The sequence below is a fragment of the Ostrinia furnacalis genome, unplaced genomic scaffold (assembly GCF_004193835.3).
Source record: "Ostrinia furnacalis isolate ACB-3 unplaced genomic scaffold, ASM419383v2 OfSCF1159, whole genome shotgun sequence".
Classification (NCBI taxonomy): domain Eukaryota; kingdom Metazoa; phylum Arthropoda; class Insecta; order Lepidoptera; family Crambidae; genus Ostrinia; species Ostrinia furnacalis.
In genome coordinates this window covers 67,344-139,432 of record NW_021131398.1, presented here as the reverse complement: position 1 = coordinate 139,432, position 72,089 = coordinate 67,344, and the positions used below count along the sequence as shown (strand labels likewise).

At 35.0% G+C, this 72,089-nt stretch overlaps 1 protein-coding gene and 1 long non-coding RNA gene across 2 annotated transcripts; one reads left to right on the top strand and one right to left on the bottom strand.

The window, feature by feature from the left end:
• Nucleotides 1-34,419: 34,419 nt before the first annotated feature.
• LOC114351511 (uncharacterized) lies at nt 34,420-42,755 on the bottom strand. Its single transcript, XR_003655789.1, has 3 exons — nt 42,641-42,755; nt 40,502-40,612; nt 34,420-34,919 (listed from the first exon to the last, which is right to left on the bottom strand). It is a non-coding gene; the product is annotated as an uncharacterized LOC114351511 (long non-coding RNA).
• A 3,629-nt stretch (nt 42,756-46,384) lies between these two features.
• LOC114351497 (uncharacterized) lies at nt 46,385-65,173 on the top strand. The gene is made up of 6 exons (XM_028302741.1): nt 46,385-46,410; nt 58,273-58,860; nt 61,223-61,288; nt 62,684-62,746; nt 64,399-64,467; nt 65,090-65,173. Exons 2-6 carry the CDS (start codon nt 58,336-58,338, stop codon nt 65,171-65,173), a joined length of 807 nt encoding a protein of 268 aa, XP_028158542.1. The 5' UTR covers nt 46,385-46,410; nt 58,273-58,335.
• Nucleotides 65,174-72,089: the final 6,916 nt, after the last annotated feature.

The following is a 72,089-nucleotide window of genomic DNA, read 5'->3' as shown; positions in this document are numbered from 1 at the left end:
AAGATAATTAAAATGAAAGTTTAGTGTGGAAAGAGTGTTATAAAAATATGATCAAATGTCCAGTTACAGTTACAGCTTTGTAGTAATTTCCATTACATTTGTCCGTATTGTGCCTAAATCTCATTCTACAAAATTAAATGTCCTTACCTAGTCCTTTTGACAACTGCTTTGCAATGAAAGGGAAGTTGATATCATAGTAATTTGACTAATGTATCCCCTGGAAGTCTTCGTTCGTTGTTCGTTTCAGCCGAATGACGTCCACTGCTGGACAAAGGCCTCCCCCAAGGATTTCCACAATGAACGGTCCTGGGACGCCCGGATCCAGGCACTTCCCGCGACCTTCGCCAGATCGTCGGTCCACCTAGTGGGTTGACTCTTCACTAGTCATGTTTTAAAGGCAGTTAAGCTGTAGATCCTGGATACAGGGGTTGCCGTACTTGCAATAGTCCGTCGTAGTGGAATAGTCGACGGCAAACTAGAAAAGTAAACAATCAGTGTTACCATAATAAAAAACCCATCACCCATGCGAAAAAATGCCTTAACCAACATTAGGGAAACTATTAACTTTTTCAAGTCAAGTTTCAAAGTCATCAACCACTAATGTGTGCTCGTAAAAACGCATAGTCGCCATTTTTTCTGTCGAGCAATTCTATTAACGTTACTATTAAGCTATCCGCGCGTGCGCATATCCAATTATGGCGGCCATTTTTATATTAACTTGAAATTCCATTTTATTATGCACGTGCTGGAATACCGGTCCAATCGAGTCGTGATTCCAGAATTGATTCCTTGCTAGTAATTATTTGTTGCCAAGATCTTTTTACTAGCGGAATTTTTAAGACCTTTTGATTCCACTTTAAAGAAGAAATGTTCAAAAATGCTATCCAAAAAGTTTTTCAAGCTGTAATTCAATAAAGAATTTAAATAAAGTAATTTTGGCTGTTTGTTGTTGACAGGCTGGACTAAAGATTTTAAAATTAGACTAGGTTTGTTTGCAATTTTGCCCTCGTGAAATTCTGTAGGTATATTACAGAAATATCACTATAAATTATAGCCTACAAATATAATGATGTATAAAACTTTTCATCAAAATTCGTTCAGTAGTTTTTGCGTAAGAGTGACAAACATCCATTCATTCATATCCATCCTTATTATTAGGAAGTAGAACAGGAATAATTCTGTGAAAATAAACTTATGAGCTTCCATACTAATTTAGAGTCAACAATAAAAGTTAAACAGGTCATTCATACAAGATTAAAATATAAGAGTGAGCGTAAATGCTGCTGCGATGTATCAACGCGTTTTATAGGAACACGGGTCATTATATCAATTAATTAGGTATTTTAATTACTTTTTCTTATGGTAATAATAATAAAATTTAATTATTGTGGGAACTCTGAACTCTGAACTCTCTCCACTTCTTCTTCTTTTCGTGTCGACAATAAACCTACACAGTGTCAGCCCAAAACTCCGCCACAAGAGTGACGTTGTCAGTAGCACTCATCAAATCCTCCGGAGTGCAGTTGCTTGGGCACTCAGGGCACGACATCAGGTGCCTCATCGACTGGGGAACAAAACTGCACCTGCACTCCATGTTTAAGCCATCCAAGAATCCCCACCTGACCAGATTGTTCCACAAATTTTACATAATCAGTGTTTTTGTTCATTTAAAATGTTAAGTTTGTATTAATTTTATGTCTGTGTCATCTATCAAGAAAGTGGTAGTAAATAGGAAAAAATATGAAATATCACTAAATATTTTAGTTAAAGATAATTATTTTCTTATATTATTTCCTATCTGTCCAGTTAATGTGAGTAAATTGTTAATTAATATTTTGTTTTCAATTTAAGGCCCTCGTCCTGTCCATCATCGTAGTACATTGTAAGAACCAAAGGCACTATTTGTATATGGCCACGAGTAACGGTGAGTGGCTATCAACCCAATTAATAGCCACTCAGTGGCTATACCTTCAGTGTACAATGTAAGCCCTTGAAACTAGTTTTATTGGAGTTTTTTCTGTGTGAAAGGTGAGGCTTTGAGGTAACCAAAATCACTGTAAAAGATTCATCTTGCATTTTTAGAACCTTTCTGCTGTTGAAAAATTACTTTATTAAGGAGGTAAAGTTAGTAAGTTGATAGGAAGAAAATTATGAGACTGGATGACACAGTGTTTAATATCCAGGAATTTGTATTTATATTTCTGTGACAGACTAAAATTCATGCGGCCAAAGCCGCAGGTAAAAGCTAATATCAAGGAAATTCTAACATTAGCTGAGGGTCTGACGGACAAAAAATAGTGAAAGGGAGTTTCACTAGTGATATACCTGTAAGTAGTTTGTGACGCCATACTTTAGGACTAGATTCTTTTTAGACTATTTTTTTATGTGACAGGAGGCAAACGAGCAGACGGTTATGGGTCATTATGGTTATGGGTCGCAAATGCGATTATCAGGCATCCTTAACCCATCTGGCCAGCATAGTGTGAACCAAAACCTCTATTTGCCTCTGGTAAATTAGAGGCATGCTCTTGTAGTAGAGACTAAATGAACTGATGATTTTGTTGACAAAATCACATTGATACAAAAATGTAGAGTCAGTCGTGCTGTCAGTTGTTTTGGCTTAAAAAAACTAATTGCGAATTTCTTAAAGCAATATATGTATATTTTGCAGAATCTTAATTTTAGAAATTATAAGAAGTATATTAATTAGTCTCTAAAGTTGTATGTCATTGTCTTACTTACAGTAATTTTAGAGGCTTTAGTGAATTTTTCATTTATTTTTTACTTGGTATCATTAAATAGTTTCCAGCTATATTATAGTATGATTGCTCTCATAAGTAAACATTTTTTTAATGACATTTATGGTATTTCTGGCGTTAAAAGGGATGCACAATGCTTAAATTGTCAAATAAATCTCTACAACTTAATGTTAACCAGCCACAACCAAAATTACCATCCAATTAACCGTTCAAAAGGTCATACAAAGCTTACACATCACAAAGCGACCAATTATACCACTATACGTCTAACAGCATTCTAGCATCCGCGGTGTCCCAGAAACGATCCTACGCCCACAGACCCGACCATTTCTTTCTATACCTAAACCACTATACCTAGCTAAAATTCATACTGGAAGTATAAGAACTAGCTTCAAAAAACTTAGCACGTTCGCAACCCTAACTTCAGCTACACACATAACCAAAACTCAACTATAATCCATAATCTTAAGGTTCGTTTTTAAGTACAGGATTTGACGTATAAGACGATTTTTGCTAAGACGCCCGCGACCAGTGCAGGCCAATGCACGATGCATACAACTAAGTAGGGAAGAGAATTCGCTGTTAGCGGATAGTGGTGGGCGAGTGTTTAGTTTTAACGTTATTTAATACCGTTATTTGAGTACGGAAGTCTTTTAAATCAGTATTTTTAGAGGTAAAATTTATATACAGGTTAATAAATTAGAATAGGTTTGTATTTCGTTTGAAACAGTTACTTTTTGTTCTTGACAAAATGTCTAAGGATTTGTGTTCGAGATTGCATTTTTGCTGTTAGCAATAACTAGTTAAGTATTATCAATTTATTTTTATTAATGTAGAGATTATAATATCCTTGAAGTTAAAAAAAAAGAAATGGGCTGATCAATGATCATATCAAAAAGAATGTACGTACCTACTAAAGCCTCATCTACTTAAAGTTTTAATCATAGCTTTTAATTCACAAAGTTATTATGCAAAAGTAAGCTATTAAGCCTAATTTTTGTGACTTAAATCCAGTTTTAAATCGTACTGTTCCGCAACGTTATTAAAAATACCGGTAAATTTAGAATAACGTTGCCAGCCCCACTCGCGCGCAGACTTCGAGCGCCTGTAAGCGCTCAATATAGGCTAAAACATATTATTATATGCACGACGTTTCTTGTACCTACTACGCGAAAACTAGGGTTGCGCTGGCGCACAGAAACGAAAGGAGGATTTATTATTATTGCCGTTTTATTGACGATATACTGTATGCGCAGTTTTTAAAGCTCCTTTTGTAATGTCTTTTGAATCGCTTGAAGTTATCGGTTACTTATATGATTTTTATGTGCGTATTTTCTTTTGATATTGAACAATTGCAATAGATTTAGTTTTTCTTAGAAAATGAGACCATTTGCAGCTAGATCTGCGTTCTAGAGAATATAATTTAATAACATAAAACACCATAATAATGCAATGAAAATTACGTCAAAACCATAAACCGTCTATATTATTTTATGTAGTGCCATGAAAGCAGTTATAATTAAACTATCCTTGCCACGCCGTTTTATTGAAATGTAAATTTTAATTAATGTTTTAATTGCTGCTTATAAAGTTGCTTTTGGCTTGACATGGAAAGTAGAACGGCTAGTACGGAAGAGTCTAGATCGTTTTAGGCTCAGCCCTACGCCCCACAGGCAAATATGAACGAATGTAAGTTGAGTTAGAATAAGTATGTTCTGCAATAGACTCTCGGGCAGTGTTAGATCATAATGTGGAGAAACAGCATGTGCGCGCACAAACGCTATGAAAATTAACCTCAAATTTTCGAAAAAGACAATAATATTAAATTGACTTTGACGTGTCTAAACCGCGCGCCACCATTTTTATGCCGCGAGTTCTCCCGCCCAAAAATGTGACAGTTTACTTTTTAAATTGAGTTGCGAAAAAGGTTATAGTGTTATCGGATTTTTTTATTAAAATAATGTAATATTCTTAGCCGGCGGTGTTGCGTGAAATTGAAAAAATGTAATAAATTGCTTTATAACGATATAAAAAAAGTGTTAGTATAGCGATAAGGTTTCGGTGCGCATTCTCGGACGTGTTTTTGAATTAAAAACTAAAGTAACTGTTACCTAGTTATTTATTTGTGCCAGTATTTGGAAGTGGATACTCAAAAAAAGGTTGGTTGTTTTTTTAAAGCTTTTTGAAATTTGAAGCTGTGCTGGTTTAGATTGAGTTTAGTGAAAGTGCCGAACTTATTTCGGCCCGAGTTACTTGATTTCATGTGTTTTTTTCTCACCCATTTGAAAATTAATAATTTTGAGGATTTATAATTTTCTGTTGAGGTATTTGAGACATTTTATTACAAAGTTAAATGCATAATTTTTAAAATACGCTTTTTAAAATATTCATGTTTTTACTAACTCAATATTTTACCGTTGTTTAATACATACTTATGGCATTTGTCTTGCTCGAATTTATAAATGATCCTAAAAATAAAATAAATAGATACAATAAATAACGAGAATATTCTGAAATTCATCCAAAAGTAGTAAGATAAAATATTATAATAAAGTGATTATTGATTATGTCAATGAATTTAACAATTTTTTAAACATTTATCATTATACTAGCGGCCCGTTGCAATCGAATTTCCCGGCTTTTCTCTTCTTTAATATGCATGTTTTATACATATAAACCTTCCTCTTGAATCACTGTATATATTAAAATAAACCGCATCAAAATCCGTTGCGTAGTTTTAAAGTTCTAAGCATACATACAGACAGGAATGCGACTTTGTTTTGTAATATGTAGTGACTCTACCTTAAGTCATCTATACTAAGTAATATACTCAACATCAAATAAACCGCACCTTCCGCGACGCGAACTTTAACGATTTTCTTCTGACACAATCATGGTGCCCCAACAATATTAGTGTTATTTGAAAGCCCAATAAATATCCTTAAAGAAAAACACATTTAATTTCTTAATAAATGCTTGACATATACCATAAATGTGACTTGAAAAAATACCTCACTTTGGGCCCACCTATGGGATCAATTAGACCAATTTTTATGGTTATAAAACCCAATAATGATCTCACGTGTCCTCTTTAACAGATGGATAGCGATTAATCCCAACTTAACAGTTTTATAGCCATAAAAGTTGGCTCTAGCGTAACTACCTATTTTTTGAAGAAGTGACTCTGGATCCTTCTAAAGACACATTTTTGGGGTAAAAACCTTTCCTCAAATAAAATGAAGGTTAGAAATAGGCTTTCAAATGGTGCCAATATTGGTGGGAAGTGGGGAAGCATACGTTTGAAAATGCTTGTCGCGGGAGGTGCGATTTATTTGATGTCGAGTGTATTATAAATGCGAAAGTAACTCTGTCTGTCTGTCTTGCTTTCACGCCTAAACCACTGAACCGATTTTGATGAAATTTGGCATAGAGTTTGAGTCCCGGAAAAGGACATAGGATAGTTTTTATCCCGGTTTTTGAAACAGGGACGCGCGCGATAAAGTTTTTCTGTAATAGACAAAATTCCACGCGGGCGAAGCCGCGGGCGGAAAGCTAGTTTTATTATATTCGTAAAAAGTAATTGAACCGTCATTGGGGTCATTCTTATCTTAATATTACTTATATTGTGCAATCACAACTGTGAACTGAATGAAATGTCAATTTAAAATGTATTAGATAATTTGCGATGGTGTTTTTACATTTAAACTCGCACTCTGGTTTGTTTGTTCTATGCATGCAAAAGTAATAAGAAATGATATAGGTACTTTCGAAATAAAAAAGGACTTGAAAAAGGGTTTAAAATACACTATAGTGTCAAAGAATAAAATGTTTTTTTAATTTTTAGATAGGTAACCACTATTACCAAAAATATAATACAATATATATACTATTACCAAAAGTATACTTAATTAATGTAATCTATATATATAAAAGAAAGTCGTGTTAGTTACTCCACTTATAACTCAAGAACGGCTGAACCGATTTAGCTGAAAATTGTCAGGGAGGTAGTTTAGAGCCAGGAGAAGGACATAGGATACTTTTTATCCCGTTCGAAATTAAAAAAAAAGTCTGCTTATTTATTAAGGCGGAACAAAGTTCGCCGGGTCAGCTAGTTTTTAATAAAAAATGTATCACTTTAATTAAAAGCAGAACAACAAAAATACCTACCTACCTAAACTAAGTCTTGACCTTAACTATGGGTAATTTAAATCTTATCAAAGCTTTTTATGATTATCTAGTTGATCTGGTGAACTTTGTACGGCAATAATAATCCCTTTTTGAAAATATTTGTGAAAACTCTTTTGGCAAATGTGAAGTTTAATCGGTAACTCTATGTGTGTTATAGAATGCTGTTTATTCTGCTAAAAATAAAATTAATTAATAAATATTCTACTGCCTACTTATGTTCTTGAGAGATGATGTAGGATTAGAGTGCATTAGAATGCATGAAAGAATTTTTCAAATCGATCCAGTAGTCGGAGCCTTTTCAATACAAAGAAAAAACCAATTAAAGCTCTAACTTATAACTAAGATACTTTAAAGAATAAAAGTTTCTAAGCTTTGTTTGTAGGTTTTAAGTATTTTGGTAGATTTTGATTAACGGTTAAAAGTTGTACTTATCCAAACTATCCATTATACATAGTCTACTCAAATATCTTAGAGAATGTCATGCGAAAAAGTTATAAAAGTAATTTATTTTCTGTTATTATAGGCACTTTTACACATCCCAGTACTACGTCTTAATCCTATCTCAGTTTTGGGACAATTAATAAGCCAGTGCTGAAACAGTTATTTGGATGCTTTTAATGTTATATTACATATTGTCCTTACTAATATTATAAATGCGAAAGTAACTGTCTGTCTGTGTAGCTTTCACGCCTAAACTACTGAAGAGATTTTGATGTGGCATAGAGATAGTTTGAGTCCCGGGAAAGGACATAGGATAGTTTTTATCCTGGTTTTTGAAATAGAGACGCGTGTGATAACCTTTTTCTGTGACAGATAAAATTTTACACAGGCGAAGCCGCGGTCGGAAAGCTAGTATTTTATAACTCTAGAAGAGCAATTCATGGATGGTATTTAGGTACTCGTAGTAGAGTAAATAATTTTGATCGCAGATCAGTCAAATAATAAATTAACCAGTTCTTGAATGTTCTAAGGATAACTGCGATTTGTCAAACAAAGGGAAGAAAGAAAAATGATTATTTAGTTCATCATATTGCACAGCTTAGCAATACAATTATTTGAACCAAAATGCCCACCACTATGCATGACGTATCAAACTCATGTCCAATAACCTAAACTTTTCAGTTTTACATGAATTTGAATGTTAATTCATAGTTCTTTTAAACTCTGGCGCCGGTAGTAGGTTCGATTCCCGTGTGTGCACTGCTAATCAGCAATAGGATTCGCATATTAATTGGGCATAACACGAGACTGGGATCCGAGTGACGTTGATGAGTCATCAAGCCATTATGATTAGCAATTGATTTTGCTAGATTACATACATTTAGTTTTATTGCTATTTAATTTTATTATCTTGTACTTCTATAAGTCTTTGTTGTTATTTATTTAGTTTTTAATAAGTACAGCTAAGTTTCAAGTAAGCCCGAAATTTTCATCTGAAAAGTTTTTTACTTTTTAAGATCATGCCACAAAAATAATTTTGATTATTGTTTACTTGACGATTTGTAAGCACTATCTAAATACGAGTCGTTGTTCGTTAGTCTGATTAAAACTCGAGAAAGGCTGGGCCGATTGAGCTGATTTTGGTTTTAAAATGTTTGTCGTAGTCCAGGGTAGGTTTAAACGGTGAGCAAAGAAGGAAAAATTGCGATGGCTTATTTATTGCCTTTAAGGCGGAACAGAGTTCGCCGGGTCAGCTAGTTGTGAATAAAGATAGCGTAGCCAAACTCAAGCTAGGCTTTTAATAGATGGGTACTTCTCATTTACACTCAAATTTGATGGTCACACAATAATAGTNTAAGTTTCATAAGTAAAATATACTCCAACGATTTGAAAATGCCAAAACACTCTCCTGTGAAAACAGATGATTCAGGTGGCAGTTTAATCATCTGGTATATTTTATATTGGGTGTGGTACACTCCAACACCAACATGTCCATTGTTCGAATGTTTTGAGGCATCACAGTATAAATGATGCCAACCGTCCCACTCATTGTCTAAAATCATATTAAATTTTACATTTGCATGAATATCAGACTTACAAANTGTCAAGTTGACAGATCACCAATTTCCATAGAAAGTGGTGCCAGCTGGTGTATGAAGAAGGTAAACTAGATGATAAAGCAGAGACAATTGGTATAGTTCCAAAATACTGAACTGTCCTATCGATGACATTGACAGCGGGGCGCCACCGTCAATACCGAATCGCTGGTTCCGATTTTTGCCATGTTGGAAACCATAAAGTTGAACGATGGTAGCGCCCCCCTGTCATTGAGTTTGGCGGGACAGTTCAGCGTGGGTCATCTATAAGTTTTCTTATACCATAGACTAAAATAAGGCAAAGATCATAGACAGCTCTCTCAACAGAACGCTGTGTTTTATTAAGGCACATAATATTTTATCACAGTTCTTATCATTGTTTTATCATTTCATCCTAGCTATCCTTAGTAGCTAGCCCGGGTTCAAAGGTTCATGTCCGTAATCGTTGCTGACATACGATTCATAGTTATTAAACAAACAATGACTACTACGTAGTGCTACTGAAACAAAAAGTTACAATACATACGAGTGACGATCACTGAAGTTGCTGCAGCAGCATCAGTAAGTTTTTATTATTTTTAATTAAAACCAAATTTTTGTTATTGAGAAATTAAAAAGTGACGAGGTACTTACTCTAGTCTAGTAGGTACTAGATTAAGTAACATCAAGAAAATACTGCCAAAATTACTTTTTTTTTTTTTTTTTTTTTTTTTTTTTTTTTTTTTTTTTTTTTTTTTTTTTTTTTCTTGGCTTTCGCGGTTTGCGTTTAGCCACAACGGTGTGGGAGAAAAGGTTAGGAAACGTTTAGGAAAAGAAAAAACCGGGGTGGAGTACAGAAAAGGATGAGGATCAGGTTGGGAGGTGAGAAATTAAATAATAATAATAAAATTAAAATATATANCAAATAATCGACTTATTTTAGAACGATCGCGGCTATTTAAGAAATCGGAGGTTATATTTTCCCTTGATGCGAAGTACATAGCCGCACGCTTTTGTACCTCTAAGTCGACCGGCAGTACAGTACAGTCATTTACAGTAGTAAAGTTTGAAAAAAATATTGCTGTGAAGTACAGAATCACTTTCGTGGCATCAAAAAATTCAAAACGTTAAATCTTCCAAACGAGACTAACTATTTTACTGATTTACTGAGAATACATTCTTCACATCAAGCGCTACAATTTTTGTTTACAAAAAGTTGAAATAAGTTAGAAATAAAATTCGCCACGAAGGTGACGATGAGAACCGTGACGATGAGAAATAGCCAGATATAGAAGATTATCATCTACATCTAAAAATGTAATTTTCTTTTTCTGTTTCTGTTTACTCAATTACCAAAAACGATACCTATGTAAGAACTATTTGTGAAACTCTTTTGGCAAATATGAAATTTAAATTGGTAGCTCTTGTGTTTTTTTTGTTATAAAATGCTGTTTGTTTTCCTAACAATAAAATAAAAATAAAAAATAAAATTATCAAACCGACCCTTTTTCTTTGCGGTCAAATGTATTAGTATACTATAGATTATGGCATTTGGTTAAGAAATACAGTTATTTTGAATTAAAGTCTAAAAGCTAAAAGTTTGAAGCAGTCTAAAAGCTTAAAAGCTTGAAGCTGCAGTTTGAGATTAGCAATTTGAAAAATTAGGGTTTATAGGGTTTTACCAGGAAACCATAACGGAAGCCATAACTCTATTGGCTGCGCCTGCGCACGGATATGAACTTGGCTCAAGCCAACTTGGCTAACTTTTTATTATACTAAATTTTTACTGCTGATTGGCGATTTTCAATTTTATGTGCTGCCAATTAAGTCACTTAAACTTTCTAATATTTTAGCATATTGTGTGTAGTATATTTATGTTAACACCTCAAAAACTTTAGATACCTACTTTTAGATAAACTCTATCGTACTCCATACAAAATTACAAGAAACACATTTGAAGAAAGAGTCACAATTTAGTCGGCAAGTTAATTTAAAAAGTAATATTTTTGTCAAATGGATCCCTAGTTTTTGTGAAAATTGGTTATGACAAACAGAAACTCAGATGATAGACACCAGAGGGATCTTAAAGGGTTTCAATGCTAAAAACTTATACGAACTCTAAGGCTGGGTTGCACCATCTTACTTTAACTTAACAAAAGTCAGCAATCTGTTAAACTCCATACAAAAAGCACCGGTTAATGTTAATGTTACGGTTAAAATAACTTGGTGCAACTCAACCTAAAATCAAAAAGAAAACTGTGTAATGTCTTAATTAAAAAAAAAATGTAAGTAACTCAGAATGAGAGCATTGCAGAACGGCTTTAATTTCTTTATTATTATACATACTTATTCCTAACTACACATAACACAAAAATAATTGTCGGTCTAAATGGGTTAATAGTTAAGCAGTGTTTTTTTGGCACAGACAATAATAATTTACGCCTTTGAAGGATTCGTTCACTAGTATTTTATTGAACAAGCTTCGCACGGGTTCTAAGTATCCTACTAATATTATGTGAAAGTTTGTGTGGATGTTTGTTACTCTTTCACGCAAAAACTACTGAACGTATTTTGATGAAACTTTACAGTATTATTATATAACCTAGAATAACATATAGGCTACAATTTATGACGATCTGTGACAAACGAAATTTCACGCGGATGAAGCTGCGGGCAAAAGCTAGTACATTATAAACCTTGCTCTTGAATCACTCTTTCTATTAAAAAAAACCGTATCAAAATCCGTTGCGTAATTTTAAAGATCTAAGCATACATAGGGAAAGCGACTTTGTATTAGGTAGCTATACTATGTAGTGATAAAGATTTTTTTAACTGACACGAGATCTATTCTATTCATAGATTAAATTACTAATTGTTCTCTACTCTATCATTAATTACGTCTTTAAAAAACAACAAATTACACTATGTATAAAAATACTAGAGTTTTCCTTGTTTCAATAGGATAAGTGGAAAAATTTAAGACCAAATCAAAACTAGCTTCTTAGCCAATCGATTTTGGAGCTTAAGTCAAAAGGCTTTAAGGTACTACTATGTTGTATGTAAGCCAGGTTATTTAGTATTCAAACATATATAAATGAGCGTGTGTGCGGTTACGTAACTAAATATGCAATAAACCGATATGTATGTACGTCACATCTTGGACGTGTTTCCATTTTACTACGGAGTTACTACGATTTAAAGTAATTGAGGAGATTTTAAGTTGTATGAGAAAATAAATAAAATACAATAACCAAAAGCGATATGGAAATTATTGAGGGAGGCCTATGTTCAGCAGTGGACGTCCTGTGGCTGAAATGATAATGATGATGAGAAACCAAAAGCTCTTATCCTAAGGTTAAATCGACTCTCAATTACATGCTGTTATTTTTTGTGTAAACTCGTATTGTATGACCAATTTCGCGATGTATTTTTAAAATAACTATTTCCAGTTTACGTACGTTACGTGTAAGTATATTAGATACTAGCTGTGCCCGCGACTTCGTACGCGTGAAAACCCGTTTTTGCAACATTTTTCATTGTTGCTCTGCGTCTATTACTTGTAGCGTGATGGTATATAGCCTATAGCCTTCCTCGATAAATGGGCTTTCTAACACCGAAAGAATTTTTCAAATCGGTACAGTAATTCCTGAGATTAGCGCGTTCAAGTAAACAAACAAACAAACTCTTCACCTTTATAATATTAGTATAGATTATCAGACTACATTTCGGTTGCAAAATAGCATTTGAAACAAATAAATAAGATGCTACCTACAGTGTTTTGCTCGATGTTCTGTCGTCTATTTATAAGTAGGTACTTAACTTATTGAAGAGCAAACATTTATATGGCGCACATGTAAGCTTTTTAGCCAAATATCAAAATTTTGAATAAAACTCATAAAACTCATTTTATTTTTGCAAATAAACCTTTTAAAAAGCACACGTCCCAGTATTAACCCTACCACTACTTCGGGACAAAAAATTGGCCATTGCTGAGAAGAAGCAGCGCAAGAAACTCAGTCACTTTTACTATTATTAGAATTTAGAGCTTTCCCCTATTCTCTACTCGTTAAGATTTTTAAGATAAAACATATTGATAACCACACGACCAATGAAATATTTTATACAACATCAAAAAGTATTGACCAGCACTGTGAAGACTATGTCCTAAAGGATGAAGAAGCCACGGTGAAAAGATGACGTGCTGTCATACATTGGAAACAAATATAAAAGGACGAACAAGCTTGCCCATTCAAGAATTTGCATACATTTCAATGGAGCCAGTTGCTCTTGGAAAAATGCCTCGAGCTACCGGGAATCGAACCTGCACTCGCGATACAAATCAGCTGCTATCGCCGTAGTATCTTATACTTTGTCGCTTGGAACCATCTGGATTAAAAAATTAGTGTAATATTTTATTAGTAACTTTCTTAATGAAAAACCCGTCCTAGTAGGCCTAAAAACTTATTTAAGGATACTATTTCAAAATTTAGTTTTCTATAACAAAGCCAAAATAATATTATTATGCACGAATAAAACCTTTTTGCAATTTGTAAACTTGCATAGTTAAATTCTTTGACATTAATTTTATATTAAGAGAAAACGGTAATTTTGTCACTTTTAAAAGGAATCCCAGGTTCGTTGTCTTGGGTTCTATTCCCACTTGGAAATCTTTAAAATGACAATGTTTTGTTATTTTCTAATAATATTAGACCTTGTTTGTAAGTATGTTAATCCTTAAAATTTTAAGGCTGTGCTGCACCATCTTACTTTAACTTTGACAAACGTCAAAAGTCTGTCAAATTCCACACAAAAAGGTTAAAGTTACAGTTACGTTTCAAGTTATATTTACGGTTAAAGAGGTGCAATTGAGGCTAAGGATTTTCTTTCCATATTGCTAAATAATTAAAACATGGAAATGTCCCTACATTATTAGTGTCAATTTTTAATAGTTTACCAGAACTAGGTAGTATCTAAAATGAATAATCGCGAAGTTTACAAACTTCATAGACATTTCTATTGTCCTTTTTCCTGCGACGGTGTGTTTAGCCTTTATTATCAAAACATCGCCATTGTTCTTATTGTTTTTGCTCGTTGCCACCCGGCGGACGGATGGTCAAAGCTTGTTTGATTTAAAGCTACTTGCGGGTACTTTTATACTTTTAAAGGATACTATGGAAATTACTAGTAATCCTTCTAAGGCTACTGAACCTTTGTTTTGTCTCCTGTCATACGTTTTGCACTGGTCCTTGCCAGTCGAACCTTAACTTCGAACTCCTCCTATGTCCTTCTGATTAATTTCGTTGCGGGTCCAATGACAGTTTAACTTTCCCCCGGGACAAACTTGACCTTCACTGGTTGGGTTATTGGCGGTCAAGCTGTAGATCCTGGGTACACAGGAGTTGCAGTGGTGGGAACGAGAGGTGTGAATACTCCCGTAGTAATCCCACTATCCTATCCAAGCAAGCTAAATATGTTGGTGTAAGAAGTGGGTTTACTTCAACAATAAAATCATCGACGGAGATCCGGGGACTTTCTTATCGACAGTTCGATCCATCAACATCATCATCATCATCATCATCTCAGACATAGGACGTCCACTGCTGAACATAGGCCTCCCCCAATGCTTTCCATATTGCCCGGTTGGTAGCGGCCTGCGTCCAGCGCCTTCCTGCTACTTTTATGATGTTCGATACCGAAACCAAATATGTTAATGTCTCACATAAGACAATAATAGGACCAACTTCACTCTTCCTAAGGATATCGAGGCGGAAGATGAAAAGAGAGATGAAGAACCGCCTATGTGGTCTAGTGGTAAGACCACCTGCTTCAGACGCAGAGGTCCCGGGTTCGATTCCCAGTGGGAGCAGATTTTTCTGTTCGGTTTGGTTGGTGGTAGGGCTTGTTCTAAGTCCGCCTGGCTAGCTACCATCATCTTACCTAAGTCTGTCGCCACAACAACAATGTTAACAGCATTGTTGTGTTCCGGCAGTTAGAGGTAAGATAGCCAGTTCCTCCGTGGTTGAGGATTCCGGGTGAAGCTCGCTTCTACCTTCGGCCTGATAATCACTTACCATCAGGTGAGATACAGGCCAAGAGCTTCCTCGTTGTGGATAAAAAAGAAGAGGTGAACCAAATCCTCCATTTGCCTCTAACAAATCAGAGTTCTCTCGAAACAATTTATTCATCATATCAATTTCTTTGAAAACAAGTCCGCAATTACAAAACTAATTTACTTGTAAAAAGCTAGATTACCGCAGGAATGTAATAATAACTTAATGGTGTTAAAAACAAGAGTGAGCTACATGGTGTCAATGTTAACGCGGATTACTGTTATACTGCGCAAGCGCAACTGGCCCGACTGGTAGAGATTATGGCTTTAATACGAGCTTTTTCCAGCTTAAATACAGCTTCTTCTGGGGTGACAGACATTATGAGTCGCCATGGTGTCTACATTCCATATTCGTGCACCCTGGTCAGTTTTTGAAGTGTTAGAAATTCAATGAGACCCAATTTTTTAGGTGTGCATAGAACACAATCTACGCAAAGGGAGACTTCGTACTTGCAAACTTAAATATCTCATCATCATTTCAGCCATAGGACGTCCACTGCTGAACATAGGCCTCCCCCAATGACTTCCATATCGCACGGTTGGTAGAGGCCTGCATCCAGCGCCTTCCTGCTACCTTTATCAGGTCGTCGGTCCACCTTGTGGGTGGACGTCCCACGCTGCGTTTTCCGGTAGGTACGCGGTCTCCATTCCAGAACCTTGCTGCCCCATCGGCCGTCAGGTCTGCGTACTATGTGCCCTGCACACTGCCACTTCAGCTTGCTAATCCATCGGGCTATCTCAAGAAAGGTACAAAATATGTGAAGGTTATATTTTGACAGTAGGTTATTAGAGCATAAGTTTTAATAAGTAATAGAGACATCGATTTTGTTGTCTAGTTTTTCTCTTAATCAAATCGTGGATTTGAACTTTACATAAAGACAAGCACGTCAATTGTTACATATTTATATTAAAATTTCAATTAAATCAGTGTGTTTAAAACTAAAATTAAAGCTATTAATCACTATCCTTCACGCGATCACATGATGTCTAGGTATAAAACTTGTATACAGTAGTATACAAATCGCAAAACTTCCAAACGAAAAGCAGTTGTTCGCGCTGTAAACACTGTGTTTGTGTGCGTGGTGCGGTGTGGGAAGCATCACATAAACCAATGTTTGGCTGCCGTGCCAAAAATCACAAAGGAGTGTACGCTGACCGGGGGTGTTTGATACTTGACGCAATTTTTTTGGAAAACGATTCTGATTTTAAGATTTAGAAGGACCTGGATAAAAAAATACTTCACGAGTCGAATCTACTTGATGTTAATATTTTAATCAATAAGTTTTCTTTTTTTATTTTAAAAGTTTTTTCCTTGATAACGTGTTTAGTGGTATGATAAAATGATTTTCCTAGTTACTAGGACAACGTTCAAATCACAAATCTTGACTATTATTAGCTGTAAAATCAATTTCTAATTGCTTGACTACATAATTTGTGCTTAATGGCAGCCAAGCTATATCGTAGATCCTGGCAATATAGAAGTGTCATGTCAGTCAAGATAAAACTCATTTTTTGGTAAAAAAAATAAACTTTCACCAGCTTTTAACTTCATAAAGTACTCTATTCTTCACAAACCAAGCAATTGGCCGCCTATTATCCTGTTACATCGGCCCTAGTTAAACTGACCTACAGCCGCACGCAGCTACAATTTAACAATATGCTTCAAACTTCACGCATGCGCTCGTTGTCTAGTTGTTTACGAATAATTAACGTATTTTGTCTTACATGTTTTTATGAGAGTTCAGTTCTAAATTAACTCAGCTAGATGCAAAAAAAAATTGCTTTTGGTCTAAAGTTGAACGTGCTTTACTTTTTATTTTATTTTAACTAAGCCTAGTTTTAAAGCGATTGATTAAGTAAAATAAGTATCTAACTATCACACAAGATTTTGCACTGATATAATCAATTATTAGTTTGGCAAGCACTTTGATAACTACTCCGTTTTGCTTCTTCGTCATCATGACGAAGTGGAGTACTGAAAATTTGACCTAATTTACAGTAAAAAAGTACCAAAAAGTCCCATTCTTAAATTCTTCGACACAATAGATTTAAATCTAATAGCGGAAGATACCTAATGTAAAACATGCATGACGCACTCAATAATAAAACAAATACGCTGCTTCTATCTCAATATAATCTCAAACTGGAAATGCTAAAACGTTTCCAAGTAATGTGTATTGCAAAAAACTTCTAGCACACTGTGATTTTTCCGAGACTCGAAGGCTGACAGGTACATAAGCGTGATGTAGGCATGATCGATATTAGAAAAACATCGATGTTGACATAATCGAAAGCCCAATATCGATATTAGATATACAGGGTGTCCCGTAATGTAACGTCAAGCCGGAACTGGGTGTTGAGGCAAGTGGTGCTGGTTATCAGAAAAATATAAAAAAAAATCTATGTGGCATATTTTAAAAATAATAGGCGTTTAAAAAAAATCAAAAAATTCTACTCCAGGTGACGGTCCTTTTGCTCGTGTTGCCACAAATCTTCACTTTTTCCAAATTTTTTTTTTGTTATGTTACCCTGAATAATGCTTCTCTAAATTGTTATCAAAATTACAAAACCAGCTGCTCCAGCTTGGATGAAAAAAATACATTCTTCTCAAAAAAATTTTCAAAATAAAAATTTTGCCTAATTTAAACTGACTGTACTGAAAAAAAAAATGTACTACGCGAGTGTGGCAAGTGACGTCATAATTTGGCGCATTTAGTAAGGATTCCAAAATGGTATAACACTTGGTAAATTTATTGCTGTAATTGTCGACAATTTTTGGATTTTTTGAAATAGTCCCGTTTTTAACTTTATTTACCTTGGTTAAAAAATATTATTCTAATGTGCCCAAAATTCAAGTTTCTGTGACTGACTACCGTACAGTCAGTCACAGAAACTTTTGTCACCATGACAGTAATTAGTAGTTGACATACTGTGACAAAAGTCACCCGTGCGCGCGCGCCTTTAGTACCTGCTCTGCCTGCACTTATACTTGGTAACAGGGATAATAAGGATATGAAGTTTCAGTTATGGATACGGTTACGGATATTAGAATAATATTATACCGGTTTCGGTTACGGTCACGGATATGAAATCATTTCAGATTATCCGAAAGTCTCGGATAATTTCGGTTACGGAATTATTAGAATTTCAAAAATGTAGGTATAATACAAATAGCAAGATGCTGCGTGAGCGTGACCCACATAGCTACTTTATGTACCAACTAAGACGACACCTATGTATGATAAAGGTAAAACAGGCTGGCATATTAGATGGTGCCAGCGAATGCCAGACAAGTTGGTAACAAATATTAAGATTTAAGGTACAATTCCAAGACGGGCCGCAGACCGCAAACTGCAACCGCAAACTGCAAAACTATGAAATCGGCAGCGCGGCATTGCAGCTGCGGCGTGTATACTGCAAATTTCATAGAGTTTTGCAGTTTGGCCTTTATCCGAAACTATCCGTAACTTTTGAATCAGTTTCGGTTACGGTTATGGACATTTTTTTATTTCGGATATCCGATAGTTTCGGTTACGGTTACGGATATCCATAACATCCCTGCTTGGTAAGATGGCCCTCTCCGTCCCGCTCATACCTTTTAAAATGGCTTCTCCACCTCACTTAAGCCAGAAACTTGAATTTTGGGCACATTAGAATAATATTTTTAACCAAGGTAGATAAAGTTAAAAACGGGATTATTTCCAATAAACAAAAATTGTCGACAATTACAGCAAGATTTTACAAAGTGTTATACCATTTTGGAATCCTTACTAAATGCGCCAAATTATGACGTCACTTGCCACACTCGCGTAGTACAATTTTTTTTCAGTACAGTCAGTTTAAACTAGGCAAAATTTTTATTTTGATATTTTTTTTTGGGAATAATGTATTTTTTTCATAAAAGTTGGAGCGGCTGGTTTTGTAATTTTGATAACAATTTAGAGAAGCATTATTCAGGGTTACATAACAGAAAAAAAAATTGGAAAAAGTGAAGATTTGTGGCAACACGAGTAAAAGGACCGTCACCTGGAGTAGAATTTTTTGATTTTTTTTAAATGCCTATTATTTTTAAAATATGCCACATAGATTTTTTTTTATATTTTTCTGATAACCAGCACAACTTGCCTCAACACCCAGTTCCGGCTTGACGTTACATTACGGGACACCCTGTATAATAGATCAGGAACCAAACATCGATGTTGGGTAACATCGATGATTTATGCTCTGATAATTAACAAAAAAAAAAAAACTGAAGGCAAAGTAAATTTGATAAAGAGTAGAGCCATCTTTTGAAAACAGTCTTTCGGATGGCGTCGATGATCGACTCCATTAACGTCGATATTATGATATTTTTCTTATACGATTACGATACGATACGATAAGATACGATATACGATGTTAAAACATCGATGTTTTTGCTTTCAACATCGATGATCATCGAGCATCTCTAGCGTGATGTAGATTTAACATAAAACAAGTATTAGTTAACATTCTAATGACCAGTGCAATGGTTGTTTGGTTATACTATTTATTTTATTACACCTCATTAGCCACTTCTTTTTATTCAATGCATCTGTTGCACTGCTTTGCATACACATAATTTAAGTGTTTTTCTATGCAAGTACACAACAATACTACATAACGTAATGTAAATGGTGGATTACGCAAGATTCTGTTTGAAATATTTGCATTAAAAATGTAGTTTATAGCCCGCACCTTGAATAGAATGAATGCTTATTTTTAGTACGGAAAACACATTGCAATGAAAAAACGTCACTTACTTTTTTGGCCTGCATCTCACCTGATGGAAAGTGATGATCAAGTCGAAGGTGGAAGCGAGCTCCACGTGGTAATCCCCAGCACAGAAGAACTGGCTTTCTATCTCCAACTGCCAAAACACAAAAAAGCTGTTTACATTGTTTTTATGGAGACAGGCTTAGAAAAGATGATGGTAGCTAGCCTAACGGATTTAGAACAAGGCCCATTAACCAAATTTTCATTTTTACGCTACTAACGATTCTGATCTCAGAAATAATAACAACAAATTAAAAATTATGCGTGACCCAAAAAGTATCAAGACTGCCCACTGACCGCTCGAAAGGGATAAAAACTTGCAATACAAAAATAGACACGAAAAATTAACATAACCGTGCAAACTGGCCAATCGGAATGCTCTCTTCTATGTGTGCGTGCTACACCTGTGTGTGAGTCTAACATTTTTCTATTGCGATGCCCAATAATTTCACGCCTACAATATTTGAAGATCTTAAAAAATATGCGCGTGACTAAACGTTTTTGTTTCGTTCTTTCCTATTACAATTATATGCGACAGACAAGGACGCTAAACGTATCAATGATTAGGCGTTGTACCGATTTAGACTGTCGCAAAGATTATTTATAAATGAATTTATTATAATGCGAAAAGTATTTATGTTCGCATGGAACATGTTTAGGCGATGTGTGATGTCATCCGTCATAGTGATATTAATAAAATCGTGCTTAGAATTGAATATGGTTTGAATGAAATTGAATTCGTTTTGAATTATACAAATTACATACATTGTAAATACTTCAAAATCTTTCTGTTCGCATGAAAAGTTTAATATGGAACGTAAAGAAATTATATTACCTATAAACTCTTTTTCTTCTTTGTAAAATACAATTTAACTATTTATAAATATTTATACACACTGTACATATACATTCAAAGAAAAAGTCAACACGAATCGTTTTTTCATCCTTTTTTTATTATAAGTATTTTTTTTATATCATTGAGTCGCTGAAATTAAATTACGACAATTATTTGAAAAATGACATTACAGTGAGTTGCAAATTTTAAATTTTTTTCAAGGGAAATGATCAGTCAAAATGATGTTACTGCTCGATTCTAGTATAATATCTAAAAGTTAACACAACTTCGACTTTTACAACTTTATGCACCACACGAATTTGCCTCTTGCGGGAGTCGAACACGTGACATTGTTTGTGTAACCACTAGACCAGCGCTTGTCACTGCGGTCACGTTGGTGTTATGTCACTGTGACAGACGATACGAATAGACAAAAGCTTTAGACATTTTAGTATCAATAGGCATGATTAAAAATCAGTATAAAAATGTGTTGACTGTCAGAGGACAGTCCTAGGGAGAGCCCTAGGTTATCATGAAGAGATCGCTTCATAGCGTTAAGACTGCCTAAATTGTACCGACTTTGTTGTGTACTTCTTTCTTTTCTTGTTTTGTGTGGTGTTCAATAATGTAACACATTTATTCTGTTTAACTGTTGTGTAGGTACCTAATATCTTAGATTTTTTTTTATAATAAAAAAAGATTATTAGCAATAGGGATGTTTCCTGGGTCAAAAAGCAAGAGTTTTAATTAGTCCGTCAGTTAACTTATCAAAAAATACTCTACACGTATTTTTCACTTTTTCAAACTAATGAAAATTTAAAGAGATAAAGCGCGCCAAAGTTCATAAGAAGAGGCCCGTGACGTCAATGCGTGCATAAAAGTGCCGCACGTTGTGACGTCGTGCGGAACTTCAACGCACCATAACTATGTAATTATTTGTTAGATAGACAAATAAAAATATATGTGTCCAATATTTTTTGATATTAAACATTACGGACTAAAAAAATTTTTTTAGGAAACTAGCCTATTGTTTGTCACTTGTTATCCGCTTTGCACTGGAAGGAAGTCCAACCTTGACTTCTGACGCCTCCAATGTTCTTCTGATAAGTTTCGTTGCGGGTCCAATGACAGTTTAACTTTCCTCCGGGACAAACTTGACCTTCACTGGTTGGGTTATTGGCGGTCAAGCTATAGATCCTGGCTACACAGGAGTTGCAGCGGTGGGAACTGACCACCCCCATCGGCCAGTAATGCGCAAAGTATTTCCCGACGAAAAAAAAGGCTCTGGAAAACAAACGCTGCACAAAAATTTTTGATTGCACGTTACTTTTTTATGAATTTATCAATACATCGATTCTTCATAGATTTAACCCCTCTATAACTGTAAACGTCTTTTTGGTTGTTTTGGAAAATATTTTTAGAAGTAGGTACTCGCGAGTGGATCCGCGCACCAAAGTTAGTATCTATGATAGTGCACGTGTTTTCTTTTAATAGACAAGGTAAAGCAACAGAACTTTACACAGTGTATTTTTATTTGAAAGTTGTATTTACTATTACAAGGATTCGAACTAGTGACTCATTCGTCTCGCGAATTTCCTCAACCACTCAGCGTGGGTTGGACATGGCTTTCAGTTAGCTGTTAACATTCATACCTTATTTAAATTTGTAGTACTTACCTACTTATAAAATGGAAGGAAGTTTAAGTATAAATATAAGTAGGCCACTTTTAGGGCATTTAAACACGTCCCATAAAGCACAGAAACTTAATACATAGCCCTGCCCCCATGCCCTACCACCACTTTGGGAAAATATACCTGGGGCTGGATTTAGAACTCTGTTTGACAAGTAATGAAACTGTAAAATAAACTCTTACCCCGTTATTAATAAAAGTAACACCCTAGTTGAACTCTGGCTTAAGTTGTCATTTAGGATGGAAATGTCATTTTAATCCTGAGTTCATCCAAGGTGTAACTTTTTATTAATAAGGGGGTATGGTTCTTTCAACTTTATTTCTATCAACTTATTTCTTCAGCAACAAACAAAGAATTCAATTCCAAATTATTAAAAATATTATTTTAAACTTTTTTTTAATTTTGGTTCTGCAATATTCATCTTGCCAGTGTCACTCAAAAGTTGTTCTTATATTGCAAAAAAGTACTAATTCAAATTCGATTCCAACTTCAAAAAAAAAGATCAGTTTTTCTCTTAAAACTTTTCAGGCGGCGATTTTTATAATCAGCCAGTTCTGTGCCAAGTGCAGTAGGTGCATACAAAAATACCGGCAAATTTCAAGGTCGCTGCTAAAATAACGCGTGCGCAGCGCGCTGCGAATGCATCCTCGTTGGTGATCTCATTTTTTTCGATTGAGATTAAAGATTTTTTGAATAAAAGAATCTTTATTTTGGTATTTTCTTGAATCACGAAAAATTGATCTGTCTGATGTAGCTGAACAATATTTTATTGAGTGACCTGTATGTACCTACATTGTGCAATAAAAATTGTTTGATTTGATTTGGAACTTTATTACTCGTGTACCTACCTAATTGGGAATTTGTATTTTTCTGTAATAGTGCAGTTAACATTGAATAATAATGGCGAGAAAAATTGAAAAGAAAAACCTAGTTATTTTATATTCTATTAAAACCCGTTATGGTTGAAAGAAGGCAACTATACGATACAAAAAGAACTAATTATGTAATAAAAAAAAGTTATTCAGAAATTGTAACAAGAGCAAGAAAAATTACACCCTCGCATCCTTCAGTAAAATCAATGATTAGTTAATTATACTACCTAGCCATTCAGTTCATTGTGACGTCACAGTTACAGGTTTCTATTTCTATACAAACCTATGCAGCTATGGAGAAACCAACACAACAATTGAATAATTGTGTGCTAAATCAATCTCCTTTGACTAAACTTTAAAAAGTATAATAAAGTGTCTTTTGTTTTGATTATTCGCCTAATCGAATGTAGTTTTCTGCCTCTACCGATTTTGATTATTTTGACAGTCTCTATTAATGAGAAAAATATTGTAAACTGTGTCTAAGCTTTACCATTTACAAAATTACACAAATAAAACTGATGCGTTTCATAAAAACCACGTGTCAGAGGAGTGGTTACCACAGACACGCCTAGTCGAAATAAAAGCTGAAAGTAGAGCGTGCTTCCTGTTCTAAAACTGAATTTAAAAATGGCTGCCATCCGGTTGGATTATGCGTAAAACTGCATCGGCGCATTAGCCGATCTAAACTTTAAAAATAGAATTCGCTAGTGTTGAGCTTAGTGTGCACGAGCGGGTTTTTAATCTATGGTGAAATATTGGGGGCCTTTGGCGGAAAAAAGTGCTAGGAGTAGGAAGCGCTTGTAAGAAAAATGGCGATCGCTAAGCGGTACGCGCTGTCACTGCTAAAAATAAATGGAACATGTCACTATTGAAGTTAGCAAACGTGTCTTCGCCGAAAACTGCGGTGATCGGAATTTTGCTTACAAGCGATTTCAAGCGCCTTTTCTGCCAAACGCAACCAATGAGGATCTTGTTTTTCTAACAGTTGACATCTATGGAGAATGACAGGATCTTTCTCTACATTGGCGCCTTACTTCAGCGCTCACCAGTAAGCGTCACTGTCTTAGCATCTAGTGAGTGACAGGATCTCACTCTATTAATTCTACGAGCTATGAAGTTATGAACCGATCGCAAGCAATAAATTGCATGTGAGCCTATACTAGAGGCAGACTTCTGATCTCTGATCAAGTAATATTAACCTAAATAATGTTTTCTGGCTTCAAGTTCTATGTCTACGTCATACCAAGTGCTCCCGTGCATAAACTAAGGCTGAGTTTCACCACTTTATTTTAACCGTGACTATAACGATAACTGGAGTTTTTAATATGGAGTTTAACAGACTTTTGACATTTGTTAACCCTCCGTGTACGAGGTGACTAAAAGTTACGTCCCGTACCAGGTGGGGTATGACACACCCCAATATACAAAGTGATAAAATTTTCATTCAACATTTTTTTAGGTGGAATTTAATATTTAATATTGATTATTTACGTATGCTAATTAGGTTTAAGAAATGCTCTGAGCTGAAAATATGTATAATAACATTTTTATCATAAAAAAACAAAAAGACACAATTTCCGTGGTTCTTGCAATTTNGATTTTGCAACACTGATCGAAGCAGCAGTGTCATAATTCCAGCTACTGAGAATTTCAAATTCAGCACTTGCAAATTTTTAAAATTGTGGCTATTTTTAAAGGACTGGGGTGTGTCACACCCCACCTCGTACAGCGAGGGTTAAAGTTAAAGTTCGTTCTGTTTCAGCCAAATGACGTCCACTGCTGGACAAAGGGCTCCCCCAAGGATTTCCACAACAACCGGTCCTGCGCCGTCCGCATCCAGGCACCTCCTGCGACCTTCACCAGACCGTCGGTCCACCTAGTGGGGAGCCTGCAAGCAATATTGACCTTTAAGCGTCGAAAGTTCTGTGCTACAAAATTATCGCCTGGCAAAAGTTCTTCATTGACGTAGTGACGTCACACCGTGTGCTCCCAGCCTTACGAAAGCCAGATTGCCTTCTTTCAGCCAGCTAAAATAAACATTCGCGATATTTACCAGCTCTTTCCAATGCGCTATGCACGTACAGACACCGGTACATTAGTGCATTTATAGATCGCCGGCTGTGGCGCAAAATGGGGTATGTGCGAAAGCTGCTTTTTGGAGAAAACTTTTGAAGATACAGTGTAAGATTTAAATTTCAACGTTTTTCTTCAAACTTTGACATCATCATTCTCAAAAAGACTACCAAAAATAAGTCTTTTTTTCTGTTTTTATGTGAATGAGTACCTATCAAGCTATCTGAGATAGTATTTGACTTGCCATAGGGGCCATAGTCTGATGATACTTACTCGACTATCACTATAAAGTTAGAAGGTGTTCTTGGATCTTGAATCAACCCTGAAATGGTAGATAAGGATCGCGAAAAACAAATTCTCTATTATTATTTACCCACCCGAAGTACTCAATTTCAGCCCATATTCCTAGACTCTATTTTTCTAACTAGTTTTTTTTTGCACTTACACCCTTTTACGACGGAACCGTGGAAACTTCAAGCGCGTATCGTACAGGGTCGTAACTTGCAAAGAAATGTTTACAGTTGCAGCTTTGATCTTGGCTAGATGCGTTTGGAAGTCTAGAACTAAAATCAGTGAATAGGCAGGTTAATTATAGTGCATCTGTTACTAGAAAATCTGAGTAGCTAGTTTATTATTGCAAAATTAACCTTATTACAAGTACATAAGGTGCCTTAGTGTTTAGCTTGGCGTACAGTAGTACCTACAAAACATTACGTTTCAGGGACCTTAATATTAGTCAGATTGAAGGGTTACGATTGAAAGCTTACAAAGTAAAAGGACCTAAGTGGTCAACAATTTTTTTTTTTTTTTTTTAAAGATTAATTAAGTTTAGTTTAAGAAATATGTACTTGAAGGTTTGTGGCGTTTTCTCTTTAAATTGCTAATTTGAATAGCAAAATTTAAATTACTAGCAATAGACTAAATCTGGTAGTATCCAAATTCATATTGCATGTAGGTAGGTATGTGTTACTGTAAAAGCTCGAATTGCAGTAGATCCTAAGATATTCCAGTAAAACCTAAGATCTACCAATTTCTAATGGTAAATGTCCCAAAAGGTTTGCGATTCGAACTCTTACCACCATTTCGTTGGTAAATCTTAGGATTTACATTAGTGGCACGGCAAACGTTGAAAAACAAAACAAGCATTTTTGACAGGTAACAATCGGTCTTATCTACGCATTACACGAGCGCAGCCTTTTTGTATTGTTTAAATGTACGAACAATTTAAGAACTAAAAAGAATTTTTCATTTTAATACAATTAAACAAACCATGATGTCACTGCCTTGTTTTTTCTTTAGCAAGGTAAGATCATGTCATATAAAATACTAGCTTTTGCCTGCGGCTTCACCCGCGTGAAATTTAATTTGTCACAGATCGCCATTAATTATAGCCTATATGTTATTCTGGGTTATAAACAATAATACTGTAAAGTTTCATCAAATTCAGTTCAGTAGTTTTTGCTTGAAAGAGTAACAAACATCCACACAAACTTTCGCGTTTATAATATTAGAAGGATGCATGCAGTACAACAATGTCCTAGATAGGCTAGATATTATGATATTTAGAGGTATGCGCTACTATCAATGCTGGGTTATTGTAAAATCCGATTTTTATCGGATTCCATGGACTCCATGGTATTATCATTTTTGTTATAATCTTACTAATCAAAAGTTCTGTAAACTTTTACGAAAACAGTATCGTTGGTAATAAGTCAGAAGGAATAAAAAAAGGAAACAGTAAAAATGTGAACACCAAAACACAAGAAAAAGAAAATATTGCAAATAATTTAAATAAGTTGGTATTAGTTTGTACTTATTACTATCATATGATACCTTTATAATACTATGTACCTGTTTTGTCTAATAGTTGATGAAAGTAAGTAATTAAGAATTACTCATTGTTTTATTCCTAAAACCAACATCTACCAGGTGACAGAGGTAAAACCTAGCATATACTGAATTCGAATGGTAAAATCTCGAAAAAATCGTCGTATTTTCAGGAATACTTACATTTACCAACTCATGTCGGTAAATCCTAAGACTTACACTTAAATCTTAAGATTAACCGTAGTTCGAGCTTTACAGTAACATATGTATACCTACTCTATAACTTTGCTTCTAATCGCGACTAACTCATAAAAAATAAGAAAATTATCAAAAATTGCGAAACCAAAAACAAATAAATTGCAAAGAAACAGCTCGAAAAGTGTTACACGCAACATGGCGTCTAATAATGCCATTGTCTAAACTAGTAGAATTTGGTTGCAAAACCAGCGCGGGCGCATTGCTTGACTCATGCTGTGGGGAGGGGGGAGGCTGTGTGGGCTCAGAATAAAGGTCATAGCAGACTTATCAACTCGGAAAGGGATCAACACCGTATCGCCTTTCGTGAGCTGTCATCGCATTTCGCGCGCTGCCAACCGCGAGGCGAGACTTTTATAGTTCCAAAATACTGAACTGTCCTATCCATGACATTGACAGTGGGGCGCCACCGTCAATACCGGATCGCTGGTTCCGATTTTTGCCATGTTGGAAACCATATAGTTGAACGATGGTAGCGCCCCCCTGTCATTGAGTTTAGTGGGACAGTTCAGCGTGGGTCAGCTATACGTTATCTGCGTTGCAGTATGGAGTTTCATACAAATAATACTGACCGCCTCGAGTTGATACGGCTACGATCCCTTTACGGGTCGATAAGTGTGCTACGTCCTTTAAGTAACTTCTCGTTTGGTTCAACGTAATTTATGAGTAACTTGATTTAACTGAATTTCGTTAACAGGATCTTTGTTGAATTTTCGACTGATTTCGAGGACTGACGTGGCTTATTAGAATAAAAGGCGCCAGACGACGTATAAGTTGCAATATAATGCAAATTACTAAGTAGGTGTAAGGAAAATAAGTAGACACCCTGAGTTCATTCAGATATTTTTAAACGCCACTCTTGTAGCAGAGTTTTGGGCTGACACTGTGTAGGTTTGTTGTCGACACGACAAGAAGAAGAAGTACTTACCCGAAAAAATTAAAATTAATTTGAAGTTAAATAAGTATCATACCTACTTAAAAGTATTTACTTGGGAGTTTTCATTTAAAATGCAAAAAGGTTTCTATTTGTCAACAAAAATACTGATACTGATATAATGATGTTAATCTTATTAAGACACGTATCATTAGCGTAAAAATAACTTGATTTTGGCAATAGGGGGTCATTTAACCCTTGTAAGCAGTCACCGAGCATTCAAAGGTCATGGATTCGAATCTCACTGAAGCAGTCGAATTATCCAGATAAAAAACATAATCTCCTTTTGGACTATTTATATTTCTTTTTTATTCTATTCAATTAAAGTTCAGAATTTTGCTACAAAAACGCGTATTATTCACAATAGTTCATACAGATTTCGCTCGTAAGTAGTATTTCTTACCGGACAGTTAACGTACTCGTGACGTATATGAAACACGATACGGTAAAAAACAGGTAGAACGGGCTGCGTACAATGTTATTATGTTTCTTTTGGACGTTGTGTAACTTGTAGTTGCGCGAACGGACGAGCTGCCGCACAATTTATAAACGCAGTAAGTACCACTTACTGCATTTATGGTTGTTTTGAATATTCTGAATCCTGACATCGCGATCTATAAGAATCAAAGACCCGTTTTTTTCTATCTATCTTAGAACGGAAGATACATGTTATCATAAACGCAGTAAAGAGCAGATTGTAGGTTTCTTCACATACTATGTTAGCAGTAAGAGCACATAATAACTTAATATTACGTGAATACTCGTGCTTAATTAATTTGCTACACAGTAATAGTGCAGTATGTGCCAATTACATCATTCTTATTATGTTTCTACAATTGTTAAGTTCACCTTGCACATAGTATATGTGCAGTAATTCCACTTAAACACACACTGATATTATGTTTCCATAGGAAAAACAGATGACTTGTACTTAATATTAGTGCAGTAATTACAATTATACTGCGTACATACTAAGGATTGTCAGAGTGCTGCCTAGGTGTTAACATGTTATGAACGCAGTGGCTGACTCTTACGTTATTGGAAGAAGTTGAAAACCTGTCCAAATGACAAATCTAGCCGAAGACCCAAGAGCTAGATTGACCCGACACTATACCGAAGATATCCCGGACGTGTCTGTACGAGATTAGAATGGCTCTCAAACAGCTGAAAAACAACAAGGCACCGGGCGATGATGGAATCACGGCTGAGCTTCTGAAATCAGGCGGAACGCCGGTACTAAAGGCTCTTTAGAAGCTATTCGATTCCGTCATCCTTGAGGGAAAAACGCCTACGGCATGGCACAGAAGTGTGGTGATACTCTTCTTCAAAAAAGGCAACAAAACCTTGTTGAAGAATTTATTTTATACCCATCTCACTTCTGATTCTGTTTTTGAGAGTCATCATGAATGGTTTCACGCGACATCTAGCCTCCCGAACAAATCGGTTTCCGATAAGGCTTTAGTACGATAGACCACATACTTATCTATGGCAGAAAACTGAGGAGAATAATCAGCAACTTTGTCTGGCATTTGTGGTCTATGAGAAAGACTTCTCTCTTCAAGCTACAGTCTCTCCAACGGTGCCAAATTTACTATAGATATAATCGTTGAAGGGCTTGTACGAATAGGCCACAATGTCAGTCCGTCTCCGGGATCAGGACTTCAGTTGCAGCGAGGGGTCAGACAGGGAGATGTCATATTTCTAAAACTGTTCACTACCACTCTGGAAGATGTTTTCAAGCTTCTGGACTGGAGCGGATTGGGCATAAATATCATCAGCGAGTACATCACCCATCTTTGATTCGCGGACGATATCGTAGTCATGGCTGAGAACGTGGAGGATCTAAGCTCAATCCTCGATTGCCTCAATAGAGCCTCTCAACAAATGGGTCTTTAATGGACAAGACAAAAATCATGTCAAATGCCGTGCTGTACCCACTCCTCTGAAGGTTGGAGACACTATAAGTTGTCTGATGGCCGCTGGGGCAGGAAAGTTCTTGAGTGGCGACCATGAGCTGGAAGACGCAGCTTGGGCAAGCCTCACACTAGGTGGACCGATGATCTGGTGAAGGTCGCGTCAGGTGCCTGTATGCGAGCGGCACAGGACCGGTCTTTGTGGAAATCCTTGGGGGAGGCCGTTGTCCAGCAGTGGACGTCTTTCGGCTGAAACGAACGACCGAGTCTTTATTTTATTAGATTGGTATATTTAAGATCTAAAAGTGGGTGCCATATCTTAATTTTTGATTGAATAACAAGCGATCTCAGCAATTATTTTGTAATACTTGTTTCATTTACCCCTTGGTCATTTGGGAAAGTTCAACATGAAAGCGTTATTGGCTTATGATAAGCGCAGTATAATTGTATTATTACTGCGCATTTAAAGTTTTGATAAATTATTTTGATTCACACTCCCACTCATAAATGCAGTAAGTTGTAAAGATACGGCGCATATATTACGTTGTAAGAACTAAAATTTAAATCAATCATTTAACACATGTACCGTAAGTAACGAAAACTACTGATAAACGCAGTAAGGAACAATCATACTGCATTCATGGGTAGTAAGTATCGAACGAAGTCTTAGTTAATCCATAACATAAACAGTTTTTTAATAATTTTAAATACAAAATATTAATTAAAATACAAAAACCTCATATCAAAATAAACTTCGAGTTTAGCTCTATAAGCCCATATATTTTTTTTTACAAATATTTGCGTAACTAATTGTAGACACCCCAAAATAAAATTTCAACTTTGATTGCGTTTTTCTCGAAACTGTTCACGTGTTACTTACTGCGTTTATAAATTGTGCGGCAGCGAGGGAGTTCGCTATTCTGCGCCTGCGCACAATGTATTCATAATATTCGGAGATATAGTAAATATTATGATAAATAATAAAAATGTAATATTAACTACGGTTGTTGCTCTTGCCTGTGACTTTTCCCGCGTTTTCAATTTCCATCTTTTTACATGGAAATCGACTTATTTGACATTATTTTAACGTTGTTATTTGGCCTAACTCAACATCTTTATAAATTATAGCCTATTATGTTGTTATAGTATAATAAACAGTGAAAATGTAAAGTTTCAAATAGTTTTTGCTTGTACTCGTATATCCTTCCATCTACCCTCGAAAACTTTCACATTGAATAGGATACGCAAATCGATTAATAATCTTCCAAAATTAAATTCCAAATGGTTAAATCCATGCATTGCTAGATACTTACCAAGCAAGAGCAAGATGTTCAAAAATAACCATATTAAATCCTTAAAAACCTACTTAGAAGGCATTTCCTTCTTATAAAAAGGCCTATAAACACAGAATAATAATAAGTACTATCTATAACCTTATAACCTGACGGTTTAATGTTGATTGAAGAATCAGACGTTAGTCGTTAACTAGACTTAGAATTATTCAATCACAGACAATGGCCTTCTAATTACGATCCCAATTAGCTGAAGCTAGGAAGCAATCTGGTACTGAAGAGCATCATAAAAATACGCAATCCAGCACTTAGTATTTAGAACGGGCACTAACCAGTCTGACTAGGTTTTGTTAAGGGGGAGACGCCCGTATTTACAAACATTGGTAGGTCTCACAGTGCGTGTGGATGCACAGGGTGACACACGAACCAATCACAGCTCTATTCAACGCAGTGCGGTTGATTTGCTGTTTCACTTAAGCAAGCATCGTTTATTAATACAAGCGAGAGTGTGTTAATTCCTTTTTATTAGTCTTCTCCCCCAATGATTTCCAAAAAGTTGGTAGCGGCCAGCATCCAGCGCCTTCCTGCTACCTTTTAGAGGTCATCTGTCCACATTGGGGGAGGCCTATGTTTAGCAGTAGACATCCTGTAGCTGAAATGATGATGCTGTTAATCAGTCTTCATCGTTGGCTCGTTCCAACCAAACGAAATCCACTGCTGGACAAAGTCCTTCCTTAGGCCTCAGCCTCGAACTTAGCGGGCAGCGGGGCGGCGGCGGCGGCGGCGCGGGAGCGGCAGGATCTTATGCGTAAAATCAAATAGACCGGTTCTCGAAAACAGCGGCGCGGCAGCGGGGCGACAGCGGGTAACGAGCGGGCAGCGGCGAGGGAGCGGGCAACGAGCGGGCAGCGCACTCCTTCTTTTGCCCACAATAAATCGAGCGTTAGGAATAAATTTGAATCGAAATAAGATTGTTGCCGTTGTTCAGACATTTCGTTTGCGAATAAAAACAAATATCTCGACAACACAACCCCGAACACAACACTTCGCCGCTAAAGCGCCGCGCGAGCTGCCCGCTGGTTTCGAGAACGGGTGTGCGTTGCCCGCCCCGCTCCAGCGCCGCCGCCGCTCCCGCCCCGCTGCCCGCTAAGTTCGAGGCTGAGGCCTTAAGGATCTCCACAACAACTGATCCATCGCTGCCCGCATCCAGGTTACCGTGGCTTTCACCAGATCGTCGATCTGCCCATCCGTGGTCTCCAGTTGATAATTTTTTGCCCCAACGTTCAGTTTTAGTGCTATGCGCTCCGACCACTGCCACTAGAGTTTAGTAACTCTGCGTGTTATGTCGGAAAGTTTGATTTTCCTGCAGATTTTCTAATTTCATTCGATCGTGCAGGGAATCTCCGAGCATAGAAACTTCCAGCGCCTAACTGTCAAGTTTTAATAATTTGATAGTGTTTTGTTAGCTTTTCTCAGCTTTGTCGTCGGGAGCGCCTTCTAACAGATAAACGTCATTTTAATTATTCGTAAATATTACTTTATAAATCTCAGGAAAGTTCTTGAGTGGCGACCACGAGCTGGAAGACGTAGCGTGGGCAGGCCTCCCACTAGGTGGACCGACGATCTGGTGAAGGTCGCGGGAAGTACCTGGATGCAAGCGGCGCAGGACCGGTCTTTGTGGAAATCCTTGGGGGAGGCCTTTGTCCAGCAGTGGACGTCTTTCGGCTGAAACGAACGAACGAACGAACGAAATCTTTGAGTTCATCATCATCATCATTTTACCCATAGGACGTCCACTGCTGAACATAGGCCTCCCCCAATGCTTTCCACGTCGATCGATTGGTAGCGGTGCAGCGCTTACCTGCTACCTTTATGGTTTCGTCGGTCCACCTTGGGTTGGGACAATCTTTGGGTTATTGTAGTATAAAACTATTTAATTTATCGTCATTAACATCACCATCAGGTCTTTTAGTCTTCAATGCAGGAGCACGACTCTCTAATTTACCAGAGGCAAATGAGTATTTCCAGTACATTATGGCTTCCCCTTAACCCTCAGCTATAAATATGCCAAGAAAAAGCATCAATTAAAAAGACTCCTCTTATGCATTAAATCAATCCGAGACAGTTTCATTATAGGCCGTTGCATGACCCTTACACTTAAGCACATAAGGTTCACTTTCCAATTGATTGTAGAGTTATACTTAAATAGAAAATGTATGATGCTAGACTTGAAAACTTCATTAAGGTATGGATCATTGTTGTGTAATTATTATGATATTATTGTTTCTATATTGAGAACTTATTGGGAGACTCTTGGATAAAAATAAATACGAGTATAGATCGTTTCATCCACGAAGACGCGCCCCACCATTCTTCCGCTAATGTTTGAGTGTTATCGGTACCCGCTAAATGATCCATGAGTGCACACGCACACTACAATAATGACGCTCGGATTGCTCGGATGAAACTCCCGGCACCCCGCGCTTCCCTCGACCAAAAATTGGTGGGGCGCGTCTTAGTGGATGTAACCAGTAACGATCTTGAAGTACCTATATTGTAGGTTCCTCACAATTTTTTCTTCTTCTTCATAGTTAGGTTTTTAATAACTTAAAAGGATAGATGTTGTAATTTAATAATTACTTGATTGTTTGATAACTTAGCTTATCGTTTTGAGCTAGATACTTATCTACTGTTATTTGCCTACCTATTTATGTTTGAATTCCTATGTTATGTTGGTAATCTTATAAATAAAGAATTTTACAATTATGAATTAATACTCGGAACCATCTTTTTCCAGTCAACCAGACGGTCGCACTGACATAATTTTATAGTAACTTTTGCATAAGTACCTACTTACATTAAACCTATCGTCAGTTTCACAAATTGACATAGAACGGTTTGCATGATTTGATTACTAATTACTAAACTAATTGAAAAATCTAGTTTCAATTTCAAATAGGTATAAGAACTTGCTTCACTATGATTTACCTAGGGTTGACAGTCAAAATACCAAAGGAAAATAATTTTATTATACCTATGCATGAACAGAAATATATTTGTCCTCAAGCTGAAGTGACGAAGTTTTTAAACAAAATTTTGGAGTATGATATGTCTAATTGAACCATGTCAGACGCTTGTTACGAGTATGAGTTTAGACATAGACCTACTTATCTGACACCAGATATTACTATGTAACTTCAGTGGTCTAACTCATACGTGAAAACTTTACTCAGGGACTTACTAAGTCTTCAGAGGTTGGGTTTTATTGGACCAACTGTAGATCCTGGCTACACAGGAGTTGCAGCGGTCGCATCGAGAGGCGGGAATAGTCTCGTTCCAAATGGACAGAAGTTTCCCAAACCCTGGAAATAAGAAATTGATAGATTTTAAAATTATAGAGCAATTGAAAGTTCTTGAGTTTATTTATCATCATCATTATCATTGCAGTTATTGGACGTCTACTGCTGAATATAGGCCTCCCCAATGATTTAAAAAGTGTATGTAAGTATAAGAGTTTAATGCCCGTTTTCACCATCAAGCCCTAATTTTTAAGTGACCCCTATGAAAACAAAATTCCTGTTATGTGTTACCATACGGGTCACTTAAAAATTAGGGATTGATGGTGAAAACGGGCGTAAGTCTTTGGAATCACTGGACCAATTTTAATTTTTTTCAATTCCTGAGTGACGTATCCTATCTTTCTCTGAAAAAACGAAATCCTAGAGTCGCGAGAAAAAGCTGGTAATTAATAAAATACATTTGCATGCATGTTCATTCCTACATGAACGCGAGTTTAATAATCAGGTTTCTTTAATTGAAATCGTATACACGATGTCAAACACATCCGTTTTCCCTTGATATGTACTACACATAATTTATCTCCATCTTATGCATATTATTTTTTTAACGGTGTTCATCATTTTATGGTGTGTGTAGATCTGGTACTTTCACGGGGATATAGGCAGTGGCTAGCATTAATTTCGTTTTGAGGTATAGTTCTTGCAACACACGAAGGCGAGTGAGCTTTACTTGTGTATATACGTGTACAAGTACATGCACATAACGATAGTGTAATGTCTGTCAAAACTTTTGAAAAACGAAGAGTAGCGAGCCACCACACATGTAAAGCTCACTCGCCTTCGTGAATTGCAACAACTATAGGTAGTTGGTGTTTAGATTTGAATTTTCATCAATGACAAATATTTGTCAATCAAGAACCACCTTTCTTTAATACTTAGGGGGTTGTTCGTCCCAGACAGAAATTGGTCCAAAGGCCGAGATGGACCATCTTAGTAATGGTCAACTGGGCCCTCGCTATATTGGTTATAGCCCTTCTATAATGTTCATCGCACATTTCTCAGGTCCGTGCCTCACAAACCAATAAAAGCTCGATTCAAAAATAGTCATGGATTCTGTTCTATGATCTGCTAAACATTGAAATTCAACCAATCAAGAGCCTCAATCCATACTTGAAACTGTATCGAAAGCTGGCTAAACTTTGATGCTGTTCAGTAAAAGTTCAAAATTCAATCCGTCCGTTATTCTAACAGAATTCAATATTGAACAGCTATCATCATCATCTTTAGAAATTCCCATAAGTAATGAATAGGAAATAATTTATTCACTATCAAATCTATCCATTAGAAACAGGACTAGAACCATAAACATAACTAATGCATCATACTCAGTGGTGGTCTAAAAAAACCGCGAACCAAAGCAGGAAGAAATTCCCGCGACGCGCGCGCCCCTAGCGGCATCGGTCGGTACTATCTCTCTTTCCTTCTCGCACGTGCGCGAGCGCACCCTTTTTTTGGCGCTAGAAAGGGATGGCGCGAAAAAAATGGAGAACGCACATGTGGGATGTTTCTTCTTATTTTTCGCAGTTCGTTCGCCTCGTATGCTTTTAGGATCCGCATTGAGTTGTGGGGCTATTAGCTTGGGGTTATCGTGGGTCTATGCCATTGATGCTTGCACTTTTTTGTGAATTAATGGCATTTGAGTTAAATTGTTTCATAACGAAATCTAATTGTGTAAATAATTAGGTAACTTCTTTTTTTTCCCATTTAAAACTTAAAAAAAAATAGTTTATTTAGAAAATCGTACTTGCAGTTAATTTTTATTTCATCATCATCATCATTTCAGCCATAGGACGTCCACTGCTGAACATAGGCCTTCTCCAATGCTTTCTATGTTGATCGATTGGTAGTGGCCTGCGTCCAGCGCTTCCCTGCTACCTTTATAATGTCGTCGGTCCACATTGTGGGTGGACGTCCCACGCTGCGTCAATTTTTATTTAAGTATGCGGTACTATTTTATTATCCTGTAATTTTGTTTTCTTACATTTTATGAAACGCACCTACCAAAAAGATAAGTAGGTTTCTGCGTGACAAAAAGTGTAGATACACCTTATTACAGATTTTACACTGTTTTATTTGAATAATTTTTCTTTTATTACGATTTGAAATGAAAGTTTCTAAGAAAGCAAAAGTAAATTTTAACCAATTCTCGCGAACTAAGTACACTCGTAGTGCCATTTAAAAATAAGGAATTAACTTATTCATACTAGAGTTTCAACAATATTTTAATTAAAAGATTTGTCCATACAGATATTAAACGCACTGAACTCAAACATATTCGTCTCGCTCGCACTTGCCCGTTCTCTTTTGTTGCTCGTGATCTGCCGTCCTCTTCCCGCGTCGGTCGGGCTGCGTAGGCGCTCTGATTTATTTTTCAAAGCACTCGGATAAGTTTTCTAATGTTGCTTTTTTGCTTTTTGCAATTCTAAGCTGGGTTGAGAGCGGTTATTTTATTTCAAACTAGCTTTCCGCCCGCGGCTTCGCGCGCGTGGACTACATTATCTACATATTTTACGGAACCCTATTTTTTACCAAAATAAAATTTAGCCTATGTTACTCGTGGATAATGTAGCTTTCGAATGGTGAAAGAATTTTTAAAAACAGTTCAGTAGTTTTTGAGCCTATTCATTACAACCAAACAAACAAACAAAGTTTTCCTCTTTATAATATTAGTGTAGATAAGTACGTGGTACTAATAATTTTGCAGTTTTTTTTTTGGAGCTGATTAAAGTAATTTTGTGCGTTGTTACTACATAAGTACCTAATAAATAGAAAGTAAATAAATCTGAAAAGCCTAAAGTTGCTTTTTTAATTTAGTAACTATAGTTTTAGCAGTCAAAATTTTTGTCTTAACTATTGCATAAGCTTTTGAGAAAAGTTTTTCAAACTAGTATAGATATTATTTTGTGTATTTTCTTAAAATTGAATAGATACTTATAAATTTTTTCTTCCATTTTTTTTGTATGTAAAGTCTTTAGATATCAATTCTTTTCAGACTTCAATTAGGTACCTAAATGATTTATTAATTGACTCTTAGATTAGTCGTATGTAAACAGTTAAAACACATTGTCCATTGACCCAGATCCGAGGTCCCCAACCTCAGAGAAAACCGGTAACCGCCACCAATCTATAGCGCATATTATACAGGGTGTAAAACAAGTTGGAAAAATTGAGACCTCTATGTAGAGAACTTAGTTGATTTTAAGCTGAAAAGTCAATGGAATTTCATCTCGAAAAATTTTCATTGTATAAAAAATATTACTACTTGTAGTAAAAATAATACTAGAGTAGAATAATAATAAGTAGTAGAATAATAGAGTTCAAAATTAAATAATGTTATTTTTTATTTACTTACCATTTTTACAAATTAAAGCTACATAAAATTGCTTTTTTAATACAGATTTATCTGTAATGATACCTAATTTAAATTATTGGTATCAAAACTACCACTAGTTTTATATTTCAAGGTATTATCTAAAAAAAAAAACAATTTTTCTCCTGAAACCTCGATAAACCTGTCTTAAAAATAAATAATAGTTAAAGTACATGTACATGTATGCACCTAAATGTTAAATTCTGAATAAAGGTATTAATATAATTCTATTCTATATTTTTTAAAAAGTATGAAAAAATTGTGACGTCACGTTTCACCAACCTGTCATACACACCCTGTATACCTCCCCCAACCGCATCTCTAACTATTATTCTATTATCAATAACTTATTACTTAATTTTATCTGCAAGCACGAAATCAGATTAATTAAGGTAGTCGATTAATAATGGAATTTTCTAATCAAGTAAGCAGTAAAAAGATTTATCTTCGCTGGAATACAAGACGCATTTACCGGCTCTAGTGAGGTGTAATTGGAGTATAGATATCGATAAATTCTATCTTAACGGTACCCGGTGCCTAATTGGATACAGAGTGATGGGGGATTTTGTAATGGTTTAATAGGCGCAAGTTATTGGTGGATAGCGAAAAATTCATAATAATTTGGAAAAAATACGGGACTATTCCCACCTCTCGTTCCCACCGCTGCAACTCCTGTGTAGCCAGGATCTACAGCTTGACCGCCATAAAAACCCAACCAATGAAGGTCAATAATTTGGAAGTTAACTCGAGCAGTTACTAGATTTCTATATTTAGGGCTATTTCTCCGCGGATAACGTAAGAGAATACCTACTAAGGGAACGCGAAGGCCTCTACAACTTATCTAAGCGCGTGGGGAGTGTATGCCAAATCCTCTATTTGCCTCTGGTAAATTAGAGAAGGTCGTTCTTCTGCAGTGGAGATTAAAAGAATCGATGGTGAATATGGAAAATTTTTGTTGAAGTTTGAATCGTGTTTTTTCTTTTTGATAACCTATGTGATAATTCACATGTAATTTTAATTACTTCATTAAATTAAAAAGATTCAGTAATTTCAATAAATTAAATAGAGAAAGAAGATTCATTTTCAAAACTCAAACCATTGCTAGCTTTATGCGTGTGATTTTAATTTCAGTTAAAGCCTGGCAACCTTTGGTAACTCTGAACTGTACTCACTCACCAAATAAATAATTTTGTTTTAATTACTTTGACTGTTAAACACAAGCCAATGTTTCCACCATCGATATCCTGACAACACTAAAACCTACTAAAGAACAGGAACAAAAGGCAGTTAGTCGAGAGTCGATAAATATAAATCTTTTCTGTTTACTTTTAAACCCAAGTAACGAGGCTGACTGTACCATTCGTCTTTATTTTGAAACATGCTGCTTTATTAGATGGTGCACGATTTCAACGATCGTTTCTAATGGTTTTAGTTATTAATTGCAAATTAGAATGGTGTTTAAGTCTATTAAAAATAATAACATGGTACCTTTAAGGCAGCAATCTTGCATCAGTATCAATTTATATGGAGTAAATATGTAATTAAATGCCTTTTACTCGAAATATATTCCTCAAACTAAAACATTGAGGGTTTTTTGAAATTTCAAAATCGATTTTTGAAAAGTCGATAAAAAATGGAAAATCCAAATTTATCGATAGCATCGCCACATCACTACAAGATACGGAAAATGCCAACATTTTATTGGTAACTTGAATGTAGTCGTAGTACCGTTAATTTTAATTTTAGTTAATTTTATCCTTGGAACCTTTAAAAAGCTGACTGTTTTCGTATTAGAGTAGGCGCACACCGTTGATTTTTCGTCGGCCGATAGTTTAGTCGAGCTGTTGATCAGTATGGGCATGTATGGGAGTGCGCACACTACGCCGATTCGATTTGGCCGATTCTTCATACAATTTTAAATCCGCCACAACTATCGGCTAACTAAAAATCAACGGTGTGCGCCTATTCTTAGGCTTTATGGAAGTCAAAAATGCTTTTTCTGTTCATGGTGTTAAAGAAAATGATGAAATGTGGCTAAAAAAATTACGCCCGTATTCACAAACGATGCTTGCATAAGTGAAGCAGCAAATCGAACGCACAGAGTTGAATCACTTCAATAGAGCTCTGTGATTGGTTCGTGTGTCACCCTGTGCGTCCAAGCGCACTGAGAGCTCATAGGAATGTTTGTGAATACGGGCGCTGAATTGGCGCTTACCTTACTAGTCATTTTGGAATAAAATGACTGATCATTTATTTTTTACTCAGGAACTATAAGGATGTTAGCTTTCGATTAACTTTAAGGTAACATGATATAACCCATTTGTTCCTGAAATAAAATAAAATCATTTTTTACAACATTTATAACCTAGTTGGTAAACATCATGCATTTGTCCCCAATGGGACTCGAATTTGCGATCGCAGGTTCAAGTTTTTGTCAGGCTTTTTAGTAAATATAATTATTTTAATACACATAAAGGGATACCTATCTAACAATAATTAGGGTTGGTTTAAAAAATAAAAACTTTTACTTTGGCTGAGTTGCACCACCTAACTTTGACGTTAACCGATTTTTTGTGTGGAGCTTGACAGATTTTTGACTTTTGTAAAAGTTAAAGTAAGATGGTGCAACCCGTGCAACCCAGCCTTACTTTATAGACTTAGCTTAATCTACTTTTCTATTAAAATATTTTATAAGAAGCCGTGCAAGTCACTTTCACAAATTGCAACATAAGGTACTTGATACAAATAAGGCCTACGTTCTAATAAGGCCTATGCATCAGAAAACACAGATAAATAAATCCAACCGGGATAATACTTCAAGGACACGTACTCATATGCCCTACAACCCGGTAGAGTGCAAAAGCGTCCCGATCCACGATCCCAGCATCAATTGGCACGCGTTCTTCAAAGGTGGTGGGTGATTTCGTGCTCTCTTATAAAAATCTGGCGATTTCATCTTAAATTTTCGGTAAAATGACGCTGTTTTAGATTAAGTTTTTCTTAGTAATCGTTTATAAATATTTCTTACTAGCTAATAATTACCTTAATTTGTACTACTGGCTATAGATGCATTATTTGTAATTTTTTAAAGACAACAAGAGCGAGATATCTAATAAGGCCTAGGCCTTATTTCAGCATGGTAGCCCATATTAGATACTTATGTCAACACCTGATTACGGATAAATTCATTAAACTAAATGAGTCAAATAGTAACTAAATATTTATTTAATAAGAATGTTACTGACAGCACAGAAAATAAAAAGAAAACAGAGTCGAAAAAAAAACACAAAACCTGTAAAAAAAAGAAACAAAATACAAAACCAATAAAAAATAAGAAAAAAAGCCGTATGTATAATTCTAAAGGAAAGGAGAATAAAAACTGGTATTATCATGCCTGTCTCGAAGACAATGAAGCAGATATGCGACCATAAAGGACTGCTTTTGGTGGTATCACAAAGATTATGTAGGAGTTCGTAAAGATGATTCAGAAGCCTTTTTATGCCCTGGTTCTAACAAAAATTGAGATCTCATTTTGTTTTAAAAAATTCAAGACAAAATGATGTTCCTAAACTGATTTATTTAAAAGATTTTATGTGTAGGCCTTATTCGAACACGGTGTTTTAATAAGCCCTATACAAAAAAATAATATTGTTTGTTTTTGATATTTTTTTTGATAATTTAAGTAAAGAATCATTACTTTGTTACTATGAATATTTAATTTTATTTTTAATTTATGTATTATTCTTAATAAGTGGAATTTAAGTTTATGTAGAGATATACAGTATATTTCTGTTTACTTGGTATGTAAAATTTTGATAACGCAAACAAATCGACATGTTTAATGTTATAAGACCGCATTTTGTTTATTACAACTTCAATTTTAAGGTCTACAGGCATTTGAATCATATAGGCCTTATTCCGTGTAGGTGATTTATTAAAGCCAAAATCAGTGGATTCGTAATTTGCTTATTTTGAATAGATTTTGTTAAAAATTGTGTTATTTTTTGTAATATTGCTAAAATTAAAGGATGAAAGATGTCAATTAACCTTGTTTTTGTTGACTGGCGTTAATATTTATTGAAATATAAGCATTTTAAGTTAGGTAGGCCTTATTTGTATCAAGTACCTTATTAGTCCGTTTGAGTCCGTTGGAGTAGGCAATAACTTTCAAAATAAGTAAAAGTTGCAAATCACTTATTTTAGCACTTTATTGATGATCTTTAATAGGCTGTTAAAGTCTAATTTTCTGCGTGGAAAAGTCTTCAGACTTCACACTTAAAATGATCATTGTTCAATAATATACCTGTTAATATTCTATACTTATCATATAATTTTAATAAATAAAGTTCCTTACCTCCAACATTCCATAAATTCAGTTTTAAGTTGGTATTCTTTTTCAATAAAATGTTCTTCTTCATTTCATAGATTCGTAGAGAGCTTAAAATCAATATTGTAGCCATTGAAAATCACTTTCTTCCTTAAAAAAAATAAAGATTATTTTTTGCTTGAACTGCCCTTTTTATTTTTTTAATAATCCTTCTTATGTTATTCCAACTCCAAGTTTCTTCTTTATTATGATTTATTGATTTTGTAATTTCTGAAATAATATTTTCGATAGTGTTTTTTTACTCGATTTTTTCTCATATTCTTCACAATTTTGTTTCACTAATTAAAATTACTTTAGTACGTTTGAATTACTTGAAACTGGCACTATAACCTATCAAATGCGTCACTAGATAATTAGTTCAAACACTAGGTATATCTAGGTATAGACCTACCTAGTCGAAACCGTGTTTGTCTTGAAATAGAAGTTTATCTACCCGCACAAAGGCAGTCTGTGCACGCGCACATGCAAAGCGATAAGAGAATAAACTGTTTATTTATAAGAAATTCCGTATTCATAACCATTACTCAAGAATATACCTTCGTAACTAACTATTTTTTAAGGCAGGTATTTGACCGCAATCGTGTAATAGTGTTAAGTAAGATGCTGTCTAGGATGGTACATATCTGCCCTGTAAGTGCCTATTCACTCTCGCATTGAAAAGGCCCGGATTATAGTGTTCAGGAAAGACAGCAGCATTTTTTTTGTAATTTTCAAGTGGATCCTTAACTTCGAACTCTTCCTATGTTATTTTGATTAATTCGTTGCGGGTCCAATGACAGAACTTTCCCCCGGGACAAAATTGACCTTCACTGGTTGGGTTTTTATTGGCGGTCAAGCTGTAGATCCTAGAAGTTGCAGCGGTGGGAACAAGAGGTGGGAATAGTCCCATATTCTGGTAACCAGTAACTGGCAGTATAGTTCTGGCAGAGTACTTAAGACTTGGGACCCAGTCTCAGTACATGTCGTAAGAGGCGGCTAAGGGACTATAATTCAGGCCTCCCCAATCTATTTGGCAAGCGTGGAAAGTGTGTAGAGAAAATCCACCGTTTGCCTCTGGTAAATTAGAGGGTCGTTCACATGTCATCATCATCATCATCATCATTTCAGCCACAGGACGTCCACTGCTGAACATAGGCCTCCCCAATGCTTCCCCAATTTTCCATGTTGATCGATTGGTAGCAGCCTGCGTCCAGCGCTTCCCTGCTACCTTTACGGTGTCGTAAAGGCGCCTTGTAGGTGGACGTCCCACGCTGCGTTTTCCAGTACGCGGCCTCCATTCCAGAACCTTGCTGCCCCATCCCGTTCTCATGTAGTGTTAATGATTTACCTGTTAATGATAATAATTGGGATTATGTCTAGGTATGCGATTAAAAAAAATATAATAATATTACGAGTAGTTTATCCAGAAATTATACCAACCGAATTGAGAGCCTCCTCCTTTTTTAAGTCAGTTAAAAAACTAAAGCATTCTAGTTACAGGCAGTTTTGAAACGGTGAAACAGTTCTACAAATTGCTTCCACAAGCAAGTCGATTTGTTTACTTCTTAATATTACTATTAAAGATACTGAAATGTGGTCTACTGGTTCTAATTGACCACTAATGGTAATAGCTCGGAGGCTTTAAGAGGCATGACGTTACCACTATTGGTAGTATTTGTATAGTCTATGCCAATAAACCACTACGCAATACTTTTATTTTTATAAGTAGGTACTACAGAAGCTTTAGTTTTAATTTCCAAAGAAACATAGTGATATATATCGATCAATAATAATAACCTATTTCATTCGCCCGCTGAGAACCAGATTCCTGTTATCAAACCACTAATGAATAAACTGACTTGATTTGTTTCGATTTTAAAAAAATATATAAAAAATAGATACTGTGAATTTTATAAAGAAAGAAAATACTAATTCTTCAGTGAAATTGAGAAATCAATCTGATAAAAATTTACTCAAAAATAGATTAATAGACCTATGTATCAATCGTATTTGGCTGTGTTTTATTACAGATATTTAGAATAGAAAAACATTTGTTTGGCACAAACAGAAAAAATACAAAACTAGACTTAATTTGATTTAAAATAATGTCAAAAAAGCTATCCACTCAGCATTTAGCAAGGACTAAATATCCAAAACTAGAGGCTAGAAATCCAAAAGTAAGGACCGCGTTGTAGCTACGGCCGGTGCAGCTTTTTTCCACTCGCCCTGGCGGGGTTATCGCGGAAAAGTTGCATTTTTCAAAATTTTATCAAAGTGCACACACGCGGCGATAACGCACACACGCGCGACTAGTGATGCGCTGTGAGTGTAAGTTGAATCGAGGGAATTTTCTTGATTGTGTCTTAATCGAATCGAAATTATAATAGGTCTCTTTAATTCCTACTGTCTGAAAAATTATTTATGTAAAACTGGCTTAAGCTTTTCGTTTGCAATAATTTTTAACTTTTTATCCTTAATAAAACATTAAGAGAGCAGATAAAAGGAAACCTATTACATTCATTTAAAAAATTAAATGTATGGAGAATCAGTTTTGGCTTTCACGACGGTTTTACTGCACGGTAGTTTAATTTTGGATTTAATAGCTCGAAAGTTCGATTACATACGCAGAAAAAGCACTAAAGAGGTTTTTTCATTAATGCAGTAATTCAAAACTGTTTAAAAAAATTGACAAACCGGAACCCACATAGGCAAAAAAACAAATTATACTTCATCAAATAATAATAATTCGAAAAACCTGCTAAGTACCATAAGTACCATTTACTAAGTAAAATACGCTAACCATGATTAATTCTTGCATTAGCAATTATTTGTAGTTTTTGTTGATCATTCGACTCCCCGCCCATAACGCCTACATTCTATAATTGGGTGCGCGCTGCAAAAAACCTAACTCATTATTGGTTTATCTTGGTTTGTCTTCACAAGCACGTCAAGGTTAACCCTGTAGTCTTAAATGCTGTTGTAATAGAAGCGAATTTGCAACAAAAATGGGTAGGCTGATGTGCTTCTCAATGAATACGATGATTTAAAGTTTTTGCGCCAAAGAATTCAGTGGGAGGAGTGTTTAATTCGAATTGATTGGTGTCTGTGTTTAAGTTTTTGTTAATTTTTGAGCCTGTTATTAACCTGAATTTGGATTTAGTTATTTCTTGCTTTGAGTGATTTACGTAGGTAAGCACCTATAAGGGATTTTGTCCCTTACTGTAGAAATAAAATAGGAAGATTTTTAATACATTTTAAGGTTTCTTGTTGAATCAAGTCCTTATATTTAATTCGTGCTTGTGCATATTAGTAAATAGAGAAGATTGAAATATTTCAGAAAATAAGTATTAATATTCTATGAGAATATTGTAGAGTATCTATGATTTTAACAATTTATTTTATGAATTATTAAAAAATTATTAATGTATTTTTTTTTTAGTTTGTAATAAAACGACTTAAGAAGGCGATATCTTGACTAAGCCTTTAAGACAGTGATTGCACATCACTACCCTTTATGTAGACCAAGGAGTTTCGTTCTCCAATAACAAAGTCACAACTCAAAATACAGTGCAGTGTATTTCAGACCACAGCCGAATAATTTTAGGGTTGTTTTTCAATTGGCATAGCAAGGTTTTTAATACGTACAGTGTTGTGAAAAAAGCATTTTTTCGTTAGAAAAAAGATAATAATATCTGATGTTTTAAATGGGAGTTTTATATGTTGTCGTTGGAGAGGGCGGTTGCTTTTTCATTCGCAAGGTAAAAATTTCCACTGATTATGTAATATTTGCTTTTTTGTACTTTTTGTCAAAAAATAGTCAAATTAAAGAGTGTTTTTTTTTTGTGTTGTTTCGTAATGGATATCAAGGCACGTGTTTTATTTATTGCGTAGGTAGTTAAGTTCAGTTGAAGGTTATTTTTTGGACTCTACTTTTTTGGTTCTTTTTTTGGACAATTACAATAAAATAGTTGAGTGTGACGTTTTCTAATTAGTTTTTTTTTCATAGTAGGTTACTGATTTGATGTATTTTTTTTTAATAAAATAATTTTAGCTTGTCTCTGGTTGAGTGTAAAGTCCAACCGTTATCTATACCGGGTCAGTGTGGTACGAAAATAAAATATTTATAGAAATTATATAGTCCAATAAATCTAATAAGACTTTAATTAGTTGTTCTACTCTCCGCCAGATGTCGCAGTTTAATGGGAATATGACTTCATGAATTCTTATTGGATTTTTTGTCCGATGAGGGTTATGTGGGCCATTTAGAATTAAAATTGCGGTTGAGTACTTATGAATTCTAGTAAAGAAGTGAAATTGTTAACTTGAGATCATATTTTACCTAGTTACTTGCCTAAAGTCTTGAAATTGAAGTGAAATTGAGTGAAATTTAACTTATGTTGAAAATATCTACTGTAAGTAATATACTACCCGTAACCTTTAGATTTTCTTAACGTTAGTACTGACTGATGCTTCTAAACTATGCTAACGTAGAACAAAAAATAAAGATTTCAAATTATCTATTCACAATTCAATATAAGTAGGTATTTTCTTCTAAACAAAAACAATTGAATAGGTTGTAACTTTTTGTAAGTCCCAAGAATAATAAAGAACGAACGTAGATAAAAAAGCAACACAAAAAACTAACATGCCTAAGAACTGTTGTAAAACGAAATGAGTTATTAATCTTAAACAATTTGTCGGCTTAACGCTCTACGCCTTTGCCTAAAAAACTCACCCCATGTTGAAAAAGCTTAAAAAAACAACCAGGAAGTCGGCTCAATGTAGAAATGAAAAAAAAGTAGGGCGGCACGCGCCAATTATGTTTTTTTCGAACGCCGTTTAAACATATTACTTTTTTTATTGGTACATCGCGAGGGGTACTTTTTTACTCTACTTTTTTGATACGGACTTTTTTGACGCGTGCTTTTTTTCATTGGTCGCAACGATTAGTACGTGGGATTTTTGACACGCAATGTTTAGACAGGGAGGAGTTTTTTTAGGCTTTTTTATTACGTTTTTTATTCCGATTGGTGTTTCGTGAATTGATATTCGAGCTTCTGTTTAACGGGCCGTTTGATGGATTGTTAGCGTTTTTACGGTTTGGTTAACTGTCTTTTTTCTAATGTGTACGTACTTACTTGGGGTTTTTACGTGTGATGTTATTAAAATTTATGAGCGTCTTGAAGATAAGGACGTTTGTTTGTTTAGTGTATCGTATTCATTGGGTAGATATTAGTTTTTTGTGTTTATACGGAGAGGGTAGTTAACATATTTGGGTATGTGTTTTTCTTAGTTTCTTAAATTATTTGAAACGATTATATTTTAGAAAAAATATTGTCTCTTACACACGTCACGTTATGCTGAACTGGTTGATATAAAAAGAAATGAAGAAAATAAAACATAGGGCTTAAAAAAACCTACGTAATATGTAGCAGCCAAAAAGACAATTTTTTTTTATAAAAAAAAAACAATATTTTTTTAAAAATATTTTAGTTTTTATTCCAATCACCATGACGATTGCTATTGATTGCTGGCCACAATTAAGTCCCCTCCCCCAAAAAATGAAGAGCTCAATCAGAACCGTAGTTATCGATCACGCGCACAAGAGGCTTTGTTTCGTGCCACACTTGTCACGGAATCGTACCATCAATAATGTTTTACTTTGTCGTTGTTTTTTGTGGAGACGGACTTTTTTTATTTTTTATTATTTTTTTTATCATAAGATTTTCACCGTTTTTAAAATTAGAAAAAAATATTTTCCAACAATTTTTTTAAATTACAAACTAACTAGGTATTTTCAAGTAGGTAACATGTTTTTTTTGTAATTTTTTGTTCGTTTTGAATATCAACATTATTGTTGTACTTACCAAAGCTTCATTTTATTTTAATCTACCTCTATGGATCTACCATATGGAATTATATGGAATTTTTAGGCTTACCAAAGTTATTAATGCAAGTTTCTAGCACTTAAATAGCAATTAAACTATTTCAAACGCCAGATTGTATAACACCCGGGTGAGATATAGTCCAGTTTTGAGTAAAGCGACGTATCACGTGACCGTGCCCACATTCCCTCTGAGTTATCGAGTGTGGTGCGGGTTCGACTCCGCACGCGATCTAGATGTTGGTTTTGCAACTTTATCGCTTATTTTGTTACTATTTTCAGCTTTATTTATTAGTTTTGATGTTTAAAGCTAGTTTATATTTTTGGTTTTTGTTAAGATTTTAACTAACAAAAAAATAAAAATCATTGAGATATGTAACTTAGAATATTATCGGCATCAACACTTTTTGTGGTTTCATGAATTTTATCAGAACTTATTTTTATTTTGATAAATAAATAAAATATAATGTTAAACTGTCATTTAATGATATTAATTACAACAGCTAATAATATTATTTTATGTTCTGGTTATTCTATTATAGTAGCATAACAGAGTCGTAGTCGTAGCATAGATCCAGCGATCTGTCAGTACAAAGATTCAACTAATAAGCCAGTGGAAACTAATTCCCTAAGCCTTTACAATAATGTCACTACAAAACTATTCATGTTTCACATTAAATAACTTTAGAATTTAAGTTATGGATTTTTGAAATATTTTTTTTATCTAAAAAGTCTTCTCCACACATTTTTTCTCATAACCCTTCGCTGTTCCAAAAATGATTAAAAATAGGCCTCGGTGCGTGCGCGCGCGGTCGTTATGGACGAAGTTTTTCCAGCCAGTTCCACTAATAAAAACTATTAAAAACTTTCCTAGCTAATTGTTCAGTCGATTTTCTGTTTGTGTGACAGGAAACAACATTACAACATTTTTTTGTATTTATAAAACTAATTTCTATGCTCTTTTCAATATTGACATAACTTATTGACACAAACAAAAACTTTTTTTTTATTATTCATAACAGTATTTTATATTCTCAATAAAGGTATTTATGATTAATGCCACTTAAGCTATAGATGACATTGGTTAATCTTACGAAATGTTTAAGTAATAATTAAATAAAAACAACTTTTAATGAACCTGATATAGCTTACTAAGCTATATCAGGTCAGCACATAAGTAAAGAAAAGTCGTATTAAAAAATTAAAGCTCAAAAACATAAACTTTTAGCAGTTGAACGTTAGAAATATTGGGATTTAACCTTTCATTGCAGGCGCAAATACGCTCAATTTCAATTTAATTGTTGTAAGACAAGGGCCCCCAAATCAAAAGCTACTTCATCACACGTCTGCTCCCAAGATTTATCCTTTCTCACGTCCAAAAAACTTTTAAAACTTCAACCATCACTACAAAATAACAATAGTGCACTATCTTACAATCTAAGAATCAAACAAAAGACAACCCTCAAATGCGCAAGCGAAAAAAACCACCCAAACTGGTTAATACTGGTTCATTTTGTTTTATTCCGAAAACAAAAAATGGCGACATTATTAGTGCCCTTGTGAAGGTATTTCGGCGCATTCAATCAAATGAACATTTGCATAATTCGTGAAGGGTCAAATGCATCTTTTGTAGGTTTTTTTGAGAGCGGAACTGATTGTGTTAGGAAAGGTGTCTTGTTTCTACTAGTTTTGAGTAGTTGATGCGATAGATATTTTAGGGCTACGCCCGTATTCACAAACGATGCTTGCTTAAGTGACGCATCAAATTGAACGCACAGCGTTGAATAGAGTTCTGTAATTGGTTCGTGTGAGTGTGTCACCTCGTGCGTCCACGTGCACTGTGAGACCTCATAGTATTTTTTATGAATACGGGCGATAAGCATTGTAGCAAACATTAACAGGTCAGCGATTTGATTTTAGAAACAATAAATCCTTTGCTGCTAGCATTGTAGGTACCATTGTTAGGGACACCACTGTAGAAATATTTATCTAATACTTTTTAATATTATCTTTATGTAAATAGGTATATTATCCTATATTCAATTGATATAAAAAGCTAAAAAAGTTGTTCATTTTCTACAAATAGGATTTTAAAAAAGCTTTTTCATGTCCCAGTATTATTTTAACCCTACCACTCTTTCGGGACAGTAAATGGGCCAGTGCTGAGAACAAGCAGCGCAAGAAAGTTACCGATTTTCAAGCATAATGAGTATAATGACAGTATGCTTAAGTTTAAAACGAGTTTTTATTGTCTTCATAATGGGTCAATTTCCCAAACACATTTTTTGAGCGGCGTAGCTGAAAATCATATGTTTTTTATGACATAGAACTTTGATTTTTTTTTACACGAAAATATACAGAGGTTCCATTTTGAGGACAACATTATAAATGAGTATTTTCTTTTACAAATTCGACAAAAAATAATTGAACTAAGCGTTTCTAATTTTGGTGCAGTGTCCACATCCTTAATTTCTTACAATATGTATTTTTTTAGCTGAAGATCAAAACAGAACTTAGGGAAAAAGTATATTTTTGGATTATACAATCTATCTATTATCTAAGATTACCAAATTAAGCAAGTTTCCCAAATAACTGTGATTAAGTCACGTCCTTAAGTTTTGTCCGCGAAAAATTTATGATTTTGGTGTCAATAATGAAATAGCTCGTCAGTTTCTTTAAAGATCAAACAGGATTTAAACACTCCCATCATTCGTTAGGTTTAGTACCGCCCCCGCGAGCAGTGACGGCAGACGGGTGCAAGACCTCTGCGTCTTCCCGCCAAAAACGTAAATGTGTTGTTTTTTTTTAAACGGACAACAATTCTGCAATTTTGGTGTCTTTTTGTATAAGATTTCTAAGCTATTCTTTTTAGTTGAATTCCTCGTATAATGTAAAGGAACTGTTTTCATACCATGTGTTAAAATGTTATTGTTATATTTAAAACAGATTTCATATAATTTAGCTTTTTCAACGAGAATCTAATTTTGGTGAGTCAATTTTGGTGTTTTTGGTGGTGCACCAAAGCATTTTTAACCGACTTAACTCCGTCAATTGTGAACCGATTTTCAAAATTCTTTTTTTGTTCTATAGGGTACACTTATGTGGTGGTCCCATTGTCACCAAGTCAGGATCTGATGATGGGATCCTAGGGAAATCGAGAGTAAACCTCAAATTTTGTAGGAATGCAATACGTTTTCTAAAGTTATTCAAGTAGTCATCATCTAATGTTGATGAGGTGATGATGGAAGGTAAAACTCCTTAACGCTTAGGAGTTGGAGGATAATTCTTTAAATATTTTAGGTAGGTATGTACATACAGTTGTATTATTTCAGGTATTTAAGATGAGCTGATGATGAAAGGTCAAACAACATAAGTTAGGAGTTAGATGATACTCAATACTCATTTGTTGATACATACATTGACACATGATACATTGATACTTTTTAGTTGCCGATATTTAAAGTAGGGAGCCTGTATTTTGCTAGGAAGATTATTTACACTTGGATTGTGATTAAGACTATAATTTTCCATTTTAAACACATTAAACATAGGTACTATCACTGTCCCTCTTCAGTGACAATAACAAGGACTAATCAACTAAAAAGCATGAAAAAAAATAATTTTAACAAAAAAATTAAAACCGACGCCAACAATCACTTAAAAGTAGAAAATAAGTACGTCGTTATTTATTTATTAGGACAATATACCATGATTAATATTTTTGGAGTCGGTGCTGGTAAATTTAAAACCATTTCTTGAGCTTGGCACTAAGATATGACCGACTGACAGCATATTTTCTAATTTTGGTGCTTTAATATAAATTTTGGTGTTCTCTTAATTTTGGTGTAAGGAAAATCTAAAAAACTACTGGACAAAATTTAATGTCTTAATCATTTTAGAAACAGTATAAGTTTCCAATAAATTTGATCTATAATTAAAGAATAAAAATACACAAATAACAATTTCCACCAAAATTAGGCAAAAATATGCACTTGTTGAAATTCACCCTAATACGAAAAATAGTAATTATGAATTGATGAGTGTAGGTCTAGCTAAACTAGTCATGCCCGTTTTCACCATCAATCCCTAATTTTTAAGTGACCCCTATGAAAAAAAAATCCAGTTATGTGTTATCATAGGGGTCACTTAAAAATTATGGATTTATGGCATTAGTCACCTATTTTCAAGCATAATGACAGTATACTTAAGTTTGAAACGACTTTTGATAGTCTTCATAAAACGGAAAATAATTATGAATTGACTAGCTTTCCGCCCGCCGCGGCTTCGCACGCGTTAAATTTTGTCTGTCACAGAAAAACATTATCGTGCGCGTCCCTGTTTCAAAAACCGGGATAAAAACTATCCTATGTCCTTTCCCGGGACTCAAACTATCTCTATGCCAAACATCAAAATCGGTTCAGTGGTTTAGGCTTGAAAGCAAGACAGAACAACAGACAGACAGAGTTACTTTCGCATTTATAATATTAGAATAGATTTGTGTAGGTCTAGCTTAAAAGTAGTGTCTATTTCTCATTGATTTTCAGATCTCACCCTATATTTTCTTTAAACTCATCAATATTTTTTAAATAACTTCTTTGTATTTGCCGCGCTTAAATCAAACTTGTAGCGCATTCGTATATGGAGCGGATATTACTCGATTAATATAATACAGGCCGAACGAACAGCTGTCTCGGGCCGCGCTACAGTGGACGCAGTTTTGAATCCCCTAAAATTTTGTAAATAAGACACTTATTTGACTTTCGGTCATAGATTGAGCATTTTATATCAGTTCAAGTTAATTAAATAGATGTATGGTTATTTTTTAATTTTATGATTATTGAAACATTTTTTTTTATTTAGGGTAAACTCAAAAGTTCTGGATTGTTAAAAATAATCTTGCGTATAGCTTTTGACCACTTTACCTTTTGCACCAATACTGAGAACAAACAGAAAAAAAACTGACCCATTGTACTACATTGGGTGGATTTTTAATTGTTTCAATTTACATCTAAGACACTATTGTACCTAAGTAAAAAATAGTCCCTCGTTTAGTAACCCTGTATTTAATTATTAAAAATACATTTAATTTTCAATGAACGCATAACAAACCACCCGTAATAATTCACCAATGATTACAATTAACGGACCAAACCGGACAAATCTGTTGATTAAAAATAATAAACCGCTGCAGGCCGATTGCAACACCTGCGGTGTAATGGCTTCAAGTTAATGACAGCGCCTTTCCTTCGAGCGCTACTAATAACCCAATAACCAGCGAGTTTGTATTTAATTTCTCTGATACACTTAACAGTATCATGTGCAATAGAAAAAAAAGTAAAAAACAAAATTGTCCTTATCAGTTACTATTACATGACGTCAGCCTATTGTTATGATGTCACCATTCTTATCTTATTTGCTATTTTCTAATTATAAAGTTCTGAGAGATGTCAGTGCAAATTCAGTCCGTCAACCCAGTTGCATGTTCAGGTAAAACCAGTTGTTTAGTTTTCAATTAAAAATTACAAAATAAAAAAAAAAAATTATAATTAAAAAAATAGGTAGGTACATTGATTTTAAGCCATCCCTTTATGATATTAAAATATAATCTTGTCAACTATTTTTGTTTTATAAAAAAAAGTAAAAGATTTGTCTTACAATACAGCTTTGCTATCCAACAGAAATATGATAATATCATCGACAGTCAAAACCTAATAACTTTTTAAAACTAATACTGTTATACTACTAAACCAAACGCGGCCACTATGGACGGGCCCCTTAAAAGTGGGGTCACCTCGGGCGGGGTCATTGTTTTCGATATTATTACTAGCTCAGCCCCCGGCTTGTTTCGGAAATGTCATAAACTAAATAACTTACACTTCCTGTTTTAAACAATTATCAATTTCTTTCCAAATATTGGTTTGCAAGAATAAAAGAAATTATTTTAATCCACGTAACCATTAAAAATATTTTTATTTATCTTTTCAATAATAATGAAAGAATAGCAATAATTTTATTTAAAAATATTATGTCACTAAATTGTTGATTTTTTCTTTGAGTCTACCATTGCATCGTAGTAAAAAAGCATCACCATCTATTTTTTTAAACATACCTATTTTAGATATTTATTACTCACTTGGATTCCGTAAAGAGTAAAACTAAATTATACTACGAATAATTTGACTAGCTGTATTTTATATTATTTTTCACAAAATACTAAATTCTATCCATGTCTTCATTTCGAGCGATCTAATTATTTCACAATATCGTGGATCTCCAAAACCTTTGGGTTCATACTTCATATCGTAGTGCGGTCATTCCTCTCCCGCCAACCCTCTAAGAATCTCTTTACCACTCACTGGAGGGCGCTGTGAGGTTGCAAACATCCCTCAGATCGGTGTAAGAACCATTGGTTCTTACTTCTTAAATTAAAGGATGAAACATGTTGTTGCTTGATAGAGTCATAGTCAAGTAGAGTAGAATAATAAAATAAATAAACTTGGGATATGGGATCTCTATTTCTTTGAAATAAAATTGAGAGTTTGCTCGGAAGTTTATTTTATTTTAATTTTCAAACAATATTAGGTACAATAAACTCGTATCAACGGTGGTGTCTGACCTGTTATTTACAAAATAAATATAAAATTCTAAGCTTATTATTGAATATAAAATTTCAATGGTTTCAATTTCATAAAGAATTTGAAACCCATAAATGATTTCGGCATAGGTAACATTTGAAATAAATGAAAATAAAAAACAAAACATATTTTTTGCATCACTCATAGGAAAATCCCACTGATTCATTGGAGATTGAATATTCTACAATTATTATCTAACATTAATTATATTTCAAAGAATACTTTTAAGTTCCTTACTTTAAACAGAGACCAATTGCCATTTTCTTGAAACAAAACTTTCATAAAAACTTAACACTTATCTGAGAAATGGTTCAAAATTTTCCCCCTCTGTGTGAGGGTTCTTAGTTTGGGCTAAAGGGTTGCGATAACACGAGTTGCGAATACATTATTAGAACCATGGTTCTAAGATCGCGGGTAAATGAGAACCATTGGTTCTATTTTAGACAAACCAGATGACAAAATGTTATTCTTCTAAAAAATGAATTCAAGGAAAACTAAAATATTTTGTTAAAAAGAAACACTAAAAAATCCTATAATAACTAAAATAGACATAAAGACAACTAACTCGACATTTATGAATGAGTTACATTAAGTTCACGGCTTGATTTTTAAAAGTTTAGAATCTTAAATTAGGTAATAATCCATAGACAGTCGTTTAAATGTAGAGCAACAATTTAAAATTTGAACACTCAATTTGGGAAAAGAACAAACCACAAGATTTATTGTTACCCAATGATTAATAAAATCGGCACTGGCTGTTAAGACACGCAAGCCGTAGAAAAAAGTCTTTTAAATTCAAAATTCGAATAATGTTTTAAAAATCGAACACTTGCATGTCCAGCGTGCTACAGTGCATCGGTCACGGTTGGCGGCTCAGTCACTCCCATACGCCTGGCGTCACCACGCATTGTCTGTCTATGTACATACACATCAGCCTATACATTTTTATTGCAAAATAAGCTTTGTTACAACGAAATAAGACGCACTGAGTTTAGCTTCATGTGCTTATATACTGATGATTTGATAAGACTGTTTTGTCTCGACCCGCCTATTTTGCTATTGTACCGCTGATTTTTACCGTGGGTAGGAGTTAGCAGTTCAATAATTGTATAGCTATTATACTATGGACACTTATCAAAATGGATTACTCATGCAATCTAACGTGCTAACCATAGAGTGGAACAAATCGTTTGAAGACATGCTGAAAAGCTATAGCATATTTACAGTATGATACTTTTTAGATACCATAAGCAATTTTCAACTGAGTTTAAAAAAAATACACAAAAGACAACTTTATTAAACTGAAAACATATTTTATCTTTATCTCTCTGTTTGGTTGGTAGAGAATGCCTCTTGGTATTAAGTGTACCATTAATTTATTATTATAAACTACGTTTCGTTCCATATAAATACCACCTACCACCTTCCACCTACAAAGTGTCAATAAATAAAATATCTATTGCATTAGCAACACAATCATAATTATATTTTAAACTTATTTAACATAAGTGGTTTCATTACGTTCCAACACAATATTTAATAATTTAATGTAGAGGTGATAATTTGACTGATTAAAAATTTAAAATATGTATCAAACGCGTTGTAAAAAGCTTGCTCATTTACATTTACAGCATGCGCTCGTGTACACGTAGGTACATACATATTATATGTATATATATGTATGATAATACCGAGTTGATTGCCTTGGTTCTTAGACCCGCCTATTTAGAGATTAGATCTATTATGTTGGCTAATTTTTATTGTCTAACTCCATGCCTGGCTGGGCAGCAATTTGATATACATTTTGTGTGGACTACAAAAATATCTGGAGCAGTCTATTAATTGGAGCTAATATTGCCTAAGTACTTTTTAAACGACCATTTAAAGGAGGTACTAAATGGTAGAGTTTCAGTATTTAATTTTGCATAGCTTGTAATGATAATAATTGGGTAAGCTGTAATAAGCTTACATTATAATAACTTTGCATTCCTGAATTATTAAAAATACTTAGTACTTTATTTAATAAATATTACGGACTTTGATGCGATACTAAAGATATTTCTTAACTCGTTCGGAACGCAGTACGCCATCTGTTGAGGGGTAGTATTAAACTAAACGTGGCGCTAAGGCGGCAAGACGTATGAACCTTCGAAGTTTCAGTGAAGAAAAGTTAAAGAAATTGAGAAAAGCGATAAATGTATTTTCTCATAATTTTATGTTTAGAAGATAAGATTTTTTAAAAACAACCATGAGTGGGCAGTCCCAGATAAAAGGGGCTCAACATTTCCGTGGTAGGCAAAAATAAATGCAAAAGTTCTCAAGTCCCTTTTCCCCAACTTTAGGTAAAGGAAAAACGGTAAAAACCACATTAGTCCACCGTTGGCTAATGCCCCGTAGATAAGCCCCGCCTGGGCGCGAAAAAAATGCCATAATAAAAGAGGCGTTACGAAAAGAAATCCCCAAAAACTCAACCCGCGACAGCGCTATCTAATCCCCCCACGCGCGAGCGAGACAAATGCCATTAAGAAAAAATCACAAAGAAGTCCATTCTTTTCATTTCCTCCCTCGATTAGAAAAAAATGGGGAGAGCCGTTCATCTCTTTCTAACTCGAAGGGGTGAAGCGGCCGCGGGGAAGCGCGAGCGAGAGGGGCGACCACCCCGGCGTCCTTCGCGCCCTTTTTAATAGTTCTTATGCGGCCGCGGTCCGAGCGGTCCGTCATGCGTTTTTGGGCACATGTCCGAGCCCGCTGGCGCTCACACCGCGGCCGCCCGCCGCCGGCCGACGTCTTTTCTTGACCGGACGCATTTTTCCGCGGAAAAAACGTCGGGCGCGTGCGCCCGGCGCCGGTGGGGATGTTCTTGAGGACGTCTAAGGCGGCGGGGGCGGCGCCGCATCTTGGTAGTTGGAGCGGCGTCTTCGGCTGGCGCGCGCGTCCGCCCCTCCCCGCAAGAAAGCGTCGCGGCGCCCAAGTTTTCCACCAAGAAGTTAGTCGTCGCCCGCCTGCGTCTCAAGGCGGTCTTCCGCTTTCCCGCGACCGCTTTTCCGGGCTTCGACTTCCCGCTCGTTTTGCCGCGCGATTCAAACGGGTCTCTCTTGCAGGACGCGAGTGCTGCGGTCGCGTCGCATGACTCGGTTGTGACGGTACGCCCGAAGCTGGAATTCATGTTGAAATACTTCAATGAGAACATATCCCTAGCGCTTCAGGAGAGGTACCGGGACCTCCATGAGTATCGGAAGACGGAAGCGTTAGAGGAGGGCTCACCGAGGGAGGCGAAAGTTCCGAAAATAGCGGAGGAGAGTGACCAGGTCGGCGGCGAGGGCGCGTTTGAGGGAAGCGCCGCGCCGCCGTTCCCGCGGCTGCTGGAGCCGCCGAAGGACGAGGACAGCTTCGTGGCGAGCTGGCTGCAGAACTCCTTCAAGATGACGGCGGCCGAGGGCGGGGAGGCGGCGGCGGCGGGCAGCGCCTTGGACCTGCGAGCGGCGCCGCTGTCGCTGCACATTCCGGCGTTGCAGGCGGAGGCCCAGCGGCAGTTCAAGATGCAGGACTTCTGGGCGCGCAGCCGGCCCGGCTCGCCGGCCGCGGAGGCGCCGCCGGAGCACCCGCCGGGGCCCACGCCGCCCACGCCGCAGCCGCCTCCGACGCCGGACCACAAGATCATGACGGAGAAACTGGTCAACGAAATTCAGGTGAGTGATTTTTTTGTTGACAAAATTTGTGCTGTTAGGAAATGAAAATTAAATAGGAAGAAGCCGTAGTTTCTTGGAGTTTCAAAGAAAATTGGATGTAAATATTGAATTGAAAATTGTTTTGAAGTTAGGATTTTACAAGTGTTGAGTTTTCAGTCGGTTCTGAAATCAAATGCGATTTGTTTCTGGAAAAAACAATGATTTTTGATAGTTTGAATTTTTTAAGGAAAAATTCAAAAAAAGTGAAATATCAAAAAATATGATTGAGTAAATCCTCAAAAAGTTATTTTTGCAATAGAAAATGTATGCTTAATAAAGATTTGGCGCGTGTACTAACAAAAACTCGTTCGACGGCATCGCCGTATCACAACAACAACTTACCGTTCCGCTGATGTAATCTAGTTTATATTTAGAATTACCTTATAAGTACCTCAAATTACTTGATATTCCGTAATTTTTCTCGTTTTATCACTTAGGAAAATTAAGATAACTTACTGAACAAGAGCTGTGTGGTATAAATCGTCTAGTTCAGAAAAAAATGTGTGTAAAAATTAAAATTATTTAAAATAAAATCAACGTGTCACTTCAACGGAGAATCTTGACGAACTGACCTCAAGATATTAACGTTCTCAAACCAGTTCCAAATTTGAATGATCCCTTCTTTAAAAAAAAGGATAAGAAACACGGCAACATATTGTAAAGCTTTTGTTAGCAAGAAGGGTTAAAGGCCTTGGAGTCAAACTTATTATTAAATCGTTTTTGTCCTTACGTCGCATCCGGTCTCACAAAGGATATGTAAATTACAATAATCCGTGATAATTCTATTATTTCTGTATTAGCCCGTGATCAACTTGTCGGCGTTTTCGATTTCTTTCACCAAATGTTTGTTTTCGACATATGGCATTATTATTTTATTGGTGACGTTCCGGTTCCCGATTACTTTTATTTTGAGCTAATGTTTACTCTCTTCTTCCGTTCGTCCGTGTGTAATTTTAAAAACCAATTGGCCGTAAAAAGGAACGTCGGTATCGAAAAACAAAACAATGCGCGTTCGTAATTCAAACTAAGACGGAAGAATGAGCATTAAAAACAATGGAACTGCAATGGCTGACATTAATTCAAATTTTAAAAACAGAAGACGAAAGAATATTACTTTTTAGGGTTCCGTAGCCAAAATGGCAAAAACGGAACCCTTATAGTTTCGTCATGTCCGTCTGTCCGTCTGTCCGTCTGTCCGTCTGTCACAGCCGATTTACTCGGAAACTATAAGTACTACAGTGATGAAATTTGATGGGAATATGTGTTGTATGAACCGCTACAAAATTATGACACTAAATAGTAAAAAAAAGAATTGGGGGTGGGGCCCCCCATACATGTAACTGAGGGATGAAAATTTTTTTTCGATGTACATACCCGTGTGGGGTATCAATGGAAAGGTCTTTTAAAATGATATAAAGTTTTCTAAAAAACATTTTTCTTAAAGTGAACGGTTTTTGAGATATCAGCTCTCAAAGTCGTAAAAAGTATGTCCCCCCCCCTCTATTTTTATAACTACGGGGTATAAAATTCTAAAAAAAATAGAGGTGATGCATGCTAATTAACTCTTTCAACGATTTTTGGTTTGATCAAAGTATCTCTTATAGTTTTTGAGATAGGTTGATTTAACTGTTGCTGCTACGGAACCCTTTGTGCGCGAGCCCGACTCGCACTTGGCCGGTTTTTAAATTAGTTTCGGATTCGCTCACCTTGCATTTGTCTATTTCCCACGGCACGGATTAGGGGCTCATTGTGATTTTATTTTTAATTTTTTTGGCCCCGCTTTGTTTCACGGAAGGGGTGTTGACAGTTATTTGTTGCTGCGAATCTGTTCTCTTTACGATTTTTTTTGTTTTAAAAATTGTTTGAACAAGGAACCGGTTTTGATAGTTCATGTTTCGTATTCAAAAGTTTTTTTTCGAAAATAGAGATTTAACGGTTCGTCGCTGTGAAGTAGTTGCGCTTTTGTGGTTACCGTTTTTTAAATAACGGTTAATTAAAATTTTGATTTATTAATATCGTCCCGCTGTTGAGTCAAGGGTTTGTAATCAAAATAGTGAATGTCGTTTGTTATCCGCGGAAAAAATATTCTCCAAATTGAAACTTGTAAAAAGTACTGTGAAACTCAAAAAAATCAATCATTCACAAAAGCCAAATACCTCTTGTAGCTAATTAATTAGGACTAGAAAGGTTGTTAAAAATATCTATTTTTTTTGTTTACAAAATAATAGCTGGATTTAGATACCTAGGTACCTACTTATTGAAGTTAGGCATATAATCTAAGATGCACCATCTCTTTTTTTCACGCCGCATTGGAACGAAACAGCAACAGCAGCAATCACCATCGGCGGACTCCACCATGAGCGAGAGGTCGCTCGTGCCATTTGCACTGGTAAATTTACTGTCCTCACTCAATAATATCGATGTAATTATTTTTTCATCCTCACTACTTCAATGTGTGTCACGTGATTTTTTGAGTTTTTTACACTTACACGGTTTTCGCACGCGACCGCCGTAACAATTTTGCTTGCACTTGATTTTTGTTTATTTTGTAACTGCATGCAGCGTTGATTTTAAGTGTTCTTTTTTTCGGTTGTATTAATTATTTTTTCGAATGGAACAATATTTTTTTAGATTTTGTTTTCTCGTTTACTAATAATAATAAAGTAAAAGGTACTAGTTTAGTACTAAGTTTAATAAATGAATTACCATTTTGCCTAGACTTATCATAATTGACACTTTTAACATTTGAGTTTATGTTTTAAATTCCAATTAATTTTAAAATGGACTTAAACAAAACGAACTTAAATACTTACAGCTAAGTTAATGTACTTAGTGTTTTAAGAATCAAAGTAACACATTGTTTAAAATTTCCCAACTCAATTGGCAAGATCAACAAATCTGGCAATTTCAAAATAGAACAAATGGAAAGTCTTAGTTCATACATCACATACAATGTGGATGAAATAGAAAACATTGGTTTTTCCCCTCAAATGTAATCGGAGATTTAGTTATGTATTTTGCTAACACGACCGTTATAAAGGTAATTCCATTACATCTTTAACAGTCAATAGTGATCGTGTTGCTTATACAGTACTTTTAACATAATTCTAAATGATTTTAATAGGTACATAATAAACGAATACAAATAATATGACAACTGAAATTGTCGCCGCGCGATTATTCTTCGCTGCAAAATTTTGTCGATTTTGTTTTATTTTGGTTTGTCTTTAACTTTACCATCGTGGTTTTTGGGTCATAGTTGTCAAGACCATGACGTTGCATATTTTTTCATCAATTTTTTGTAACATTTGCGGGGAGTTATCAATATTTTCTTAGCCGTTACTAGTCATAGTCTAAAGCATAATATTTATCATCCTACATACGAAATTAAAGTAGCTTATTATCATAGTCATAGTTTAACTAGTCATCTTCTAAAGCATAATATCACCCTACATAAGGCGTTAAAGTAGCTTGTTTTATCATAGTCATAGTTTGAAGAATTTAGTTTTCTCATAACAACCATTCAGTCACTTGCATGAGATAACAATAAGTTGCATGTAATAACAATAATAAATAACATTACAAATGTCATCCACATTTTCGGGCAAAAGTCAATCGTCCAATCCCACATAAGTAAGGGCTAATTCCCACGGAGATATCCCGTTTTTTGCAAAACCTGTGGGAGCGAGCCCTAACAGTTGTATTTTTTCCAAAACACCCGCAAGAACGTCCGTTATTTTTCCAAAATACCCGCAATTTTGACCGCCATGTTTGTTGCACGCAGCCGCAGCAGTCGCCGACCGGGGAAGGCCCTGGCGACCGGAACACGATGTTGCCATTCGCTTTGGTAAATTTCCTGAATAGCCTCAATATTGATGTAATTATTTTTTCTTTCTTTCACCACTTCGGTAGGGAAACTTGAGCAGTTTTCGGGGATTTTAATGTTTGTTGGATTAATTAGATGAAGGAGTATAAGTTGGTTTATAAGTGACTTCTAAAGATGTGTCTAAATAAGACATATCAAAGTCAATAAAATTATTGTTACAGACTCTAGATATTAAATTGCAGCAGTCTTTACAATGTTATACCCACCTAGAGATTGACAAGTTGTTTCTTGAAATATAAAATTTTTCAAAAACAACTCGGAAATGGTATTTATGAGTTCGATAAAATGTTTTCCATAAATAATAGTGTTTCAATAACCTGAGCCCTGACCTGAACCTGAATGGGATTCCAATGGAGACTGATGTTTCATTCCTTAAACCATCAACTAGACTTAATTTAAGCATACATCCAAGTTACTAAATTAAAAGGCGTATTCTTTAATAACATTAAGCAATAATTTACACATAATAATATAGTCGAACTCTGAAGATTCAGAAGAAAAATTCAAATAATTAACACATTCAGTTTTGAAGCCTATTTATCTATATTGTAATCGCTTACGTAATGTATGAAATTATACATTTAAAAACAGTTTAATGAAAACTGCTGAAGTTTCTACTGTGTTACAATTACAGTGGGCTCTATATTTTCTTCTTGTGTTTCTTCTTGCGTGCTCTATCTTCTTCTACTAAGTTCTATACTACAATTTTATTTTTTATTCCAGTCAGTAAATTATCACTTTAACCATATAAAACGATTAATAAGAATTGCTACACTGAATTTTTTAAAACGAAGAAAAATAATTTATTGACTGGAATAAAAAAATGTGGCCTTATTACAAAAAAGTTAAACACACATTAAACACTCGTTTAAAATGTCTACAAATGTCACTTTAAACAAGTGTTCAACGTGTGTTTAACTTTTTGTAACAAGGCTCTTGGTGTTTAAAAAAACATGATAGAGTCCACTGTATTGACGTAAATGCAAAAAAATCGCGTCCGCGGAAAAAAGTGCCTAAAAGTTAAAAAGCTTAAGTTTTCTCAGTAATAATTCATGCGTGAATCCATCATTTTACCAAATTAGCGAGCATTTACTAACACATGTGTTGAGCTAATCTTTATTCATTACTCACCTCTTCTTTGTAACTTAACGCTTAATTAATATAACACTTTTTGTAAAATGACGATGAAAGGATAAGTTGTTTTAACTTATGATCTACAATATACTTTAAACTGTTTAAGAGTTTCTTTTGCCTTGTTTTTTTTATTAGTATTTATATTGTTCTTTTTTTTTATAAACAACTTACGTCACTAACTTGAAGTAATACTTTGTACGTCACTTAGGCTGAATTATACCACCTTACTTCAACCGTAACTATAACAATAACCGGTGCTTTTTGTATGGAGTTTGACGGTTTTGATGTTTGCAATAGTTAAAGTAAGATGGTGCAACCCAGCTTTAGCGTCTCATCAAGTTTGACTGTAGGATTGTTGAGTTTCATGAAATCTTTTTTCATTTTTATAAATTATGCAATCTGTGCTCTAAAAAAAGCATCGTCATTTTACAAAAAAACGTCCCCATTACGTCATAATAAAACCGCGTTCCGTTCCACAGCAACAGGCGCGCTCGGGGCAAAGCATCAGCGAGCGCACGCTAGAAGAATGCTGGTCCACACTGCAGCGAGTGAGTTGGCACCTGTTTCAATGCGTATTGTCATCTTCCAAAGAAACGGAACGCGCGGCGGCGGCTGCCGGAGTTCGATTTTCGAATTTGAATTTGAACTTTTGTTGTTCTTTTGTTTTTTCTTCTTCGCGGTTTGGTTTCCATATTTTTTTTTATTGATGACCTTTTTACTCATAGTTTATGTTTTTTTTATTGTGAATTTATAACGCAAAGGCATAAAAGTTAAGTGACTTGAAAAGTAATTCGAACTCAACGCAACCGCTGAAACGCGTTACCGAAACGGGGTATTGGTTACAAACCAATCACTCAATTTAATTTTAAGGTGAGTTTTCATAGCATTTTAGAATATTTACCACACACTTTTTACCCGACTGCAAAACAGGAGGGTTATGTTTTTTCACAAGATTTTAATCAAAACAACATAGCTGCGGGTGGCGAAGGAAACACTAAGCGGTCAGATAAGAACTTTTTAAACAGGAACTATAAAGTATCTAGTGCGATCTATAATTTGCATATTCATTAGGTAACATTTTCGCATAGAGTCGATTAAGATAAAAAATGTCCGATAAAGGCGCTAGGGGCGTGTTAACAATTTATTTTATCGAGATTTTTTTTTAAACAGGCGAAGGAATTGACCATCTGCATACAAGGTGGTGCGATTCAGGAAGTGATGTGTAAGCGCATTTTGTGCAACATCTGCATTTGATAGGGCTGCCTTTAAATTTTTGAGACGCGAATCAATGTTCGAAAATTCGAAATTCAAAAAATATTTTTTTATAACAAAAAATGGCGCAAGTGTTGAAACGTTAACCAACACGCAACTTTTTCAAGTAGAAACCTCACAAAGAAGATAATTATCTAGTGAGCTTAGGATAAAAGTTAGTTTTCAAGGAAAATCTCTTTTGCATTAAACTGTATTCTGATATTTAATTATGCAAAATATGAACTTCAAATAATACTACTATCAAGAATTTAAAAATCCCTATTTACATAATCCACCTAATTTATACCTACCAAAATTCTGTACAAAATTAAAACATCTTATTTAAACTACACAAAGAAGTGAAAAATCATCTCTCTGACAGTCCAGACACCTTATTCCAATCTCCAAACAAGTCTATCATCGAAAAAGCTCCCAAAAAGTCCCAAAGAAGCTTAAAAAGTTCGGCCAACGCCAAAAACCTAGTAAACAATGTAACGAAAAGCACAGGTGCGGGTAAAAAATAGTAAAAAAAGCACCAACGGAAAGTACACGGCGAATAAAAACTGCACTCTTTGTGCTGGATCGCGTACTTGATCTTTTGAAGTAAAGAACAACTGTGGCGTGGAGTCGCTTTAAACACAATTTTCTTTTAAAAGTACGTACTTCAGTTAATGATGAAATAGTAAGAAAGAGAGCCGAGCTCATGCCTTTTCTCGCTATAGTGATAAGGAAAATGTTAAATAAACTTAGCTAAACAATACAGACTAACGTGAAGTTTTCAGTGAATAATAGTTTTTTAATTGTTAATAAAAAACATAAAAATATTATTTAACAACAAGATAAAAAACTACTCAAATTGCTATCACTACAAAGACCGCAATTTGATATTATTAAAACATTTATTACCAGAAATTGAACAAAATATTACTTAATTTACATTGAGTTAATTACAAATAAAGTTTAACTTGAAATATTGTTGAGGTACGGTTTCATTAATCGTGTTATTTTGATTTAACTATCGATTTAATCAACTAAGTATCTAAACTCATTTAAATATTTCTTTAGGCTAAGTTGTAACCGAGTTTACAAGTTCGAGTTTTTGAGGAAATATCACCCGTAAGAGCAGTAATCTGTTTATTCACAAATTAAATAGTTTATTTAGATTATTTTTGAGTTAAATAATTTGGCTTCCTAGTGTAAAACTATAAATGAGTATGTATAGTATAATGATGAACACAAATAACCAAAAAGTGAGTAAAAGAGCCTAAAAACTAGTCCGGCTTTCCGAAACAAAATTCATGTTATTTAATAAAAAATACTATTGCCCTTATATCTGCCTAAGACACAATATATTTGATGATGACACCATCTCAGTACATAGAGTACAAATACAATGTGTTTATTCCTAAGTGCAGCCACTTCCTTGTCATTTAAAGGACACTAAAAACAAAGGAGCCCATTTCGACTCCACTCCGCCGTGTACGACAGCAAAAGTACTTGATACGTTGTCGAAAAAAATCCCCAACATTTGCATGTCGATCGCAATGAATTTATAGTTATTGCTTCCAGATTTATTATCGGACCGCTTTCCGAAAAAATCCGCCCGCTATGACCGCGTTCCGAATTTAAAATTCAAATCCCAATTGTTTTTCCGTTCGAAATTGAGACGATTTTGACGTCCGCCGTCCGCCCGAGACATGCGTGTCTTTTTATTCCCAAATTTATTTCCAGCCAGTACCTTTTTTCGGTTCGATTTTTAAACTTTCGTTTTTGCGATAGTAAATCAATTGCGTTGTCCCAACTTTTTGCTGTGCGGTGTCTTTATAAATATTGTTTTAAAAATGTTTTTAATGATGGACGAAGGATTCAAAGTGTTGTTGAGTAGTTTATGGCCAGAGTTAGATGTGCGGTTCTTTTGAGTGCCGACTGGAGTGAATACTTTTTAAATCGTTCTTTTTTTGAACTCGTGAAAGGTTGAATTGAAGCGAAAGAAATTGTTTTTTTAGACGACTTCGAGTAACATCTTGTTACAAGGGGGGTGGTTGAGGGGAGGTGCGGTAATTAAGAAAAGTGTTGGGGGGGACGAAAAATTGTCCGTAGCGAGGACGTTTATAAAAACCGGTTTAATGACCGTAAGGCTTTCGAACTTAATAGGTTCAGAAAGATTGTCTCATAGCGAGACTTTTCTTATAGTTGTATCATAAAAGCTATTAGGGCTGGTATTAGAATGAAAAGTCATTTTTCTCGGAAATTGTATTGGGAAATGAGTGCAATATTAATTTGTGAAATAAGAATGAATCTGCGTGTTACGAATTTATAAAATGTTTCAAAAGAGTTTAAATAAAACCTTACAGAGAGCAATAATTATGTCGCGGCTAATAGAGCATTTAGGTAGGTACTTCAATTAGTATGTAATTGATGACTAAGTATTTAAACTTAAAGCTTCTAAAATTATTTATTCAGAAGTAAATTAAACTATTATAAGTTACTAGAAATACTTACAGTAACTTTATAAACATACAATTTTACAGATTAACTTCTTCGCTAAATCGGTTTTCTCTAGTAAATCCCTACTACTAAGTAAAATGAAAATTAAGGTGAAAATACGAAACATCTTAATGTAACATAAAAAAGGTTGTAAATTTTAAACTAACTTCTCTTAATGTCCGAACAACAAACCCCTTTTTACAAAACTCCCACTTAACCGGTAGCCCTGCTGTAAATTTGAGGAGATATAACATTATGAGCTCGCCACACCAGCGCGGTCTCGATTTTTCTCACTTTTCCCCGATCTTTTATCATTTTCTTCAACCCTTTTCGGACGTATTCATAACGCGAACCACTTTTACGACACTCCAGGGCAATTTCATAAGAGTAACACTCAAACTGAATCTTATTTTTGTAATAAAGTGGGGTAATAATATGAAAAGGCATTTAAAATTACTTATAGTTTATTAAAAATACTAGTCACAGTCTCTACTCACCATACACAGTATAAGTATAATAAGCTAACTATGCACCATATTTTAGTTAGATACCTAACAAAACCAATAAAAGAAAAATATTTAATTTAAAAATAAATAGAAAATTATTTTTACATAAGCAAAAAAAAAACGTTAAATAATAATAAAAATTATACTCAAAATAGGTAACCAAATAACATACAGGATTTTTTAGTAAGTACGAATAGGTATCTTCTATTAACTCTACTGATTTTTTTTAAGGCNGTAACAAAAAAAACGAACAACAATTTTTTAGTTTAAGATATTATACATCTCACACATATTTTTTTTTATTGTTTGGATCATCCATTTAGGAGGAGTAGGGATTCAAAGAGAGGTCTATTTTGCAGTTTTGCCTCACCTATCGCCTTAACTTGATAAAATTTACATTTCCCAAGTTTTTAGCTAGAGTTCGTGTCCGCTATACAAATACGGCCCCACTAAAGCGGTGGACATTTCTTTCGCTTGTTTTTTGCCGTAACTCATCGCGGCCGGTTTTTTGGCGGGAAACTGGGAAATTTATTTTGCAATTAACGTTGAGGCTGCGACATTATTAGAAAACTTCGAGGTGCTCGTAAAAATGTTTTTTTCGACCACCTCTTACACCTGCTTACGAATTTTGAATATTTAACTTTTTTGTTTTACAACCTTTTTTGATGGACAACTTTTTACAACGGGTTGTGCAAGGGTTTTATGGGTTTTTTAACTCTGTCGTGCAGAGGTTTTGTAATGTATATGTCATAGGTACTTTACGTAGGTACATGTTATGTTTAAATATTGAGCAATATCAGACGCCAAATGCAAGTTTAGAAAGTCAGGACTTATAACCTACTCGTTAAAAAAACGCATAAATTATTGAATAAACTTCAAAAATGTTACTTAAAAAATTAAACAACATTTACCTTCCCATTTCAAATTTGAATTGCAAAGCCAAATAAAAGCTTGTAAAAAACTGTAACATTTTAAGGTTAATTTTTGACAAACACACAAATTGGCGGGAACAGGCGCCCCGAGGAGCGGAATAAGAGAAAAACTTGCCAAAAATTAGATTTCTTCGTTTCGAATACTGCGCTCTACCGGATTGACACTTGAAATGAAAATTAACAATACAATTTTAATTATTTTTGCTTTATTTTTTAAAGATTTTATAGCAGAAGTAAAAATATTATGAAATAAAAGTGATGCATTTGAGAAATGTCGATGGAATTATTGATTTGTTTATGTTGATTATTAAAAAGTTGCGTAGCTTAATAGAAAAAAATTATAGAAATTTGAAAATATTAAAGATTTAGAGTAGCAAATTAAGGTAATGATATAAAAACATACCAACTTAGTCTAAACCAATATAGCAACCAAAAAATCAGCTGATCAAAATCACCGTCAAGCGTCCCTAACTCCAGCAGTCTCTTAACAAAAACTAACGCTGACTTATATTTAAAAAAATCACTTTCTTTAATCAAGCACCAAGATTGTTGCGCTTTCTACACGGTAGCTAATGGCCTGTGCTCAGTAAAAAAGCGACGGCGCCAAGATAAAAATTAGCTGAAATTAAAAGATGCTAACGAACGCCATTCTGCGCCCCCCTCCCCTAGACGATCCTGGGCTTGTTCGGGCGATTCTGGGAAAAATGACTTGTACACTTAGTGCTATTTGTTTTTAATAGATCTTTGATTTAGATGTTTTTGTTTTAGACTGTTTGTTTTAATAAACTATTTGTGTAGCGTTTGAGTCGCAATAAAACAAAATTGCGTTATAAGCTTAATGAAACTTCGCCCACGTGATTTATCTAATATAATAGTTTATTTAATCATAAAAAATATATCTATGTGCTATTAATATACCTCGTAAAGTTCCATCAAAATCCATGCAGTACTTTTTGCTTGAAAGAGTAACCAACATCCATCTGTCCTCACCAACTGTCGTTCATTGATTCCATAAACCCCGCCAACATAAAATGTGTATTCCAATCAAATTATTTTTATTTATAATTATTTTTATGTTTATTTCTAAATCTTATAACTAATATTTTCAATGTATCGCTGTTGGTTTCTATAAAATAAATAAATAAATAAATAAATAAATAAGATCGTCTATTCTATACTATAATAATAAAATTGCGTTGGATCCCTGGACATCACCCAATAGGGGCGGAACAGTAAAGCAAAATGTTGCAAAAACGGGAAATATTAATCAAAGTATTTTCACGCATACGAATTCGCAGGCACAGCTAGTTATTTTTATACAAAATCACATTAAAATATAGGAAAAGGCCTCAAACATCGAATAAAAATCAATTGCACTGCACAGCGTTGACAACATAACGTATGCCCTGTACCGCCATTACGAAGGCCCTAATTTCGCCATTTTGCGCTCCGCTGCGCCTTAAGTGACGAACTAAAGACCTAGCCGGGGACAGGATACGTACTTATAGGCTTTTAGAGATCTGTAGGACAGGGGTTTTCTCAAAAAACATTTTTTTAACACTTTTTCAAAGATCAGACTTTTTTGAAGGCACTCTTGGTTCGATTCCGCTTAACAGGAACGTTTGTGAGAATGATCGAGTAAATTATTTGTTTTTATTTACAACTTATTTAAGAACATTATAATGTTGTATGGCATCAATTTAGGTCATGTTTAGTTTAAAATAAGATGGTGCTGTATGAAATCTCCAAGAATAAATATTTTGGTTCCATCGTATTGAGTACAAACAGTGTCAATAAAATTAATCTCAAACTTAATAGGTGCTTAATTCAAGGTTTGTAGATTGACGTAGTTTAAGGTCTTCCTACCAATATACCGCTACCAATCGATCAATGTGGAAAGCATTAGGGGAGGCCTATGTTCAGCAGTGGACGTCCTATGGCTGACATGATGATGATGATGAAGGTCTTCCTAGAACTTTCGCCTCCATTAAATACCAAGAATTTTATTTAAAAAGTTATGTCAAAAATAGTGTGTTAAGATTAAAACATTTTATTCATACGGAACAGTCAATCCAGCTCATTTGTACTTGACCAGATACAATTTTTTATTTAAAAATACGCCAAGGGACACATTTTTAATAGCCGCTTTTAGCAAAACTGTCGTAACTCAATATTAAGCGATTTCATGCTACTGCCGAAGTTAATCGCCATTATCCTTGCCATCGGTTTTTTGTTGAACTTATTAACTCAAATTGACGTTTAAATGGTTGTTTCCTTAAAAAGTTTTGTAATGGGACGGATATTTGCGTTTTTAATATAGCTGTAATTACTATCTTTCGTTTTTTCTTTCACTATTTGCTTTGGTTGTGGTTTTTCTTTTAAACTGACTTGAGGCCAGTTTTTTGTTTTGAATATTATTCGATTCTGTGCGGGCTGATTTAAAAGAAATAATTATAAATCCGGGATTTAGGTATAAGTATCTAGTTTAAGTACAGACGTATTAATAAATTTAAACATAAAAATGCAACTTTTTACATTCCTGTTGTTGTTCAGTTTTTGACTCAAAATATTTACGTACGTAAAATATTACTGACAAACATACCCAATTAACTTTATTTTATTCATATTTTAATTAAACCTTAATTAATTGCAATTTACTCTTTTATAACCAACACCGAGTATCAGTGACAGATCATATCAGAAAAACAAGTGTTATCCTTTTTTGTCGCAACGAGACCACCGCGAGTGCTCGAAAAAATATATTCGTAAGAAATCACTGGCGAATAAGGCAAGTTATAAAAACCGCTTGAAAAAAACCCAACTCCGCGCGAGAGTGCAACGAAAAAACTGCATGTATAGCTGTCTCTGTTGCACGCGAGCTATCGCCTACTGCGGCTGAGGTGGCTTGGTGCTTGAGGCATTGATGGCTGAAGAAAGTTTTGTTAAGTAAGCTCTAGTATGGAAAATAGTTTGTTGTGTGTTATGGAGAAGGTA

Coding starts and splice junctions, on each gene's coding strand:
- LOC114351497 (XM_028302741.1), top strand. CDS start 58,336: ATGTTGAAATACTTCAATGAGAACATATCCCTAGCGCTTCAGGAGAGG. Junction 61,289..62,683: donor CGCTCGTGCCATTTGCACTG/GTAAATTTACTG, acceptor TGTTGCACGCAG/CCGCAGCAGTCGCCGACCGG. Junction 62,747..64,398: donor CGATGTTGCCATTCGCTTTG/GTAAATTTCCTG, acceptor TCCGTTCCACAG/CAACAGGCGCGCTCGGGGCA.